The 72,089-nt window shown below is 35.7% G+C and overlaps 1 long non-coding RNA gene across 2 annotated transcripts; it reads right to left on the bottom strand.

Moving 5' to 3' along the window:
• Positions 1 to 17,557: 17,557 nt before the first annotated feature.
• Positions 17,558 to 60,514, bottom strand: LOC122231430. 2 transcript variants are annotated; one of them, XR_006208675.1, is made up of 5 exons: positions 60,473 to 60,514; positions 60,175 to 60,342; positions 23,086 to 23,192; positions 19,234 to 19,338; positions 17,558 to 17,815 (listed from the first exon to the last, which is right to left on the bottom strand). It is a non-coding gene; the product is annotated as an uncharacterized LOC122231430 (long non-coding RNA). The 2 variants fall into 2 exon arrangements; XR_006208674.1 differs by lacking the exon at positions 17,558 to 17,815 and having other exon boundaries at positions 18,805 to 19,338.
• Between the last annotated feature and the right edge of the window lie 11,575 nt (positions 60,515 to 72,089).

Below are 72,089 nucleotides of genomic sequence, written 5' to 3'. Positions count from 1 at the left end.
GGTTGGTGGGTTTTTTCTCTCAGCCCTAAATACTTGACTCCACTTGGTTTTTGCGTATTTTCTGAGAAGTTGGTTGTAATTACCTTTGTCCCTGTGTAGGAAAGAATTTTTATCTTTGATTTTATGTAGTTTTAAAATGACATGAATAGGTATAGTTTTTTTTCACTTTTATGCTGGATGTTTTCTGAGCTTCTGGGGTCTGTGGTTTGGTGTCTGACATTAATTTGGGAAAATTCTCACTCATTATCATTGCAAACATTTTCTTTTTCTTCTTTTTCTGGTATTCCCATTACACATTTGTTATACTTTTTTGCAGTTGCCTCATAGGTTTTGGATTTCTTTTTTTTTTTTTTTCAGTTTTCAAGGATTCTGTTGATAAATCCTCTCAGATTCTTCCCTCAGCTATGTCCAGTGTACTAATTAGCCCTTCAAAGGTGTTCATTTCTATTGTATTTTTGATCTCTAGAATTTCTTTTTGATTTTCTTAGGATTTCCAGCTCTCCATTTACATTGCCAATCTGTTCTTGCATGCTGTCAGCTTTGTCCTTTAGAGCCCTTAGATTATTAATCACAGTTGTTTTAAATTCCTACTCTGATAAATCAATATCCCTGCCATATCTGGTTCTAATGCTTGCTCTATTTTTTTTTTTTCTTTTTGGTATGCTTTGTAAATTTTTTCGTGTTAGCCAGACATGATGCACTAGGTAAAAAGAACTGCTATAAACAGGCTTTGTTGTGAAGTGTGGGGCAAAGGGGAAAGCATTCTATAGTCCTTGGATTAGGATTCAGTCTTTTAGTGAGCTTATGCCTCTAGACTGAACTTGACAAGTGTTTCTCAGTCCAGTCACCACTTAAGCAGGACAGGATGTCTAGAGTGGACTGCAATGGAGCATTTCCCTTCTCCTGGTTTAGGCTTTGATAAAATCCCAGCAGGTTAGGTGAAGGGAGACCTTGTTAAGAACAGAGTACTCTAGTATTATTCAAAATGGTTGCTTTTCTTCTCCCCTGCTGGAAGCATAAACTGATTTCTCTCTCATATTCACCCTAAGTTTTTCCACAAAAATGGGGAAGTCTTCCTGTGACTGGATCTCCCTGGAGGTTTTAGTCTTAAAGTTGGCCATAAGGAGTCTCCAGAACTAGTCTGTTACAGTGTAGATTTTCTTACCTTGCACTGGTTCCCAAGGAGGCTTCTGCTCATGTATTTCTGTTCTGATAATTGTAATGCTCTGTATTTGCCTGTCTCTCCAATTTGGGGGGTAGTACTGTTTTCTGTGACCTTACTATTCATAAAGATCCTAAGTAGAGTTGTTGAATTTTTTCTGTTTAACTTTCTACTTCATGTCAGGATGTAATAGCAACTTTGAAGCTTCTTACATGCCAGAATGGAAACGAAAAACTTTTTAGTATGAAGACAACTGCAGTGATAAACTAGGCTTTAAAAGGAATTACTTGAAATTCTTCTACGTGTCTATAGTTAAGATAGTAGAAAGCTTAAGAAATCTGATGATGCATTTTATTTTTAGAAATAGTTCTTTGAACTTGAATACTGAATTTCACAAAATGATGAATTTTTAGCTATATGAGAATATTTTGGTATGCCAGAAAACATCACTGATAATATGCTTTACTCTCAATGCAAATATCAATATATGAAATCTTAATTAAAATATTTTGCATATTGTTAATTGCCTTTTAAAGAGTGCCTAATAATATTGATCCAAAGTTACTTTAATATCAGTGAACAGTTAAATACTTGGGACTTGTAATTTGAGTTTAGAGAAATAGTAATTTTAAGGAGTCTGGTTTGATAAGACTTTTGATAGTAATAATAGAAATCTATAGAATGATACCAACTTCTTTCCATCTTTCTCTGTATACTTCAAAAAGGGAAAATGTTCTACATATTAACTGTATTAACATTGTCCTATTAAACTAAATTATGTATCTATTTTGCATAGTTCTTTCTGATGTTTTCATACTGTATGTTCAACTTCCTCATTTATTTTTTTGAGAGACTTCAGGTTTTATCTAGCTTTTAATAACACTACGTTTTGACATAACTGTCGCTAATCAATATCTCTTAAGGGGATATTGGTGTATTCCCAAAATTTTTAATTCTTCCATTTCTTCAAAGTTATCTCTATTTTAATCTTTTTTATTTTTTATTTTTTTAATGTTTATTTATTTTTGAGACAGAGCATGAACGGGGGAGGGTCAGAGAGAGAGGGAGACACAGAATCGGAAGCAGGCTCCAGGCTCTGAGCCATCGGTCCAGAGCCCGACGCGGGGCTCGAACTCACGGAGTATGAGATCGTGACCTGAGCTGAAGTCGGACGCTTAACCGACTGAGCCACCCAGGCGCCCCTCTATTTTAATCTTTTGCTATTCTTTTTAAATAATTTTTTTTTTAACATTTATTTTTGAGAGAGAGAGAGCATGAGCAGGGGAGTGTCAGAGAGAGAGAAGGAGACACAGAATCTGAAGCAGGCTGCAGGCTCTGAGCAAGCTGTCAGCACAAAGCCTGATGTGGGGCTCGAACCCACAAACTATAAGATCATGACCTGAGCCGAAGTCAGATGCTCAACTGACTGAGCCACCCAGGCACCCCAATCTTTTGCCATTCTTAGCTCCTCAGTCCATAAATGTATTCTGCCTTGTTACTTCTATCATGCTGAAGTAAGGTATACATGCGCAGGAAGAAATGAGACTTGTTACTGCATTCTATACATGCGCAATGTGAACTAAAATAGTCAATCCACCCAATTCACATGTTTATGAATAACCATATCTAGCTGATTCTTCTGCACATGTAGCTTTATTAAACATGCTTCCTAATTAACATCAAATGACTAAAATCACACAGTAAAATGAGTTTCCTAAACCTACTGCATCATAACACACCCTGATTTGTGGTATCAGTAGTTAATTTTTTTTCTCTATTTAATTCCTGATTAACCTAAATGAGATTAAGCAAGGATAGTTATGTTATTCTTCTAGAGACTGGCTCTCCATGAGCCTGTCCTTCTTACTACTCACATATCCTAGATATTTGCTTCTTTGAACATTAATAACTTACCTATTGGGCTTAATGCCGTTTCTCAAAGTATGGTTTTTGAAATTTGAGTCATTAATATAAAAATTACTGCTTTCTGGTAAAAAAAAAAAAAAAACTTGGAAATATTGGCTTCTCACTTCACAGTGATGGAGAGTGGTGGTCCTCTTTGTATACTTAAATCTAAGCTCTCTGGGACTCCTGGACTCTTGGCTACAAGCATTCACTTGGCCACATTTGGGATTTTGGTGCCACCTGGAATAATGTAGACCCCGTTTGAATTACTTGAAGGACGAGCTATTGTGGTTACTAGAAAGACACTTAGGGCCTCAAATGATTTACCCTTTTCTCAGAGAAAATAGGTGATGAGCATTACCATTTAATTATGTATTATATTGGGAAGGTTACATTTATACAGCTTTATTTATATAAACCTACAGTTTCTATCTTTAATATCTGTCAAATGCTTCTATAATTAGTTCCTTCAAATTTTATCACTTGCTCTTTAAATCTTTCTAAATATAAATGTATCTAGAGCAGTGGTACTCCAGTGGTTGTGGAGTAGAGGTTCTCAAACTTGAGAATTTACTCCTGTGACATACTGTCAGATGATGCAGATAATACTCTTTCTGGGGGCCCATTTTGAAAACTGCACCTTTGGAAGAAAATGCAGGGAATTTTTCTTTTTTTGTGTGGAAAAAAGTCTCCACCAACATGTAATTAAATAATAGTTCTATCTAAGACTTCTTTTTTGAACTTATCCATAAATGACAAATATTCATAGGCTCATACATTAAAAACCATCTTAGGCAAAACAAATAAGAAAATATGTAGGTAAGAAAACATGAAATGGAGAGACTAGAAGATTTGCATAACCAGTTATGAAGGTGAAATTAAAATTAAGGTTTCTGAACTCTGAGTTCATTGGCCTTTTCTCCCATAAATTTTTCTTCATTTTATGTAAAGTGTGTAATATCTATAATACATGATATGCCAGAGTCACAGAATGCAGTTTACTGGAGGGCATTTTTAGTCTATCTCATGCTTTCTTTGAATGATAAAATTTGAAATACTAAAATATTTGTATATAGATTTACACTGGAAATGGCATCAGGGGGGGGGGCGGGAAGAAAGCATTGCACAGGGAATGAGGAAACTATTGCCAAATGGCCATAAATCTTGAGCAATTAAATACCTTGTCGTAGACAGTTTGGCTTTTAGACCCTGCCCTGGGCTGCTAGTATCAGAGAATGTTAACTGCTTCAAAGAAGCCCAGAAAAGTCTTGACATCTCTTGCCCTGTGTCTTTAACACATGGCAATAATATTCAAATGAGGTAAAGATGTGCAGGTAGTGCCACAGCCAAAGTGGGAGATGGACGCTGCTTCAGAGTATGGGGACGATTTGAATGGGAGAAGTGTACAGATAAAAACAAATCAAATTGTCACATTCCTCCTTTCAGAGAAGATGAATGCAGTAGCCTTTTCATAAAGAAGTATCATTTTCTGGCAGTGCTAAGTATCCATTTTTTCTTGTTTCCTTTATCTAGAGATAAGACAAATTAATGCATATTCTCATGGTAGCACATGACGGCTAAGGAATGTTTGGTATATTATGCAATTACATTCTTAGTCTATATTTATATATAACCTGCATGAAGAAACTTGAAAAATTCTATATTAAAAAAAATCTAAAATATTAATGACAAGCATATGACAATGTAATGAGCTTTATTGGCATTTTGGCCCCAAATCCAGAAGCATATTTTATGTGTGTGCGTGTGCCCTATATACCACTTAGCTTAAATTTGATTATGCAGGTCATAGCCTTGGCTGTTACCGGATTGCTACCAAAAATGTCATCATTTTGACATCATCAAAAGATCAGCATTTTGACATCATCAGAATGCTGACATTTTTGGTAAGAATTCATTCAATATAGTATATTTTGAATCAACCACAAAATGAAACATATTGGTGAATGTAACATATATCTAACCTGACCCTACAGACACTCTCAGACACATGACTGTCAGCTAATTTGTATTAAAGCAATTTGATTAAGTTTATCAAGATGCATAAGAAAAACTACTGAAATGACAATTTTTAAGAGAAAATCGTGGTTTCTATAAACTAAATTAGGGTCATTAGAGGTCATTCGCTTTATAAATAGTCGTTTCTACAGCAATCCCATTCCCTGGCCTCTGTTCTTGAGTTCTGCCAAGAAAGAATTCAGAGCCACACTCTGAAGCAAGCAAGGGTTTACGAGTAGTTTAAATGAAAATATACTCTCAAGATGGGAAAGGGGGGTAGACCCAGAGGTGACAGCTGCAGCACGGATTCAGGGTTGTTCTTTTATGTTTGAATAGGTTATGGGTCATAGTTGGGGCGGTTCCTGACTAGGTTGTAGCCAGTCATCTAAGGGACTCCTCCTACCTGTTGGGAGAGGGGGAATTTTATGGCCCTGTGTGGTCTTTGCGGAAACAGCCATGGCAGTCTTCGTCCACCAGGGGGTTAAAACTACAATGAAAATGCATTATAATGAAGCTATAGGTTACAGGAGGAAAGTGGTCATAGGAGAGAATGAGAGCATATGCCCTGGGGTCTGTTCCAGCTACTTGAACTTGGTTTGCACCCTTTTATCACTGGACAGCTCTTGTCCCCTGCTCACATCTAACTGCCTACTTTATCAGTTGGGTATAACCTTCTACTTGGTACTAATGTCAGTAAAAAACTTACCAAAGAAAACTAACAATTGTACTTAAAATGATTGTTGAAATAATTACAAAATATTTATAGGAAATTGAGATTTTCAAGAATACATGACAAAATTGATATTCTAATATAATGAAAATACAGCAAGGAAATAAATATTTCTGTGACAGTGGAAGCTCATACAATGAATGCTGAGATTAATTACAGCACATACCATTATTTTTGCCTTCATAAAAAAACACAAAACTATTGTTGCTTTCTCTAGTCAAAGCACTGCTCTCAATACTTGACTTCTGACACTTATGATCAACAAATGTGTGGGTTTTCCATGCTAATAAATTGCCCTATTCTCCAGACACCAGCTGGGTCAATTCAATTCTTAAATTGTCAATCTGATAGATCCCACAGGTTAGGGGCTCAGTCCCACAAGACAGCTTGACTTCTTCAGACACCAGGTTGTCACCTGTTCCTCTGATGGACTGGCTACGATTTCCTGTGACCCCATCTTGGGTTGAATTAATATGCTAGAATGGCCCACAGAACTCAGGAAACCAGTTTACTTACCAGATTGCCATTTGTTTTAAAAGGATACAATTCAGGAATGCCAGTTGCATAGAGCACAGTATAAGGAAAGGGCTCAGGCTCAACGCTTTCATGACTTCTCTAGGTGGATTATTCCACTGCTACTTTAACAAATTCTCCAACCCAGAAACTCTTTGAACCCAGTCCTTTTCGGCTTTTATGGAGGCTTCATTAATCACAAAAAAATCAATGATTTGATCATTCTCCAGCCCCTCTCCTTGCCCTGGTTTTTAGAGGGCAGTGCTAAAAGTTCCAACCCTGAAATTATATGGATAGTTCTCCTGGTAACCACCTTCCATCCTCAGAGGGTTTCTAGAAATCACTTCATTAACATCAACCCAGACATGGTTGAATGGCACGTATTATGAATAATAAAAGACACCTGTATGGGTCTTACCACTCAGGAAATTCCAAGGGTTTTAGGAAGTCTCTACAAGAAAAGGGATGAAGACTAATATATATATATACATGCTAAATATATAAATATATATATTTAGCAATCACAATGTATAGATATATCAAGGTATATTTCTAACTGAAGACGCATTTTAACAAAGTTGTCTACAGAGTGCATTTAAAATCTTTCTTTGTGATATCCCAGCATTAAAATTAGAACTTCTGGAGTGACTAGGTGGCTCAGTCAGTTGAGAGTCTGACACTTGATTTGGCTCAAGTCGTGATCTCATGGTCTTGGGATGGACCCTGTGTCAGGCTCCATGCTGAACATGGAGCCTGCCTGAGAGACTCTGAGAGACTCACTCTCTCACTCTCCTCCCCCACCTCCCTCTGCCCCTCTCCCCTGATCATGTTGTCTTTCTCTCTCTCTCTCTCAGTAAAAAATAAAAATAAAAAATAAAATAAAATTAGAACTTCAGAAGTAGGATATGATTTTTAAGTCACATGAAAATTATATAAAAAATTAAAATATGTTTTTTTTAAACAAATTAATCACATAGAAGTCCATTACAGTGTTTGTACCTTGTAGTGTTTTGCAGTCTTGTGTGTCTGAGCCCTTAACATTCACTGTAAAATGAATGGCTTTTTCCAAATTGAGATATGAGTATGCTAATCTTAAATACTACACCTGCCAGTTCCCAGCAAACTTTTTTACACTGAAATTAATATTAAAAATATGTATAAATCATTATATTGTACACTTTAACTGTATATATTTTTTATATATACATATTTTTTTAATTTTTTTTCAACATATGAAATTTATTGTCAAATTGGTTTCCATACAACACCCAGTGCTCATCCCAAAAGGTGCCCTCCTCAATACCCAGCACCCACCCTCCCCTCCCTCCCACCCCCCATCAACCCTCAGTTTGTTCTCAGTTTTTAACAGTCTCTTATGCTTTGGCTCCCTCCCACTCTAACCTCTTTTTTTTTTTTTTTTTTCTTCCCCTCCCCCATGGGTTTCTGTTAAGTTTCTCAGGATCCACATAAGAGTGAAACCATATGGTATCTGCCTAAATGTCCATCAACTGATGAATGGATAAAGAAATTGTGGTTTATATACACAATGGAGTACTACATGGCAATGAGAAAGAACGAAATATGGCCCTTTGTAGCAACGTGGATGGAACTGGAGAGTGTGATGCTAAGTGAAATAAGCCATACAGTGAAACTAACTGTATATTAACTATATTGGAATTAAAATAAAAATATATATGTAAGAATTAGAATCACTCAAGAACATTTAATATGGCATTACTCTCAACAAAGCACAAGTTACACGAACATCCTAATTATAATAAGAGATTTTATTTCTGAAATTAAATCAAAGCACCTGCGTTTAATAGAAATACAAAAATATGAGTTGTCCTCATTACTCATTCAGACACTGCCGGAATACCCAGACATGTGCAGTAATCATTGAATTTAATTTTTAGAATATTTTACCAAGTTTAAACATGTTAAAACGTGGGTGTTTTAAATATTATTTTGATACTTGTAGATATGCAGGAAGGAAGATGAAACATGGTTTACTTAAAATCTGTGGCTTCATTTATAACTGTTAAGATTGAGGTTTATACCCTATCCTTGATTTAGGTTCTTGAGCTAGGCCCTGCAAATGCTAATGGTAAACATGTCCTTACATCTCAGTGTCTTCAATTGGAGTGGAGTTTGAGCTCCTCTAACTGCGTCATATATAAGTTGTTTTGTTTTTGTTTTTGTTTTTGTTTTAAGTAATCTCTACACCCAAGGTGGGGCTTGAAGTCATGATCCTGAGATCAGGAGTCCCACGCTCCACCCCCAGGGACCCCAATATATTTTGTTGTCTTTAAAAAGAGAAAAGAATTACCACTGGCCTTTCCTGTAGAGACCATCTGACTGGCCTAGTAGAGTTTTGATGAGCACCAACTAGTAATAATGTAATGATTAAGCCTCTTAGTCTTGCATGTCACTCAGGTTCTGCAAAAGAGCTTTTAGTACAACTGTCCTCTTCCCTGACAGCCATGCAGTTAATTGAAAAAAAAAAAAATATGATTGCAGCTAATACTTTATCTTCTTAGATAATGGTAAATACTCTGATTTTCTTTCTTGGTGTTGAATCTTGATCTGCATTGGAGTTATCTCAGATTATTTCTTTAAATTTGTTAAATATTTTCCAAACATTTGGATTTCCGTTATTTCAGGTTCAATAAATATATGCTTCAGATTTCTGCCTCATATTATGCCTGCTGATAATGACTATATAGAACAGAATATGATTTCACTTATATTTTTTACTTCAAAAGGCAATAACAAATACAAACTTTTGTAGCTCAGGAATGAATTAAGGATTTAAATAGGGTGTTTTCTATCAGAGACTGAGTCATTCTCCAGCTTCCAAGTCTGGAAACAAGCAAATAATCAATGAAATTTCCTTCTTTGTTCAAAGTTAGCATTTTCTCCTGGGATATATTTGCATAGTTTTACTATCAAGTGAATTGCAGGGATAAGCCATTTTCTTTGAGAATCTCAGTAGAGAACTAAGTAACTTCTCATTGTGGGACAGCTTCAGGACTCTGGACACAAATGGAAGTTTCTGGTTTGCTGCCAAGAACAGCCTCCCGAATTAATAACACCTACTGAATGACCCAGTAGTTGGAGATGTTTCCATTTTTATGATTTCTATCTTTAATAGCATAAAGAGGCTATAAGTTTTTATTTTTTTCCTTTGAGATTATCACACTGTTCTGATGATTGAAATCACTTGCACTTCAGCCTTAACTCTTGTAAATATTCTCTGGAGACAGAGGAAGGCACTTGTCCATGTCTTATTTCTCAATTATGAAGCACAGAAAATAGTCCTTCATGGACACTGCAATAACAGAATGGCCGCAGACATAATAAATCAGGAAACAGTCCCTACTAGTGTTGGTAAAATTCATGCATAAGAGAAAAATCAGAGACTTATTTTTTTCTTAGGGAATCTGAACTTTTCATCAATCAGTTTTGAAAAGGAGAGAATCTGTATTGGTACTAAAACACTGATAGATGTATCACTTAGTAAAATAAAGCTTAAATTAAGAATTATGTTCACTTAAAAATCCTATTAAGAAAGAGAAGAAATACCAAAAAAGATAAATTCACATCTCACTTTATTTAATTACAATAAACGATATCACAGGTACAGCCAGACTCTCCACATTAAGAGCAATAATCTAAAATCTGAAATTCTACTTTGCAGACTACCTAGGAGAAAAGTTCTGGAGTAGAATATAGTCATCTTTTAATGAGTTCTTTCCATGAACTCATATAAAGTCTTATTCATTACCTTATTATTGCCTGTTTGGCCTGAAGCAACCTTTACGAGACCAATTTCAGCTGATTGTTTTTTTCTATCCTAGTCCAAGAAGGTCTCTTTTTTTAGTTATGCAAATGACAAGACCAGTAAGGTTTTGGGCCTGAATAAAATTAGGCCTAGCCTAAAATGAATTATAAGCTAGAAAAGCTACTGTTAGAACTGACATCATAACTCAGGAATCTTTATTCAAGTTGCTAGTTTCTTTGCTGACATACCCTTCGATATTGTAATGTTAAGTTCAGCTTGCTGTTCTCATAATCAGCATTTTTTCCTCATAGCCATTGTCAAGATCATGTTTATTTTTCATTTGTTCCCCTCCAATGAAATGTAAACTCCAAATGCTATTCATACCAACATCATGACACTTGGCATGATGCCTGGCAGTGATGTATTAAATAAAGGAGTGAACAAGTTTGTTTGTTAAATAATAAGGCATAGCATTTTCCTTAATTTGCACCATTTCATTAAACTAACGTTTACATCTATGTTTGGCTTTGAGAGAATGACTCCCTATTTACTTTTGACACTATTCCTAGATCTTACATGTTTGTTTGTTTGTTTGTTTTTGTCTCAAAATTTATAGATAGGTTGTTTGGCCATTTTATTTAAAATTTTTATTAATGTCTATTAATAAATTAATGTTATGTTTATTTATTTTTGAGAGAGAGACAGAGACAGAGCATGAATGAGGGAGGGGCAGAGAGAGAGGGAGAACCAGAATCCGAAGCAGGCTCCAGGCTCTGAGCTGTCAGCACAGAGCCTGGTGCAGGACTCAAACACGTGAACTGCGAGATCATGACCCGAGAGGAAGTTGCATGCTCAACCGACTGAGACACCTACACGCCCCTGTTTGACTATTAATTTATGAAGGGAAGTTTGCACTGTGTGATCATGAGGCTGCATGGGGAGTATAATGTTTTCCCTATTTACTGACAGTACCTCCTTTGGTATTGGTGAAAGCACGTGAACTGTTAGAAATGTTCACATTTCTTACAGTTGGGAAGAACAAGAACTTGGAAGTTTTTCATTTACAGAATGAAGCTTTTATGTTCCACACAGATGAAGCATAAATGACCTGAATTAATGACGAGAGTACATCCCCAAGTACTGGAAGAATCCTTCAGAAGAGAAGATACTTGCTCTGGCTCCTGTGATACACTGATATCCTCAGTTCATCCAGTCCATTTGATAATCTCAACTTTATCCTTGGATCAGGCTAGACCACTAAAGAGCTTTGGATTCTGCCGTTTCGGTCTTTCATCTAAATGCTTTTATCGAATTGATTCTGGATTTATCCTACCAACTGACAATTAAGGGCATGAGAAATAATAAATACTATGAACTTGTAATTATTTCTATTTTGGAGATGCTGTTGAGAACATGCTGCAGTGTATAATACAATGCTTTTTTTTTTTCTTTTTTTTTTTTTTTTTCAACGTTTTTTTTTATATTTATTTTTGGGACAGAGAGAGACAGAGCATGAACGGGGGAGGGGCAGAGAGAGAGGGAGACACAGAATCGGAAACAGGCTCCAGGCTCCGAGCCATCAGCCCAGAGCCCGACGCGGGGCTCGAACTCACGGACCGCGAGATCGTGACCTGGCTGAAGTCGGGCGCTTAACCGACTGCGCCACCCAGGCGCCCCAATACAATGCTTTTTTAAAGAAGACTCTCAGAAATTTTTCTCAGCAATTAAAAAAAAAAAATTAAACGTTTATTCATTTTTTTTTAATTTTTTTTTTTAACATTTATTCATTTTTGAGACAGAGAGAGACAGAGCATGAACGGGGGAGGGTCAGAGAGAGGGAGACACAGCATCCGAAACAGGCTCCAGGCTCTGAGCTGTCAGCACAGAGCCCGACGTGGGGCTCGAACTCACGGACCGTGAGATCATGACCTGAGCCGAAGTCGGCCGCTTAACCGACTGAGCCACCCAGGTGCCCCAAACGTTTATTCATTTTTGAGAGAGAGAGAGAGAGAGAGAGAGAGAGAGAGCATGAGCAGGGTAGGGCCAGAGAGAGAGAGGGAGACAAAGAATCCAAAGCAGGCTCCAAGCTCTGAGATGGCCGTATACAGCCCAATGCATGGCTCGAACTCAGGAGCAGTGAGATTGTGACCTGAGACAAGGTCAGCGCTTAACCAACTCAGCCACGTGGATGCCCCTCTCAGCTATTTCAGAAAATGCTCATTCTTAATTACTATTTGCTTTTTTTTTTTTTCCCCCTCTTTGGGCATAGAATCTGGCAGGTGACTGCTTTTTCCTCTTACAAGTGAGGAGGCTCTTTAGCTCTTGAATATTAGGGATCATTCATTTGTCTGCCTTTCTTTCTCTACCATGCATTCAGGAAGCTCAGAATCAAATTTGGCCCTTCTTGCTAATTGTTTGCTAGCTTGGCCCAGACTCTATCATCTTCATGCTTTATCCCTGATTTCCTCAACTATTCATTTCATTGCTTTTTGCCATCTTTATTTTCCTAAGCCATCTTAAATTCTTTGCTGCCAGCGAGATCTGTATAAATGTACTCAAGACATTGTTTCTTAACAATGTTTAATGTTTTCCACTATGAGACCAAGTCCAAACAATATTTTAGCCTGTAAGACCCTGAACAGATTGGTCACCTCAGTCTACTTCATCTTCTCCTTTCATCCCAGGACCCTCTTTTCCAAGACAATCCATTTAGAACTTCTCCAGAAAACCATGCTGTTTCATGCTTCTGTGCCTTGATTCATTTCTCTGTGATATCTTAGATACTATGACAATTTTTTTCATCTTAACTCCCATCCCCCCATCAAGTAGCACTGACACCTTCTCTTTTGTTCTACTATATGCTCTATAAATCTCTATCTTAAAATTAATGCAGGTACTTTGGTATATTTCTTTCACCAAATCTGTCACTAGAAAATATAAACTCTTTGAAGGCAGAAGTTTGTGTTTTAAAATGAAGACACTTTGCATATTTCCTGGCATATTATGCATATTTTATATGTTTGCCATAGGGATGGTAGATGAGGAAGTACTATATGAATGTATTATTGATTACTACAGATCCAGTTGTAAGCATTACATTTCTACTAAAATGGGGCCAGAGAGTAGGTACATGATTGACCCTTTGCTGTGTTCATTCTTTTAATATGTGGACTTTGCTATATGAATATTTTAAAAAAATATAAAAAACAATGGAATACTGGGGTCATATAATGATAGAATGAATTTATCTGCTTAATTTGCCTATTTAAAACATGAAATAAAGTACAGACACTATATTTATGAATATGTAAGTGTAGGAGTATTCAACTTTTATAAATAGGCCAAAATTTACGTGAATGTAGACAGAATCCACCTATTGCCAAGGGTGTTTTGATTTCTTAGGAGCTCACCACCATAATACTTATTTTTTTCTTTAATTTGCGATAATAATTAGGAGTGATGCTTTAGCTCCTATGTTACTGAATAAAACTTTAGGATCATGAAACCCACACTAAAAATTTTGGATAAATCAGTATTTCAGTAGAAAGAAATGGTCCATGTAAAATAGATGTGAAGTTTTCCTTTTGTAGACAGTCCATCTTTATTCAGTGATTCTGATTTCCCAAAGTTTTCTAGTGCTTATGTTTACAGGTAAAAGTAGATAAGATCATCAATGTGAACTTATCAGTAAATTTTTATTTTAAAAGCATTCCAGAAAGGCTGTGGAATGAAATTTAGGACTACTATATGCCCAAAAACAAAGAACTTGTATTATTTCACTTTATACTTTGGTTCCATTAAATGTGCTTTTTAAAAAACATTCAACATGGGTAGCCTTTCAGACTCCAATGTAACTAACCCTTAGTAGATGGCTCTTAAGCTCTTTAATCATGGGTTATGAGATTATATAATCTTACATATTCCATATTGAAGGGATCTGAAAACTCCTTTTTTTAGTCTAACCCTTTTCATTGATGTTGATTTAACTAAGGCCCATATAATTGAAGCAACTGGCCAAATCTTTCACAGAACTTAAGGTTTTGGGGTGGGGAGGGAAGTAAACTCCCAGCTATGGATAAAAGTTTGAATTTTGTTCATATAGTAATATTTTAATCAAACTGTAATACATACATAAATCACAGATAAGATGAATGTGTAATTAGGACCATAGAGCTAAGAATGCTGTTCTCACTAATGGAGAATTTATGTTTTATAGAATTGACAGTATTGACATTAATTCATGAAAGGTATATGTAGTGGCTGCCTTAGTTTTGTCAGGATTAATGTTGATTAGTCTTTCTTCTTGTCCTTTGAAAATTGTGAATTCCAGGAAATGTGATTGAAAATGTCAGTAACTATTAAGAATACACATATTGAAATACTAGTTTGGGTAATAGAGTAAGTAATTACAAGAAGTATAATTAAGGAAGTTAATAGACTAGAGGATTAAGTCCTATATAATGTGTTTGAAACTGGAAAGGAATTATATACACTAACTCCCCAGAATTAATGATTATCTTATACTTCCAAGTATATTTTATTTATATATGATTCCTTAGATCTATTAGGCTATTACAGTTATGTTACAGAAGGTAACAAACGTTAAATTCATATAGTTTTAAAGTTTGTGTTAAGAATACCATTTTTTAGAAAGAAGAAAAATTTTGTCTATAGATATATGTAGAAAATCCTAAAGATTTGAGAAAAAAGCTTAAAATTAACAAATTCAATAAAGTTAGAAAATATAAAACCACGAAAAAATCAGTTGCATTTCTACACACTAAAAATGAACAATCTAAAACGAAAATTAGGAAAACCCATCTATAATAGCACTTTGAATATATCCTACCACTTCATTTTGTCCTGTAACGTTTCTTTTGAAATATCAATATCCGTAAGGGGTTTCCCTTGTATGTAACTGCTTTCACCATGTTAGTTACCATGTGTCTTGGTGTGATCTTCTTTAGTTTCAATTTGCTTGGGCATCTTTGTGCCTCCTGGATCAGAATGTTTCCTTTCTCAGATTTATGAAGTTTTCACATATTATTTCTTCAAATAAATACCGTCCACCCCCTACCCCCCACCTCCACTTTCTTTTCTCCCTCTGGGATTGCTATAATGTAAATATTATGCTTGATGGTGTTCCTGGGTATCCTATGTCTGTTCTCACTTTGCCTTTTTTTTTTTTTTTTTTCCCTCTCATCTGTTCGGTTTGATTGCTTTCTATTACTCTGTCCTCAGGGTTGCTCATTTATTTTTCTGTTTTGTCTAGTATATTATTTCTTCCATCTAGTATATTGTTATTTATTGTGTTCTTCATCTGTGGTTCTTTTTTACCTTATTGTTAAGGATCTAACTGATGTTCTCCACTCTTGTCTCAAGTCCAGTGAGTATCTTACTGATTATTACTTTACATTCTTAATGAGGCATATTACTTACCTCCATTTCTCTTAGGTCTTTTTATGTGATTTTTGTCCTGTCCTGTCATTTGTGGCATGTTCCTCTATCTTGTCATTTTGACTAACTCTCTGTGTCTGTTTCTGTATATTAGGAAACACAGCTACATCTCTTGCTGCTTGAAAGTAATGGCCTTATGAAGAAAAGGGCCTCTAGTCTCGTGCTGTGAAGAGTCCTCTTTTCACCTGAACCTGGGACTCAGGGATAGCTCGTATGTGCCCTGTTGTTGTGGCTGAGCCACTTTTTCCCTCAGTCCAGTTTTCTGTAATAGCTCTCTTTGTTATGGGCAATATTTGGTCCCTTTGGTGTTAGTGGGCCAGTCTAGGGATGCCTTGGGATTGAGTTGAGTCAGACAAGGTGTTTGCCAGAGATGCAGTAGCACCAAACAGCAGGGTACTTTTCCTGTGTTGTCCCTTGAGAAGCTCTCATTGGTGGCAGGGGAAGGTATGGGGACTGCCATCAGACCAGTTGTTGGCCTCCAGCCCACTGCTGCGTCTTCGTCTGACTGGCTTATCTATGTAGTTATATTTTCCTCTCTCTGGGGCAAGAGCCATTTTGGAGTGGTACTGGCCATCGTAGGAGCTACGTGAACACTGCCAGGCCTGTGGAACCACCCTGTATGACTTCTGATCAAGAGCATATTGGAGAGGTTTGATCTGCCAAATCACAGCAGGGGAGTGCAGTGGTGCTAACAAGCTTTGCACACCCAGATTCCTCTGTGGAAGGGGACTTAGAGGACCCAGACTGATGGGCTGTCCAAGGAATGGATTAGTGGAAGCACAGAGTGGGGCACAGTTAGCTGTAGTGCTAACAAGATAGGTAGTGAGTCCTGTAGGTGGCCCTCTGTTTATGCTGGAGGATGGAAGAGGTAAATGACACCTGCTAGTTCCTTTATTTCTGGAGGAGTTCCTCAGAAATTTCTGCTCCTCTGAGACAGGCTCTGAGATTAGTAAATAACTACCTCTTGTATGTCCCTGATGCCTTTCTTATCTTTTTTTTTTTCTAAGTTTGTATATTTTGAGAGAGAGAGAGAATGTAGTGTACATGTCGGGGAGAGGCAGAGAGAGAAGGGAGAAAGAGAGAATCCCAAGCAGGCTCTGCACTGCCAGCAGTTAGAGGGCTCAGACTCATGAACCGTGAGATCATGACCTGATCTGAAATCAAGAATCTGATGCTTAACCAACCGAAACTCTCAGGTGCTCCCAGGTGCCTAAGTGCTGCTTCCAGGTTTTGTTTCCAAGGGCTCTTTGTTCTGTTGTCTCTTTAAGGGTGGGGATGCAGTTTCCTCTTGCCCTCCTGGCTCTCCCAGAGCCCAGCCTTCTGATTTTTTTAAAATTCCATGTTTTAAGTCCTGCTGGTTATAAGAAGTCATAAAATCCAGCCCCTCTGATTTTCAAAACCAAATGTTAAGGGGATTCGTCTTCCCCACATGGGCTTCTTTAATGTAGGGGTCTGTTTCTCTCCCCTCTCCATACCCACCATTTCTGTCCCTTCCACAGATAGTCTTGTGAGTCCATTTAGTTCCTGACCATAGGTACACCCTTCCTACCCTCTTTGTTGTGGCCTCTTCTCTACATTTAGTTGTGGATTTTATGATGTCACCGGGGTCATTTACTGGGTTATTTACACTCACATGAGTGTTATCTCGTGGTATCCATCGGATAAAATGAGCCTAGAATCCCCCTACTCTCTCATCTTTGCCAGAAGTCTTGGAAGAAGAAAATGTTTATAAATTTCTTCTTGAAATTTACTTCAAACTTGAAATTTTTATATATTTGCAGTTTCTCCAGAGATACAAATAAATTTGTTATTAGTAAGTTTTTTTAATTTTTGAATAATTCTTTATAGTAATTTTCTTCCTGAGAAGGATTTTATTTTATAACCAGGAATTCTGAAAAAAATATAGACCACAGTGCATCTCCTATCTTTCTAATGCTTTTGGCAAGAGTCAAAGCTCATTTAACAGCACTTAGAACCTCCTCGTCACACATACTGTCAGGCATCTAAAAAATTGTAATTCCACTTGCAAATAGATTTGCTGCAAAATATGTGCTGTAAAACATGTTTTAATAAAAGTAAAATTTTTGATGGTCCATAATGGAGGTCATTGATCCTGAGACAATCTTTCATATTTTTAATCTTCCAAAGACAGTCCTCAACTAGATGACTTGATTAATGCTAATACTTATCAATAAATTGAATTATGTCACGTTAATCCAGTTTTCATGTATCCTTGTCCATTTACTTTCTGTGGAACAAAAATTTTAAAAGGAAGTTACATTTTTGCTAATCCTCTATTTCTTTTAAAGTGGATGTTCAGGACTCTGCTACTTAGAAAGCAGTGTAGAGAAAGGAAGTGGTCTTATAAGAAGACGACAAATTTGGACACCTGAATAAAGGTTGCAAAAGAGCTCTCATTTCCCAATGCTTTTCTTTCCCATATTCTCAAAATGCCAATTTGAGGAATGCAAACTTTGTTTCTTGGTTAATCAGTCATTCCCCCAAGAAATATTTAAAGCTATCCTTTACCTTAATTATCAAGTCATTAGAGAGAACTTAAAATTCCCAAGCCTTCAGATAATAAGCTACAGGCCACTTAAAGGTACTATAGAGAGTAGAAGTTGGCGATTTGAATATTTAGTCACAGATGGTAAATGGGATTTCCACTCTCTACTGCATCTCAGATACAGAGATTAAATCTCTTTCACATTTGTCTCCACATCTTTTAGAATATTTTTTGTTCTAGAAAGTTTATTTTGTTCTGCAGTATTTTAAGTTGGAACTTCTGAAGAGATTGATACTTTCTCATTTTCTGGGGAAGCAAAGTGATAGATTGCCTTTGTAAATGAAGACTCATGCTGTTATTGTCTACAGTTCGTAGTAGTCATGTTAGATTAAACAGCAGTCTATTGTGGGCTTCTTATTAATTATGATGCTTCCTGCTACCATGCTGATTTTTTTTTTCTGATGGCTTCACTGTGGAGAAGCACAGCTTCTTTCAAAGAAGCCCATCACAATGCAAGCAGCTCATTAACTTCAGCCTTCCTCCCAGATTCCTGTGACAAGCTGAAGAACGTTCCCTAACTAACTTTAGAGAGAGATAATAAAGTTTTATTTCCCTTTCACAGTGTTTAAAGGGCAGTTTATCGTGTTCTTTTCTTCAAGACAGAATTTTGAACAGAAGCATAGGGACTCAGAACTTTATTTTTTAATGTTCTGGATGTCACTAAATTAGAAGTTGCTATAAATGACACCTCCTTACATTTGGTAGGTGCCTTATTTTATTAAAAAATAAAGTGGGCATATCTGTGTGTGCAGTTGTTTCAGAGAATAATGAACTTAAAAGAAATTTCTGTGATCATCTTTCCAGATTGAAGTTTTATGGCTATTCTTTGTTGGTTTGTTTTTTATTTGCTAGCAAGCAGGAGAGTACTTATCTAATACGGAATCTTTCAAATATGAATACTCCTTAGGGCTCTTAAATTCTAAAATTTCCCCATTGTGTATTCTTTCCTTTGGTACATTTCTCCACACATTTTATAACACTGTAAATTCTTTGGAAAAGGTACATGTCCGCATACTTGGATGACTTGAGTGAAAATGTCTGATTCGGTCCAAATAGGCTATGTTATTCTATAATGACATAGGATCTGAGTAGGTGAATACCATAACAAATGTGTTCCTCTCATGCTACCAGTCCAATGTGGTTTGGCATTATACTCAAGGATGAAGGTTCATGAAATTCCATTTCCTTACACGTGTTCATGATGGCTGGAACAGGAAAAGAAAAGACATTGGATTAAAAACTAGATTTCAAAATTCCTCAGAAAAGTGGCATATACCACTGCTCACCGTCAGCCAGAATGAGTCCCATGACCATGCCTAACTTCAAGATGATAGGAAGGTACAGTCCAACCAGAGGGAGAAGGAATAGAACATTTATGAACAGCCCCAGTGATCAACAGCACTCTATTGTAAATTAGTTTCGTATACCAGATTCTAGCTGACAGCTCTCTTCAATAAGGGGTAGAAATTGGTATGTGAGGGGTAAAGGAAAAATAGGCTTTTAGAGTATAAAAGACAAACCTAACAGGCACAGAAGAAACATAAGGCTAGGTACCTATCCAAGTGACAGGAGGGTTTCTGCAGAAGCAATATACCAGCTCACTAGCCTTTGGTGTTCTTCACTAAAAATAGTAATTCTCAATTTCGGTAAGTAATTTTCTGAATAATAAAATAGAATGCACTATATCAGTAAAGTGCACACAATTAATACATAATAAATGGCATTTACAAGGCTTTTTAAACCATAGCTAGCTTGCTTGCTTGCTTGCTTGCTTTTTCTTTCAACCATAGCTTTCTTGAGAGAAAACACTAAATTGTTGATAAAATGGTTGGGATCTAATGACCCACAGTATAAGATTTACAGTTCCCTGGGAATAAGGGCTGTGTCTTACATCTCCCTGTGTCTCTAGTTGCTAAGTTACAGCTGACTATATTTGTTGTAGAGCATAAAAAGCAGAGTGTGGGAACTAAATGGCCTAAGTCTGAGTCCTTGCTTGACCACTTACTTGCTTAGTAACTCTGTGCAAGTAGCTATTGCTTTTGCCTCCTTAGCATTCATTTTTCCTTTCGCTAACAGTGTGATAACCACCCCCCCCCCGTCCCTACCTCCTGGATGGCTCTAAACATTTATTCAGTCCATGTGGTTCCATTGGGGTTCCATCTCCTAGCTTCTGGGATAATATGTTTCTCAACAACCTGTTCCTGTGGTCACACTGATTGTTTCAGAAGGATGTACATGTTCAATATTTTCCACTGGAATTTTTTTTAATGCTTAGGAAAGGAAAACTATTATATTTATCTGATGGCTGCTGAAAGGATGTGATGCAAATCTAAAGTGGTCACCTTCCATATTTCCTAAAAAAGGGGAACTTCTGTCTGAGAGAGGAGACAATGAGGAAAAATTCTAAATGGAATTGGGAGGTGAGGAAAAAGAATATGAATAACAGACCAAAGTGATTGTTTAAGTCCAATGTGATTTGACTTTGGCCTTTAAATTATAGGACATGATCCTTGTCCTTTTCACTAAGCTATTTGAAATTAGGATTTTGAAACACTAAGCATCCTGACAAACCTTCCTGAGTCCATTTTTATGCATATAAAATGAAGTATTGCTGTAGTAATAAGTGGATTTTCCTGAAGTAACTACAAATCCTTAAAACTTGTATATGCAGTATGTTTGTGGAAGATTATAAACATAATTTGTAGAAATGTTGGTTTTAGATACTGTCATACGCATTAGCAGAAATAGACATTTAAGTTGGATATCCATGTCTGGAGCACAGGAAATAGGTACAGGAGGGAGATACAGAATTAGGAGTCATGAATAAAGAATTGGTAATCATAGCCATGGTGATAAATAAAAGTGCCTCATCAGAATGTAAGAGTTCTAAAAGGAGTAGAAGGGAATACTCTATACTTTAGGTTTGATAGAGAATAAAGAGCAGTGGGCCTGGGGCAAAGGTATGTTTTTTTTTCTGAGGTTGGCAAGGGAGTGCACTGGCAGGTTCATATAGGGCCTGCATGTGAAGCAAGTTGCTAAGGAACTTACCATTTATCACTTGGGCCGATGAATGGGAGTTGAAGAAAGGTTTCCAGCAAGAGACAGAATAGCATTTCTACTTGTATTAAGATCATTCTTGTGGAAGAAGAGAAGATAGATTATAAGTCAAAGTGAATGATGTTAGAGATACTAATCGATTATTCTGATTATTTAAGCAAAAGACAACGAGGATCTAAATTAAGGCAATGGCAGTGAGAATTAAGATGAGGATATGGTTGGAACGGGACTTAGGAGAGAGAATCTTACATTATTAAAGGTATTTGAGGGCTGGGAGAGAAATGCTTTCAGTATAAGGGTTTTTGCTAGAGTGAGAGAATAGTGACAATTCAATTAAGAGAGGCAATACAAAATGAAAAATAAATTTGGAGCACATTTCAGTTTTTCTCAGGATGATGTTAAGATCTAAAGCCTAGAGAAGAATTTGGAGTTGACTTGTCCACAAATATGTGTTAAAACCTGTGACAGAGGTTTTTGTTTTTGTTTTGTTTTGTTTGAAATCTAAAAATGATATAAGATGACACAAGGCTGAACTCTGAGGCTGGAGCCCTAAAAAGGCTAGGGATCTGGGAAGACTTAAGAATCAAAGAACCTATGAGTAGTAGTAGAAATAAATGATTGTGGATGCCCCCCCAAAAAGAAGGGAATATTAAGTCTGAGATAGTGGCTGGTAGACCACCATATATACTGAAAAAGATAAAAACTGGGGGAAAATTAGAGGAATAAGTGTCAAGTAATAAGATAATTCAGGTCTTCTTTAGCATAAAACTATCATTCTCAAGTACAATTTATTCATGGTTTACACAAGTTTCATTTAATTCTGCCTGGCAATAAGAAAGCACTGCACTTTTCGTCTTGAAATCCCCTTCTATTATTTTTGCCCACCAGACATTAAACGTCCCATTATCTGGGATCTTCTAGCCCTCTGTACACACCTTCTTCCCCATACTTCTCTCCATTTTAGTTATTGACTATATTATTTTACTTAGCTAAAAACCATAAGGTCCTTGAGGATAGGGTTTTTCTTTCTTTCTTTCTTTCTTTCTTTCTTTCTTTCTTTCTTTCTTTCTTTCTTTCTTTCTTTCTTTCTTTCTTTCTTTCTTTCTTTCTTTCTTTCTTTCTTTCTTATGTTTATTTTTCAGAGAGAGAATGGGGGAGGGACAGAGAGAGAGAGAGAGAGGAAGACACAGAATCTGAAGCAGGCTCCAGGATCCAAGCCGTAAGCCCTGAGCCCACTGCAAGGCTCAAACCCATGAACCTTGAGATCATGACCTGACGGGAAGTCCTAGGCTTAACAGACAGAGCCACCCAGGTACCCTTCTTTTCTATCTTTACTCATAGCACTGGCCCTCTGGCCTGGCTCAAAAGAATGTTTATTGAATGTGTCTCCCTAATATCTACCATTCCCTTTTCTAAATGGTGTCTCTCTTAATGTATCAATTGGAAAGCTTAATTTTCCTGTTCCTCCTACATGTTTGCCCTCTGATGTTTTCCATGTCTTAAGTTGGCCCATCGCTAATAATAGCTATTAGTCTTCGTGTAGTAGACCACTGAATATGTTAGCACCCCCTCTTACAATGAACCCTGAAGGAAATTGGATGGAACATAGTAAAAGCATTTTATCATGTCAACTTTCATAAGACCAATGATAGGACTGCAATTCAAATATAAAACCCAAAACTAATATAGAGACAAGAACTACAATATAGTAAGAACTAGGCAGTTAACTTAAACTTTGCCTATTACCACATTACAGTAGAATATTTAAGATGAGGACTTTGCACAAGAAGAATAGACCTTCCTTGCAGATTCTCCCTTAGGTCTTCATGTCTTTGCACCTTTTTCTTTAAATCTCTCTGTTCATTAGAACACACACTCTTTGGGAAAATAGCTACCTGATGGACAGGAAAATATCTTCGGTTTTTCCTGAATCTTCATTCCAGGCAGTTTGGACAATGAGAGCTCCCTCTACTCCTCTTGTATATTCTCATGAGATTTCAGGCTGTAAGCAAGCATTAAATAGAATCTCAGATTCTAGTCCACTTTTTCTAACAACAGGAGGTATAAGTCATTGGGGGCATTTGGGTGGCTCATTTGGTTTAGCGTCTAACTTTGGTTCAGGTCATGATCTCATGGCTCAGGAGTTCAAGGCCCACATTGAGTTCACTGCTATCCACACAGAGCCCACTTCAGATATTCTGCCCCCCTCTCTCTCTGCCCCTCCCCCACGTGTGCACTCTCTCTCAAAAATAAATAAATCTCTTAAAGTCCTAAGTCACTGATTTCTTCATCTGGTAAGTAATTCATTATCTTTAAAATACATTCTTTTCCTCTGAGACATCAGAATCTAAATGCATTTTTTGAGAAAGAACTTTTTGAGCATTAACAAAACCCTGGACATGCCATAATGGAACAAGGAATATGAATGGCTTCTTGTCAGCTCTACTTGGGACTTCAGTAACATTTAATGCCTATTCTATTTATTGGCTAATTCCTCATCAAAATTGATTCCCATTATTTTGAGTCAGCCCTTAATTCAGATTTTGGTTCATATCTTAGTGTGATCTGGAGGGAGATTGCCAAATCTGCCCACGAGAATGAATGAATGAATGAATGGATCTTGTTTATATCAGATACATTTTATCACATTAAGTTCATAAATAATACCTGCATCCACTGTTCTTTTTAATGGTTTCATAGGATATTGGCACAACTATAACTCACTTACTGTAAGTGCTCTGTCTAGAATAAAATCAGCTTGGTTCCTTATACACAATGATTTAATGTAAGGGGGCACTTACTACACATGCAAGCACACTTGCCTGCTGAGATTAAGTATTTAAAAAGATGAGGCAGCTGTAATTATTTGCATGCTAATTTACCATGAAATCTTTTTCCAGCCCTAAGGACACAAAAGCTTTATGTTTAATGTTTTAGTCCATTGTAACAGATAATTTAAAAAATCATTAGGACCGAAAAGCATTATTTTTTTTTGCTTTAGTAACTTCTCCATATTTATTACTACCATCATTGCACCATTTCTTAACTATGGGCTAGAAACCTAGGTTTTATCCTTTGCTATTTTTTTTTCCTTTCCACCCATGCCCATCATTATGTACAGTTTATTTTACTTTATTAATGTCTCTAGAATTGGTAACTACATTTATCATCACTGGTTCTACCTAAGTCCATGTTCTTACTAATCACACATGAATTATTATGCCATACCGTTTACTGAACTCCTGGTCTCTGATCATACCTTTCAAGGCAATTTTCAAAAAACATGATGTTACTCTCATATAAATTTAATTGCTTACTATTGCCTTATTAAATAAAATCCAAAGTCTTTCATTATATGTTCCTTTCAAACTCTCAAGTCTCATTTTATAGTAATCTTTTACTTGCCAACTTTGATCTTTTTCTCTAGCCATACTAAACTATTCATAGTTGTCACCTTGTGTCTTTACAAATACTATTCCTCTGGTTGACTCAGGCTACTCCATCCTCTATACTATAGCAGGGCAAAGGTAAATTCTGGTTCCATTTGCAGATACAGACGTTAGAAAAAAATAAGTTTTTCAAGAATACTTATGCATGAATTCATGAGCTAAACAATGAATACTTAAAGTACATTTTATTTTTTATTTAATTTACCAATTTCAATTGTAGTTGATGTATGATATTATATCAGTCCAAGGTGTACAATATAGTGATTTGACAATTTTATATATTATGCACTGCTTATCCCAAGTGTAGATACCATCTGTCACCCTACAATGTTATTACAATATTCTTAACTACACTCCTTATGTTGTACTTCTCATCCCCATGACTTATATTATAACTGGAAATTTGTATCTGTTACTCCCCTTCACTCACCTGCCTCCCCTCCCCTCTGGCAACCATCAGTTTATCTCTATATTTATGAATCTTTTTCTCTGTTTGCTTCCTTTTTTAAATATTCCACATACAGGTTAATCATATGGTATTTATATTTTTCTGACTTATTTAACTTAGCCTAATACCCTCTAGGTCCATCCATGTCCCAAATGGCAAGATTTCATTCTTTTTTTATGGCTGAGTAATAGTTCACTGCGTGCATGTGTATATACACAAATACCACACATTCTTTATTTAGTCACCCACTGATGGACAGTTAGGTTGCTTCTATACCCTTTTATTTCTGAGCTTTGGTCATTAACAGTTTATACATTAAATTTCACAAAAAAATATTGGAGATGGTGGATTAAACTTCTGCCTGATTTCCAGCTACATCAACCAATGTGATAATAGAAAGAAGGGATTATATTAGTATAGTTATCATAGCTCCTTGGCCCTCTGTGTATTTCTCAAGCCAGGAATTCAAAGTCTGATCAAGCCATTTTCTTTGTGTAGGCTTTCCAGTACAGCCAGATGTGCTGGCGCATCCCAACACTTGCAGTCCTTATTCCTCCTCCAGTGATCTCTCGCAACAGCCACTTGGTTCACCAATGTTTGGTATTCATTAGGCACATAAGAGGCTTTAAAAAAATCATAAGCCATCTTATGCTATAGACTTCCAGTATACCATTTATCCTTAAAAACAAACAAAAAAGAAAACAGAAAACACAACACTATCTGCTGCTAGAAAACATGTCTAGCCCCAAGCCTTGCATCCCCCAGGTTTTAGTAATGAATATAGGAATAACCTTATGCATTTTAAAGGAAAGGCAGATGTGATGTAGACTTGGGTATTCACAATCTTATTAGAAGGAATAGAAAAATGACTTCTAGTCTAAGTGTCACAATATTTATGTTAACCTTTTTTTAAGGTACCTAGGTATTTTAAGACCAAGGATTCTTTCCTTGAGTTGTACATTTTAACATTTCCAAAATTATGACACAACACTTCTGAAAGGTTGTTAATAAATTGATGGTATGTTAGAGCTGTGGAAATGTAGCACTTATTATCTAGCCATCACTTAATTTCCATTCTGTTCTCTGCAAGACTATCTTCACTGGCATTCATCTTGGTTTTTTCAAGTAGCCACTTCGGTTGGTTAACTTCTCCATCCCAGCCATAGCCCTAATTCCCTTAATCTTGAAATGCTCTGTTTCTTCAGGTTTTTACCTTTCAGCCCCTTATTAGACTATTCCACATTTATATTAATGTAGAAATGAGAGAATAATTCTTTACATATCCACCACATATAGGGAAAGTTTTATTGTCAATGAAGCATGAAGTTAAATTTTAATAATGAAATATCAGAAGACCTTTGTTTACCTCTCAAGTCCTACTCCATGAAAGGTTTATTTCTATAAATACATGCTAAAAGATTGTAAATATCATATTAGGGTTTAGAATTTTCAATTGTATTACAAATTTCTGAAATAGATACTGTTGGTATTATATTAATGGCTATTGCCAAATAATAAAAGGCAATGGCAATAAAAGGTTTTAAAGCTCTGTTAAAGCTTTTAATAAAAAGGTTTTAATCCTCTGTTAAAGAGGATTAGCCAGAGGATATGACTGGGGCAAATATATAGAGAGGAAGTGTTAAAATTAAACACTGTTTTGATCATATTGTTCTTTATTTGGAAGCTTTGAGTAGATTCCATTATTTTTGGTGTTGTGCAAGTGCTACCATGAGATGATCATAAAACTCCTCTAACTTTCACATTTCTCTTTAATAAAAGTGGCAGTAGAAATACGCAAGTCCGAGGATTGTTACAATGATTAAGAACAATAAAGCAGTTGTAGAAGTTGATATTGTGTCCTCTAGTAAGCTCAATAATACAGAATACCTGTATTCCTTTAGCTTGTATTTCTAATACCCACCCCTAAATGTGGGGAAGAGGACAAATAATTCCTGCTGATATGAGCAAGATACTTATTATTGGTGAATTCTAAAAATGGTGTATATATTTGTTTGAACAATCTAATTTCCCTCTGATGTACTTTTTGTTTGTGCTTGCACAGCACGATTTTAAATTCCACAAACAAGAAGAAGAGATAAAAGGACAGAGATAATAGTGCCTTAAAATTTGCTTCTTGACATTGTTCACTTAATAAACAGGGTGAAGTCCATAACCTTCAAAAGACTGACAAAGGGACATCTCCTTTCTATGCAAATTTACATCATGAAAGAATGATTGGAATAGCTTTCCTACTGTGCAACAAATTTGTTAAGTGGAACAGATTGAAAGTATCATGCCATTTCCCACAGACATAGGGCATGTAAATCAGCTTGCAAATTGAATGGGATCACAAAGAATCATTTGAAAATGACTCTAAGATTGAAGGTTTCAGGACAGAGTATAAAGTGGTAGGTGGAAAGTAGGTGTCAGCTGTGACTGAAGTAAATGATACATAGACCCTGAGGAAGGATCTGTGCCCAGTAGGTCAGGTGCATTTGGTATGCAAGAGTCTGTCTTGAAGTTAACACATTAAATTATTTCATATTCAGTGTTGGTTTGGAGAATTATGTAAAGAAATATTTGTAAAGTATATTGAACCAGCACTCTGAAACTACTAATCATGTTCAGTGAATTTAATTTAAGGATGGAGAGAAAAGGTGGGAATTAATTCCTAATTTCATCACCAAGTAAAATAAATGAAATAAATGCTTAGTCTGTAGGTTTACCATTCTGCTAAAGCCAGATCCACAAGGTATTAGAGTCAGGGTGGCCGCATGGCAAAGGGGCCATGATACTTAACTAGAGCTGAGGGTTCATCTTCTGACTTAATTCAGAAGAGGGAAAAAATGAGAGTCTGCCTCAAGGGAAGTTGTATCTCTAATTTAATAGGTGATAAAGGAGAGAAGAGCCAGAGGTACTAGATTATATGGTAGGATAGTTGGTTACTATGTGTATATAATTCACAAAATCCTTTAATTTAATGGATTGTGGAGGTCATTGATTCCAACACTCTTTAAGCGCATGACTGGCTTCAAAAAAATCACCAGTAAGTGGTAATTTGATCCTGCTTGACTAACTCTGCTAATAAAAACTCACGAAATTTATGGGGAAACCTGTTCAATAATTAGAGCTTTGTAATTATTCAGAATCACTTCTTTATGTATGATTAGCCACTTCAGTATACGTTTTACTCCATTGTCTGTCTCTCTCTCTCTCTCTCTCTCCCTCTCTCCCTCTCTCCCTCTCTCTCTCTCTCTCTCTCTCTCTCTCTCTCTCTCTCTCTCACACACACACACACACACACACACACACTACTTTTATCTATAGGCAAAAGATAGACTTTCAAAAGGTACAGTTAGTATGTTCATTGCGAGCCTCTTTTAAACAGGACGAGCACTCTCAGAATTAGTGAAATGACACTTGCCCTAACAATGGCAGCAACGGTATCCTAAAATATGTTCAGCAATCGGTGCTTTGCTTGGCTTGCTACATATAATTCCTACAATCTCATTTTTACCAGGGAATGAAAACGAAACACAAACAGGCAGCAACCTGCCTCAGTTCACACAACGGAATTTGGGGGCCAAGATTAAATCGAGGCCTTCCATCTGCAGGGTCAGTGCTCTTCACTAGTTACCTGTGCTAACAAAAACAACAAAAATTCTTTTTATCTATGTTAATAAGTTTTGTTTTAAAAGAGCCAAAGCATAAGAGACTCTTAAAAACTGAGAACAAACTGAGGGTTGAGGGGGGGTGGGAGGGAGGGCAGGGTGGGTAATGGGTATTGAGGAGGGCACCTTTTGGGATGAGCACTGGGTGTTATATGGAAACCAATTTGACAGTAAATTTCATATATTAAAAAAGAAAAGAAAAGAAACTAACTCAAAATTCAAAAAAGGAAACAGAAAATATGAAAAATAAGAGATAAAAATAAATGACTAAGAAGTTAAAACCTTTTTACATAATCAGTAGAATTATGTTGTTCATCAGTAGATCAGTATTTTATTAATGAATGGCTCAAAATTTAGTTGAAGTTAAAAATAAAAAAAAAACAGAATGAAATTTGGGAAACTATCAATCTAGGCAAGGGGTAAAGAAGTGATTAAATCTCTACCTTTTAGTATATAATAAAGTGATTCTGAAGCTACTGAATTTACCTTCAAGGAAAAGCACATACACAACCATCAAAATACTCAGTTTATGTAGAAAACTACCAAAACTGAAAATAAAATTGCATGAATTTTACAAGTAAGATAAGACTGATTAAGCTTTTGACTGTAAGGCTCTGCAGCTTTCTTGAGGGGTTTCCTTGTCTGAGCCACCAAATGGAAGGTTTTCTCAACTCTGCATTCATTACATACTGTGTAATGAGTCCAGTGGCCTATTGCCAACCGCCACTGTTGAGAATAAGGGTATCCTTAGTAGATGTTCTTGTAGATCTTCTTGCCATGTATAGATAATTTAGAATTTACAAATAAAGATTTAATAGTGGTATAAAACCTAGATACCAAAACTAACAGCAATTTTAATCAGACAAGAAATGTTACTTTTCTACTTTTTAATGTACTTTTCCCTTCTGAAAATCTTGTCAATAATTTTATAATTATCTCCCTATAAACTGATGGTCTCTAGCTTCATAACATATGTAACATAGTTCATATCATTAACCACAGACCTATGTTAAAACCCCAAAAAATTGGTTTTAAAAATAGGAATAGAGTATATGCCAGATTTTTTCCCCTGATGAATATTGTTATCTATTATTCTGTCTTTTCACACTCAATCACAAATGATTTTAAATAACAGTTCTTCTGGGAACTGAATCTCTCTCAAATCATAAAATGTTTTTGGAAGCTGCATTAATATTTTCATGTGATCACATCACTGATTAAAAGGGAGTTATCAGCTTTTTCTACAAAGTGCCCACCTGATCATTCTACCATCCATAAAAAGGATTCTTTAAAAATCTTTTATTATCCTCCTTATCCCTCTCTACCCTAATTCTATCAGTAACATCACCATTTTAAAGCATCATCCATGGGTTGGAACATTAGAACCATCTTTGCCTCTTCTCTTCTGCTTGTCATTTCCCACCACGGTGTCTGTCCCTCTGTGTGTTCACTTAGCCATACTAAATTACGCTATCACTATAGCTCTCACAAATGTCCTTCCTTACTATTTCCATTGGGGCCAACCCACTCCAATTCATTTTCAGACTATTCTAATGGCTGTCTTATGTTCTTCCTCACCAACCAGTCAACTCCCTATTTAAAGACCTCCAAGGGACACCTGGGTGGCTCAGTCGATTAAGCGGTCGCCTTATACTCAGGTCATGATCTCATGGTTTGTGAGTTCGGGCCCCGTGCTAGGCTTTGTGCTGACAGCTCAGAGCCTGGAGCTTGGTTCGCATTTTGTGTGTGTCTCTCTCTCTGCCCCTCCCCTGCTCGCATTCTGTCTCTCTATGTCTCTCAAAAATAAATAAACATTAAAAACCTCCAAGAAACCCTCTTTTTGCCTTCTATTATTGACAGGGATAGTACTGATAATAAAACCTTTAAACTTTGGAAAAAGAAATGTTTCCTAATGTATCTATAGTTTTCTGAATGCTAATAATTTGTCTGCTACACTTTTTCTTTCATCTTCTATCTCTCTGGTTTGTTATTTAAATACATACTATATTTTTTTAGCAATTTGTTTATAATTATCCCTTAATTGTATTTCCCTTATATTTCCCTAAAACTGGTTTGCTGGACAAGTAAATGCATGCAATCACCATAGGTTTGCATATGGTTCAGTTTCCTCATATTTTTTTTCCGTTTCCTCATCTTAAAATGAGAACAGTAATAGTACTGATCTCAAAATGTTATTGTAAGAATTAAATGAGTTAATACATGTAAACCATTAAAAATAGTGCATGGCATGTGAAAAGGGCTTAATAAATGTTAGTTATAGCTCTTTATTTGCTTTCCCACTAACTTACTATAAATTTGATCTGGTCAGTAATCTTACCAATTCATTGTAAACAAAGCCAACAATACATGTGCTGAATCCACACATGGATTTAAGGCTGGGGTAGATTACTAGTGGTAAGATGTCTATCAACCACAAGCTATGGATTCCAGTATCCTACATACATGTCTAACCCAAAACATAAATTTGATTAGAATCTTTGGTCAACTGAATGAACTGGAGATGTAACTTACCCCAGAGCTGTGTCTGGATAGCATAAAAGAAGTAAAAGGTCTTAAAAGGTTGTCTGCATTAGAATAAGAGAAGGATTTTGGATCTGGGAATATTTCCTTTTCTTTTTTTTCCTTTTTTGGCAAAACATTCTAGTTACCCGTGGAAAGATGGGAAATAAAGGGATGATTAACATTTTTTAAGAACTGCTTATCACTTGCAGACACGGTTGAGCAATACTCACTGGATTTACTGCCTGAAACAACTAAAACATGAACAAATTTTGTGACACAATGGTTTTCTAGAGAACATCAGGCAACAAAGATAGTGACCCTTGAGAGACAATAATATGGATGAATCCTAGAACTGGTCCAGCAGTGTTATGTCCAGCTTCCTGCTTGAAAAATTTCCCAGGGTCTGGCGTAAGTAGAGAGACCTGTATGGAATCCACAGCCTGGTGGGCTCCACAAGTTGAGACTGAGCTAAGGATTCAGAAAATGGAAGAGATTTCATGGGAAAGTCAGAGTACCAGAGAAAGAGCTTTGCTTTGGAGATCTACAAAGAGTCTCCATCTAGTGTTAGCTTAGTCCTAATGAGAGCATGTGTATGAGGAAACTACCCAAGGCATGAGATGCACTCCCAAAGGTGTATAGGTAACCATGCCAGGCACTCTCACAGACTTGAAAACTTTGTTTCACAGGCATTGGGGAGAATACACAGAAGGGTTTTGCCTCAGTAGTGGGGAACAATTAGCTCTAGATTGGGCTAATGTAACACATTTTACATTAATGTGTCCCATGTAACACATTTTAAAAGCAAATTCTGAAAGGATTGAACTGCCTCCAAATAACTTTCCCAGAATGTAGCTCCTGAATATTTATAGAAATACAGAATTACCTAGGACACAGCAAGGTAAAATTTACAGTATCTCAAACTAATGAAAATGTACCAGGCATGTAAAAGGCAGAAAACAAAACTCATAATGAGAAAAATGAATCCATCTAAACACACCCAGATGACACAAATGTTAAAATTATCAGACAAGAACATTAAAACAACTATATAATAGAAATGTATAAACATTTAAGTAAAGCCATAGAGGATATGGCAAACAAGACCCAAATAGAACTTCTATAAATGGTAATTACAATGTGGAGGATAAAAAATGAACTGAAGGAATTGGTAGCAGATTAAACACTACCGAAGAAGAAAGTCACGAACTTGAATACATAATGAGGAATAAGACCAATATATCTGCTTGTTACCACCAGTGTTCAACATTGTACTGGAACTGAAGTAGGAAAAAGAAATGAAGGCAATCCAGATTAAAAAGAGAGAAGAATAATTGCCTTTATTAATAGACATAAGAGTCTGTAGAAAAGGTGATGAGATATATACTCGGATTAGTGATTAATACCCATTTGGGATTATTCATTCCTAGTAGACATTGTATTTATAATATGGAACACATGAAATATTTAAGTACAAATTTGACAAAAGCTATAAATCACCTTCACAGTGAAACTACAAAATATTGCTGAGAGAAATTAAAGAATACATTAATAAATGGAAAGATATACCATATTCATGGGGTGAAGCACTCCATTGTTAAGATGTCAATTCTCCCTAAATCATCTATAGATTCAACACAGTGACAATCCCCCGAAGACTCTGATATCGAACTTTACAAGCTGATTGTAAAATTCATATGGGAATGTAAATGACCTGTAGTAGCCCAAACAACTTTGAAAATATCAGTATGAAATATTAACACCAGGTGATCATATTATAAAGTTACAATGATCAAGATGGTGTGACATTAATGCAAAAATAAATAGCTGAATGGAACATAGTCCAGAAGTCAATCCATACAAATACAGCAAACTAATTTTTCACAATACAAAGATAATTAATGTTGAAAAGCAGATTTTGTTTTCAAAAAATGATGTTGGAAAAATAGACATATGCAAAAAGAAAAAAAAAAAAACCTTACACCATACCTCTACCTGTGTGTAAAAATTGACTCAAAATGGATCAGAGACCTTCATGTAAAAGCTAGCAGTATAAAGATTCCAGAAGGAAAAAAAAAAAAAAAAAAAAAAGGCTTTGAGATCTTTGCCTGAAAATTTCATAGAAAAAACATCAAATGTGCAAGTTAGGAAAGAATAAACTCACACATTTTGATGAACAAAACTTCGTTTTCAAAGACCCTATTAAGAGAATGAAAAGATGAGCCAAATCCTGGGAGAAAAGTCTCTGCTCTAAAAACTCTAAAAACACACTAAGAAACAAATAACCCAAGTAAAAATAAATGAAGGAAAAAGAATTGAATGACCACGTTACCAAAGAAAATACACAGATGAAAAGCATATGAAAAGATGCTTTATGTCATTAGTCATTAGGGAACCACAAATTGGAACCACAATGAGTTTCTACTACATAAACATGGTTAAAATTAAAAAGATTCACCACACCAAGTGTTGATGAGAATACAGGAAAACTGGAATACTCAGATACTGTTGAGGAAAATGTAAACTAGTGTAACACCTTTGGAAAATATTTGGGCTGTTTGTTGAAACGTTAAGCATATACCCCCTGTGTGATCCAGCCATTCCACTTGTGCGTATTTATCAAGAAATGGAAGCATATAGGGGTGTCTGGTTGGCTCTGTCAGTTAAGCATCTGACTCTTGGTTTCAGCTCAGGTTGTGATCTCGTGGTTTTGTGAGTTCAAGCTCTGCATTGGATTCTGTGTTGGCAGCACACAGGCTACTTGGGATTCTCTGTCTCCCTTGCTGTCTGCCCCTCCCCCACTCGTGCTATCTCTGTCTCCAAATAAATAAGCTTAAAATTTTTTTAAATAAATGAAAGCATACATCCATAAAAAGGTGTGTACATAAATACAGAAGTTCCTAAGATAGCTTTATTGTAATAGCCAAAAAGCTAGTAGCAACGCAAATGTCCATGAACCAGTGAATACATGAACAAATTTCATCTATAGAGTTCATCTATACAGTGGGATGTTACTTACAACAAAAACTAATAAAACATTAATACAACAATTTGGATAAGTCTCAGAATTATTGTGCAGAGTGAGTGAAGACAAACAGCAAAATTGTACATACAGTGTAATTACGTCTGCATAAACTTTCACAAATGTAGACTTTTGTGTAATGATAGCAGCAAATCAGTGTTCACCTGGGATGGGGTTGTAGAAGGTGGGGAGAGAGAGCATGGGGAATTACAAAGGGAATTTTTTGAGTAAACTTTTGAGGATATGATCAGTATCTTGGTGGTGGTGATCTCACAGGTATGTATGTATGTATGTCAAGTTTTGCCAACTTATACACTATAAATATATGTAGTTTATAATTTATCAATTATATCTCAATAAATACGTAAAAATTTGGAACAAGAAAATCATGAAAATCATATGTTGTTATAATACAGTAAATGGTTGGAGGAAAGTTTTTTTGGAGGAAAGGACTTAGGCATTTAGAGGAGAAAAAGATACCTGAACTTTATTCATTTAAAAATTTTAAGAGAGAATTGGTGCCTCAAACCAACTCCAGACTGAAAATTGATTGATTGATTGATTTGAGAGAGCACGTAAGCAGGGGAGGGGGACAGAGGGAGGGAGTGAATCTTAAGCTTTTAGCATGGAGTCTGACATTGGGTTCGATCTGACTACCCCAGAATCATGACCTCAGCCTAAATTATGAGTCAGATGCTCAACCCACTGAGCCACCTAGGTGCCCCTGAAATATTATTTTCTAATTAAAGGTAGGAAATGTGTTGTAAATGCCGCATACGTGTTATCAATTTCAATGCCCTTTATTGTCTTACTCAGTAAACAAAATGGTGTCATCTGAGGCAGTTAAAAAAGACTTCAATTACCCAAAAGTGTTATTTTGTATGAAATTTTAAATGCATTTTTTGTACCTCTGAGTGTTACCTTATCAAGCAGTATGTATTGTTATATTTTAGTTTTTTCTTAGAACAGAGGCTCTGAGATGCGTGGCAGGTGGGACAGTGTAATGCAGACCTTGGTGTTTGGACCAAGGAAAGGAAGTAAAGGAACTCATAGTGCAGGGCTTGGCAGCTACAAAGCAGTCAAAGGAAGACGACAACTGGGGACTAGAATAATGCAAGGGACAGTGTGGACATGGGGGACAAGGTTAGCAGAGGGAGAAAAGCTGAAACTATGCAAAAGGTCTGGCAATAACTTTGAATTCACATCTTCTTTTGTCCTGGATCACTCTGACAGGAGCTAATATACTTCATATTTTCAGAAATGGCTCCTGGAAATGAGCTATATAAGCAATGGAACTGTGCTTGTATAATCCGTCTAAAGACAGAATACACTTTAGAGTGAAAAGCTGTAGAAATTTTATTCTGTAAATGTCATAGTCTATTTTTATCACTGGGCTATGACCTAGTGTTTAGATTTATGCTGTTGGGTCTGTCATAACTCCTTGTAAATGTATCAAGTCTCGACATAAAAGGGAAGATTCTAAGATGATAATGTTTGAACCTCCTAGAGGTTTATTCACCTCAACAGTGTCCGGTCATTGCCTTTAAGTAGCAGAGGGACCTACCTTAAGTTTATGTTTTAGTAAAATTTGTTACTGGCCATTTCTTAAAATAGCACATGTTAAGCTGAAAAGTAGGAAATTGATATTCTGTTAAAATAGAGAACTGAGGGTCAGTATCAGGTAGAAAGTTTAGAATGCTCATTCTGTTGTAACATAGTCACAGATAACCTCTTTATGATAGGTACCCCACTGCAGGTTCTCTTGTAAGCCACATCTGTGGGCCCATCAAGGTCCTGTGGGTCTTAGTCTATGAAATATACTCTTATGAATCTCTTCCAACCTCTCTCATGCTCGATGAAGTGCTTTCACAGCTTCTTATTATAGAAGTTCCCTTACCCTAAAATGTTATGCTTTTGGGTGGGGTAATTTTGAGACGACCTCAAGCCTGGCTTTCTTTCAGATTATCCACTTAGCCCAATGGAAAATCCCTTAGTGGGAGTCCAGGTCGCTCCACTTCTGCAGTTTCTCTTCTTGACTTGAAGGACTACTCCACGTAATCTCAGACTTTTGCAATTTTCCAAGCAAAAAAAGAACCCCCCCCCCCAAAAAAAAACAACAAAAACGTTCTTAGTCTCTACATTAATGTATATTCCCCCAACCTACAGGCTTTCAATTCTTCCATTGTGCTCCATGCCAGTGGGACCCCTAGAATATGCTTTTGCCTGTCAGCAGTATGGAGAGCACGAAGCGCACAGCCTTCTGGCTGGTGCTGGCAATCCCATTCATTGGTTCTTTTGGATGCTTCTTCTTTCTGCTACTTACTTTATGAAAATTTGTTCTCCCAAAACACACTACTAGCTACCCCATCTACACTGCACCTAGAAATCCCCTGTTTTAGTGAACTGCTTATTTATGGTCTTTCTGTAGACTGGTTTGTGTACTAGGGATAAGGATAAGAGGATTAGTGGTATCTTCATAAACCTAGGAAAGTGGCCATCCATTGGAGGTGTCTTTAGGATAATGCTCCTACAATAATAAAAACTACTTTCCTTACCTTTGGTCCTTTAAGGAAAGCAGGAGAAACAGAACCCCCCCCCCCTTCAACATTCTGCGCCAAGTGCTTTTCACTCTTGAGTTTTTTTCTCCATTTTTATTTTTTTTCACAAACATGAGACAATGTTTAGAAATCCATTGTTTACTCATTTAGAGTATTCACTTAAAAAAAAGAAATAGGAAATTTTTGATCTACCCTCATTTTTCATGCAAGTCAACAGAGGAAACACGAGAAAAGCACTAAGCACAACCACCACAAATAATAGGATTTTAATCTCTATCCATGAATAGTAGCTGACCTTGACAGAATGAAGGTGATGTTGGATACTGGGAACACTGTATGTGTAATAGAATGCTGCAGTAGATTGAAAACATGGCTGCTTAAATAGCTTCTCACGGAGTGGTAGAAGTAACATTGTGAGTTTTAAAACCTAGGCTTTAAGAGGCTAGGAAGGTAAGGAAGACAGTCAGTCCTACAGGAAGCTGACAGGCCACATGGAGTAGACAGGTGTGGCCAGCCAGCCAGCAGTGTTAACTGCCAGACATGTTCATGTGCATGAACCCAGGAGAAACTAAAAGACAAACTGCCCAAGCAACCCATAAAATTGTGAGAAACGCTAAACCATAGTCGCTCTAAGTAAGTAGTAAAGTGGTTTGTTACACAGCAATATATAACCTAAAAACGAGAAACAAATCCCAGATTAGTCTCTTTATGCCAGTTTACAAGTTTACATTTCATTATTTGGTAGAAAATACATTGTTCTACATAAGACTGACTGGGGAGTGAGTGTTCATGGGTAAGTGATGACTTCTAGAGGTCAAATTTCTCATCTTTTTCATTTTTTTCTAAAGCAGATTTATTTACATACCACAGAATTAACTCATTTTAGGTGTACAATAAGTTCAGGAAATTTACAGAATTGTGCAGCCTTCACAATTAAATTTTAGAACATTTCCATTTCCTTATGGATGACATAAGGATCCCTTTTGCCCAGAGGGTTAACTCTCTGTTCCTGCTCCTGTCCCCCAGCAATCACTAATCTACTTCCTGTTTCTATAGATCGGCCTTTTGTGGACATTTCCTATCAATAGAATCATACAGTATATGGTCCTTTGTCGCTGGTTTCTTTCACTTAGAAAATGTTTTCAACGTTCATCATGTTGTGTATATCAATAGTCTGTCCTTTTTCATTACTGAATAATGATCTATTGCATAGAGAGACCACGTTTTATTTATCTATTACAAGTTGATAGATATTTAGGTGGTTTCCTCTCTTTGGTCTTCCTTATTTTTTTTAAAGTTTGTTTATCTCTACACCCAACGTGGGACTTGAACCCAAGACCCCGAGACTAGGAGTCACATGCTCTTCTGACTGAGCCAGCCAGGCACTCCTGGTATTTCTCATGTTTATTTTATTTTTTTGTATTTATTTACTTATATTCAAGTTAGTTAATATACAGTCTAGTATTGGTTTCACAAGTAGAAAACCATGATTCATCACTTCCATGTAATACCCAGTTCTCATCCCAATAAGTGCCCTCCTTAATGCCCATCACCCTTTAGCCCATCTCTCCCACCTATGTCCACTCCAGCAACCCTGTTAGTTCTCTGTATTTAAGAGTCTCTTATGGTTTGCCTCCCTCTATTCTTATTTTATTTTTCCTTCCCTCCCCCTGTGTTCATCTGTTTTGTTTCTTAAATTCCACATATGAGTGAAGTAATATGATATTTGTCTTGCTCTGACTTATTTTGCTTTGTGTAATACACCCTAGTTCCATCCACATTATTGCAAATGGCAAAATTTTATTCTTTTAGATCACCAAGTAGTATTCCATTGTGTGTGTATGTGTGCGTCCTTGCACGTGTGTGTATGTGTATATACATATATATACGTATATATATATATATATGTATATATATATATATATATATATGTATATATATACATATCACAAATTTATCCATTCATCAGTGGATGGATACTTGGGCTCTTTCCACATTTTGACTATTGTTGATAGCCGTGCTATAAACATATGGTGCATGTGCCCCTTCGAACCAGCATTTTTGTGTTTTTTGGATAAATACCTAGTGGTATAACTGCTGGGCTGTAGGGTAGCTTTATTTTTAACTCCTTGAGGAAACTCCAGGCTGTTTTCCAGAGTGGCTGTACCAGTTTGCAGTCCCACGAGCAGTGCGAAAACGTTCCCCTTTCTCAGCATCCTCACCAACATCTGATGTTTCCTGAGTTGTTAATTTTAGCCATTTTGACAGGCGTGAGGTGGTATCTCATTGTGGTTTTAATTTGTAGTTCCCTGATGATGAGTGATATTAAACTTGTTTTCATGTGTCTGCTAGCCATCTGGATGTCTTCTTTGGAAAAGTGTCTATTCATGTCTGTTGCCCATTTTTTTACTGGATTCTTTGTTTTTTGGATTTTGATTTTGATAAGTTCTTTATAGATTTTGAAAATTAACCCTTTATCCAAAATGTCATTTGGAAATATCTTCTCTCATTCTTTTGGTACCATATGAACATGTCAATAGATGTAGAAAAAACATTTGACAAAACACAGCATTCCTTCCTGATAAAAGTAGGGATATAAGGAATATACATCAATATCATAAAAGCCATATGACAAGCCCACAGCTAATATCATCCTCAAAGGGTAAAAATTGAGAGCTCTTGCCTTAAGATCAGGAATACTACAGGAATGTCCACTGTTACCACCGTTGTTCAACATGGTACTGGAAGTCCTTGCCTCAGTGGTCAGACAACAAAAGAAATGAAAGGCATATAGTTTGGCAAAGAAGAAGTCAAACTTTCACTCTTCACAGATGACATGTTATCGTACATGGAAAACTGAAAGATTCTACCAAAAAAAAAAGACTGTTAGAACTCACCTGTGAATTCAGGAAAGTCACAGGATACAAAGTTATCATACAAAAACCTATTGTATTTCTATAAACCAACAATGAAGCAGCCAAAATAGAAATCAAGGAATCAATTCCATTTACACCTAACCAATGAGGTAAACGATCTATACCTTGAAAACTATAGAAAGCTTATGAAAGAAATTGAAGAAGACACACAGAAATGGAAAAACATTCCATACTCATGGATTAGAACAACAAAATTGTTAAAATGTCCATACAGTCCAAAGCAATCTACACATTGACTGCAATCCCTATAAAAATAACACCAGTATTCTTCACAGAGCTAGAGCAAACAGTCCTAAAATATGTATGGAACCAGAGAAGACTCCAAATAGACAAAGAAGTGAAACGGAACACTAAAGCTAGAGGTATCATAATTCCAGACTTGAAGCTGTATTACAAAGCTGTAATCATCAAGATAGTATGGTACTGGCACAAAAAGAAACACATAAATCATTGGAACAGAATAGAGAACCCTGAAATGCATGCACAAATAAATGTATGGCCAACTAATCTTCGACAAAGCAGGAAAGAATATCCAATGGAAAAAAGACGGTCTCTTCAGCAAATGGTGCTGGGAAGACAGGACAGCAACGTGCAGATAAACGAACCTGGACCACTTTACTTACCCCATACACAAAAATAAATTCAAAAATGATGAAAGATCTAAATGTGAGGCAGGAAACCATCAAAATCCTAGAAAGAAAACAGGGAACAACCTCTTTGACCTCAGCCGCAGCAACTTCTTGCTTGACACGTCTCCGAAGGCAAGGGAAATAAAAGCAAAAATGAACTACTCGACCTCATCAAGATCAAAAGTTTCTGCACAGCAAAGGAAACAACAAAAATAAAGTCAATCTCCTCTCTTTCTAATTCAGTATGTAATGCATACACTAGGCTCTTTCTGATACTTTGTTTACCAGCGATGACTGAATCGATCTCCCAGAAAAGGGAAAAGAAAGAGCAACTAGTACTACTGTTTATCTAGACAGGTATTCTCCAAGAGTCCAAACCTTCACAGCCCTGTTAATCACGGGTCTTGTTAACAGTCCGCGATGAGGGAAGGCTGATAATGTACCTCAGAACACTACTTCAAGACAATAGCGAATCAGGACCAGACTATATGGATTTAAGGTTGGTGGTGATCGAGGAGAGCATACTTTGGGTTTTTAAGCCAAACATCATAATCATTGACCCTGGTGCTATAGCAAGATCAGAGACTGTTTTCTGTGATTCTCAGTTCTGAGGTGACATTCCTCAGAGGACAGAACGAGTGACTCTCCTAATATCTGTTCATGATCTATGTGCTCCATTTGATCATCCTTTTCTGTACTTACAAATTTGACTGCCCGATACTCCTCCTGTCTAGGAGGTTAACTGTCTAGTGAGGAGACACATAATGAAATAAAAAATTATAATATTGTGCAAGTGTTACACTAGAGGGGGACAGAATGCTATGTGAGCACAGAAAATGGGTTAATAATCCTGAGACAGTAAAGCTTCCAGAAAATGTGGTTTGTAGGATGAGTCTTAGAGAACGACTATGACCTTGGTAAGTGGAGAAAGGAGATGGATAGCATCTATCCTCCAGCTTTTCAGTCCATGATTGTGGGAGAGATTAATCAGGTTCAGTGTATTTGACATAAAATAAAGTCAGATGTGTGGATTCTATTACAGTTTTTACTGTCAAACTGTGTGTTCGAATAGCATAGATTTCTCATCTTAAATCCTATTAAAATGTCTTGGCCTAAAACTCAGTAAATCCTGTGGCCTTTAGATAACATCAAAAACTATTAAAATGCTAAATCTGAACATTTAATGTATAATAAAGTATTTGATGTATTTTTATGCTTTTCATTGGACAAGATCAAATATCTCTATCTTTGTATTAAGAAGGATTGTTCAAGGTAGCTAGGCAGGCTCTAGGTGTAAACTGTGAGTCAATTTTTAAGTAATACATACTTGTTTTGTGAGTTTCAAAATAGCTAAACCAATATCAATTTTGCTAATTGCCCTAATATATTTGCACAGATGTTTTAACTCCAGTAGAAGAAAAAAAAATAGACATTTTGAATGATGTAAAAGTTTATATCCACAGAAATTGTTTAGTTATAGAAACTCAGTATTTATAACTTAAAGCATTTCTGGACGTATGCTATTGATTTACACTTTAAATGTATTGAACTTTGCCAAAAGAGATTGTTGGATTTTAATTAAAATTTCCCATTATAAAATACTTGGGAAATTCCTACACTTCCTTCTCTTTCCTAGGAATCAATGAGTTGGAAATTACATGAGCAGGACTGGTACTTGTATTCAGATTCTCAGCCTTATATTGTCATGCTCCATTAACAACTTCAGAGAGCTTACTGAATTTTCTAAAATTAAATTTTCAGAACATTTTTTGTATTAGTCAACCTGTCCCTCAAGCAGATCATTCACATTATTCATGCAAGTAAAAAATTGATCCTTGCTAGAGACTATAAGCACACCAACTTTTGCATACTTTGAACTGAAACTATTTTTCAGTTAAAGAAATTATTGTTTCTCTTCTTCCAATTATAGGACTTATAAGCTGGGTTATCTCTCTTTTCTCCCATTTGCATTTTCTCCTTTATTTTTTCTATATTTCATCCTTCTCTCTCTTAATACACACTCATATGCATGCACACAATTAGGTTCAAAATTTTAAAATCTTTTAGTCTTTTATCTTCTAAAACCTATGTAATATTTTTAAGATATTTAATATAAATAGAATGTATACACACTTAGAAAATCATATTATAGGACACAAATTTGACCTGGAATTCAATATACTAATTTACTTTTATATGTTAAAGCATTCTCTGTTAAATATCCACAATATCTTAACATTTTACATAAAATGTAATAGTACTGATGTTGAAATTCTAAAATGAAAAGGTGAAATACTCTGAGGAACTGAGAATTTGAAGTCATATTAATCCTAATACATAGAATACATATGTATTATTTGTATATAACCATATATCGCCACATGCCTATTACATATATAATATATAACTTGTTAAATACATATTTGTGACCATAACATGTAGTCATGTCTACTACATATGTAATAACTACATGTAACCACATATATAATGATGAGAGGAAATGAAATAAAGGAGACTATAAGAAAATAAGGAAATTGCTAAAAATTACTAGCAGTGCATAGTTGATTAGCCTGGATGTATTTCAAGGCTCTTCCTAATAAGTTTCAACTCAAGTGAATGTAGTCCTATTTCTCCACACCGCCTCCCTAGATAACTGTCTGATTTTGCATTTAAAAAACAAAGTAAAACTTGGGGTGCCTGCGTTGCTCGTCGGTTAAGCAACTGACTTCAGCTCAGGTCATGATCTTGCAGTCTGTGGGTTTGAGCCCCACGTCGGGCTCTGTGCTGGCAGCTCAGAGGCTGGAGCTTGCTTCTGATTCTGTGTTTCCCTCTCTCTCTCTGCCCCTCCTCTGTTTGCTCTCTGTCTCTCTCTCTCCCAAATAATAAACACGAAAAAAAAGTTAACAAAGTAAAACAAAAAAGACAATAAACAAAAGCAGATGGGAAATTCCATGACATACTGCCTTTTGTGTGTACAGTGAGATGGCTGTAGCCTATTTAGAATAGGGTCATAGGAGACACCTCCTCAGGTCTCTCTTGTATCTTCCATTTCTCACCTTTGATACTTTTGGTCAGACCAGACCTGTCCTTTCTTCCCTCTCTTACTTTTCCCTTCTGGGAATTAATCTTTCTTCTCTACAGTCCAAAGCCCAATTTTACTTACTATGAACTTTCATTTTGTGAAGATTCTAAATCATGATTCACGTATTTCTAGGTTATTTTACACATAGCTTTATCACCAGCGACCCAACTGGTACGGTTGCTAGAAGACGTTAAAAAGAAAAGTCAAATAAGAAATTGTGTTTTTATTAAAATTGAAACTATTTTTGTAAAGCTTTCCTTGATCCAGGGTCTCATTTGTTTTCTTTATCTTAATTTGCAAATGTATTGGGCATAACACATTTCATATTCTAAAAGACAAATTTTGTTGTAGTAGACAAATAGTGAAATAAGATATTTCACAATTCTAAGACCATTTACTTGTGATTAGGTGAGGTAGAAGGAAAGCAGCAATTTTCATCCTCCAAACACATTTTATTTACATTTTGGAACTGACCGTGAGGTTCCTAAATTTCAGATGAAAATAAATTTCTCCCTACGTTCTCGGTAGGCAGTTGTTTTAGAGAGGAAATATGTTTTAAGATATGAACATTTACTATTATAATATCATGGGGTGGTTGATGTATTCTGTTATTTATGAGCATGACGTAGAAAACTGGTTGAAGAAAGGAAAAGGAAAGTTTCAGATGTTTTTCTCCCCTATATATTACAGACATAAATTCACTATATAACAAATGAATACCATGCTATTCCTCCAGTGTAAACATCTAAAATTTCCAAAGAACCCATCTAACAAGGAAACCTGAGAGTTGTACACTTAACTATATGTGGCCTAAATACTCTAATACCAACTTGAACCCAGGAGAGGAGTATACGTGCAAATTACCTTAATGATAATAGCCCTTATTGTTGTCTGCAGCTTAAATACAAAATAAGCCTAAAATCTTTCAGTAATGGAAGCTCTAGTGCCCCAAACAAAAAGCACTCAACAGAGCATCACTATCTAAACACATGCTCTCAGCACAACTCTGTCAAGCATCAGGAATAATTGCATCTGATTCCCATTTATCATCCTTAGAAATGTAGTTGGCTACACACTGCACTCATTACAGCCACGTGCTATAGTTTTAATAGGTAAGGAGCCTACAAGGGACTTACTTTTCACAAATCATAATAATTACACACTTCCTGTGGATACCTGATCCAGTAATTAACCATCAAAATTTCAGATCAATGCCTGCTGCCTGGATTATTTCAATACCCACTCTTGGCATGTTACTGTCAGGAAGAAAACCAAACCTCAGCAAACCACAATGGAAACAAGTTTTCAGGTGTTTTGAGTTGACATTTGATGCTTCCCTATAGCTTCAGAGAAAGGAAATTAAGGCAGAGTGTGACATTATTTTTTGAAGAAAAATCAGAAGAGGAAAAAGATTGATAGAAAAGGAGATAGAAGGAGGAAGGATGAAAAGAAGTAAAAATAAGAGGAAAAAATAAGAGGATAAAAATAAGAGGAAAAAAGCCCATTATTATAATGCTGTATTACAAATATTGGGAAGATAGGTCTTCTACCCTTTTAAAAATAGTCTTTCATTATTCAAAGATTTCTCTATTTGATTGCCTTTGATCAGCCATTGGTCATTAAATCAAAATGTAATTTTAATACTTTTCAGTCTTTACACTTCATACAAGTCAGTGAGTGTGGTTTACTACCTGCAGAACACAGAATGATTTCAAACCAATGTTTTTAACTGGCTGTTAAGTTACACTGAGGGTCTGACCAAAGGAAAAGAAGCCTAAAGGGGACTCATCTTTAAACAGGGAAGCTATTTAATAGTTGCAGAAAATCAACCAGTTGGCCTACACTCACAACAATGCAGAGTAAAAATAATTAATCTATGCATATTGTATTTTTAAAATTTTGAAGATGTAAATTGACGTCAATTTCATTTTTTTATTCCTTCTTCACCCGTTCTCCTTTAATATTACAAAAATCAATGCCACTTGGCTCTCCTTGTCTATGATTTTACATCCTTACATTAGTGTACAATTAAGAAGAATATGTTATCAGAGGTATTTCATTTTGAAAACTTTTTAAAATTATATGATGAAAGGAGTTGCCTTGTTCAAGGATTCCAAAACTTAACCAGGATAGAAGGATGCATTTTAGGTAGTCACATGTCTTTCCTATGATTCCTGAATTACTATCACAAAGGCAATCACATTCTAAGGAAAGATCACACACTAATCAACTGTAATTAGCTACAATCATGAGATTATCCTCCATATCAAGAATTGTCCCACAAGCAGCAGAAAAATCATTGCTGACCCAGCATCCGTGAAGTTACGCTAATGTCCCATTAGGAGATGGGAAGGAGAGCCACAAAAGTAACGAGGCAGGCATCTGTTAGAATAGGGCAATTGCCAAAATGCAAAACATAAAAAGGATGGGAAAGAGTGATAAATAGTTCTTCCTTATCAAATTTGCAGGATATACCTCCCTAAGATCTTTTGTGTATACTTTCTTCACTTGTGCCCCAAATAACAGAAACAATAGCTTGTTGGTAAAATAAATGACACCTTCAGTATAATACAAACCTATTTGGGAAGAAAAAATGACAAGGGAATAGTATTTGCCTCATATGCTTGAGGGATGTCCATATCAAAAATTCAGAAACCAATATAATCTGTACATTGTTCCGTTTTTATCAGTGAATCAAGAGAGTCTGTTCCTGCATTTTCTCTTTACTGACAAAACCTGTTTATAAAGGGCTATTAAGCACTAGAATACTCTTAGAGCAGATAGCCTGATTATGTCCATTACATTTTCTCCCTGCTTGGGAACTGCAGGAATCATACTCAGCTCTAGAAGATTTAGAAGTGACAAAGTACTCAGGCTGTAAGGTCTATAGAATACCATGGATTATCACCATCATTATCTAAATATTCTAGTCCTTGTGACATACTGTGAAAATCTCAGAAAATAAATGAAACAGAAAGACCTTTTATTGAGAACCAAAAACTACTAAAGTATATCATAATATGTAAATAAAGTAAATTTGACAAGTTAAATAGCATAATCTCAATAAATCTGAAAATAGGTAGATAATACATAATGTACTGTATAAAATGCCAGCGCCCTTTAGATTGGATGCTGAGTAAATAGACAAATATCTGTCAGTTTTTAAAGGAATTTATGTCAATTATATTGATAAATTGATATTGTAGTGTTGCTTAAGGCATAATTGTCCATGCCACAGAAAATAGTATTTTTCTGAAATACTTAGGTTATGTATTTTCTGACATTCAAAATAGGCCTTCAATCAGGAACTTATGAGAATTGATTACTTTAGAATTGTTGCACAGAAAAAAAATATTTCCCCAAGTATTGAAATCTAATTCAATCATAAATTAACAAAACTGAATTACTACAGACAATTAAATTTAACATGCATTTTATTCTACAATTAGTTGCCATTTTTTATTACATTTGAATGCAACTCACTGTAAGAATTCCTTTAAAGTTAAATTTTAAATTAGAAGAATATGCGTTCCCAATCTCTTGAGTTTTATTATTTACTTCTTAAGGGAACCTTCTATCATGTATATCGAGGCCAAAACTTTGCTAAAAGGTGATTTTTTTTATTAGCTTAGATTTAAATAACTTATTGAAGAGTTTAAAGACAAATCTCATTAGACATTAAAACTATTCACTGTGACTTTTTCTTGTCATAACATATTATTTTTGTGATTCTTGATTATTTAACATGGATTCCCTATGTACTTTCGAAACAGCCACTAGGGTTGTAAATAATGGTCAAAGGCAGAACACACTGAATGTAAGAGAATCCAATTTCATATTTTTGTCCCAGACGGTTGTAGCAAGACCATATTTAGATTAAGGCAATTTCTTTTTCTACTCTGATGCACACAACCTTTTAAAAAGCCTGCGACAGAGATATGGGCTTAAATATGAATTGCAAATGATGTTTTAAGGCTTTAAACTATTGCTTATATGTCTTAAACCACTGCAGAGTTTCACAGTAGTGAAACTTTTTCTTTTCTAATATTCTTTACATTTACGTTTATGTATTTTCACACCTAATATTCATATCTGTACATGTGCACATTTTCATTACCATTTAAGGAAATAAACATGATGTGCATGGAGACAAATTACAAAGTATTCTTCAGAGTAACGTGGGTGCCCAACAGGATCCACTAACTCTGAAATCACCCCTATCAGGTCTCTTCCAAACATCATCGCCAGATAGTAATAGCAACTGAGAGACATTGAGCCTAGTAACATCTGCCTGGTTGGAAGTAACAGACAAGTTTATATGCTTTGATTAGGATTCAAGAATGAATGTGTTTTATCCTAGGCAGAACAGGGGAATATAAAATTTGAATAGCTAAAAGGAAGACTTTCCCTCCTTCCAAGAACAAAACATGGAAGACGGGCCTTTGTTTTTGTTTGAAATTAATAAATTAAAAAAAATTCCAATATAATTAACGTAAAGTGTTAGTTTCTGGTGTAAAATAGTGATCCAACAATTCTATACATGGAAGACATTTTTAAAAGCCACACAGGAAAGTTTAAAGATAGATTTAATATATGTGAATGCTCTTTAATAGTAACATCACAGCATCAAGTGATACTTTGCATTTCTAGCCATTATAACTATTAATACTTAGATGAAGTAAGCCATTCCATCAATTAAAAATATTTGTAAGCACTAATTTCTATATATTGATCTGAGGATATAGTAACCTATAAGTGTGATTCTAAAACTAAAGTGCACAGGTCTTAATAAAAATATTGTGACAAGTCATTTCATTTTGATTACATTTGCCAGTTATGGAGAATTTTATTTTAAAATGAGTAATCTGACCATTTAATACATTGTGGTGAAAGAGCTGGCAGAGTACAAAAATCAGTCATGCTGAAATTAGGAAAAATACTTTTTATAATACAAAAGGCTATGCTCAAGGGCACCCAAGTGTCTCAGTCAGTTAACCGTCCAATTTCAGCTTAGGTTATGATCTCCTGGTTCATGGGTTTGAGCTCCGAGCCAGGCTCTGTGCTAACAGCTCAGAGTCTGGAGAATGCTTCGGATTTTGTGTCTTCCTCTCTCTCTGCCCCTTCCTCTCCCTCTCCCCCCCCTCTCCCCCCCTCTCCCCCCCTCTCCCCCCCCCTCTCCCCCCCTCTCCCCCCCTCTCCCCCCCCCCTCCCCCTCTCTCCCCCTCTCTCCCCCTCTCTCCCCCTCTCTCCCCCTCTCTCCCCCTCTCTCCCCCTCTCTCCCCCTCTCTCCCCCTCTCCCCCCCTCTCCCCTCCTCCCCCTCCCCCTCCCCTCTCTCTCTCTCTCTCTCAGAAATAAACATTAACTTTTTTTTTTTGAAAACACTGTGCTCACCACTGATAGGAGTACAGTGCCTTGTACAGATGAGGGAGCTGATACAAGTGTTATGTAACTGTTCTTTGGTTTAATAAATGGCAGCATGAATATCTGAATTCAGATGACCTATGCTGGAGCACATTCTCTTCACCTCTATACCAAGCTTATCCTGAGAAATGTCACATTAAAGCTTACAGGGGGAAAACGGGGCATGGTGGGGAGGAGGCATACAAGTAAGACCATAGAAGGTAGTGGAGTGTTGGGGAACTTGGGTGGCTCAGTCGGTTGGGCGTCCGGTTTCGGCTCAGGTCGTGATCTCACTGTCCATATGCTGGAGCCCCGCGTCGGGCTCTGTGCTGTCAGTTCCGAGCCTGGAGCCTACTTTGGATTCTGTGTCTCCCTCTCCCACTCAAGCTCTCTCTCTCTCTCTCTCTCTCTCTATCAAAAAATGAATAAACATTAAAAAAATGTAAAAAAGTAGAGGAGTATCAACCTATCTTGGAAAGGAGATAAGAAATAATTAAGTGATGAAACACAGATATTGTATGGAAAGTGTTCTGATTGTGGGGGTTGATGAAAGCATGCTGTCAATCATCTCATTCTCTGGTAAAAAATGGAAAAAGCAAAGATGAAGATTACAGGGCCCCTGACTCACAGTTATGTACCATCAGAAAAGATTTGAAGCAGACATTGTGGGGAATATAGTTGGGAGAAAACAAGAATTAAAGAACCGCTGAGAGGTAGTAAGGTTGTATTTGGGTCTGGTTAGTATTACATAATAGTGAAAGTACGGTAAGGAAATATATGACATACGTGACTGAAGAGCTGGGAGTGATCCATTACTGAAAAGGAGACATTTGATGCATTAAAAATGTTCTAAAAATTATAGAAATAAGTGGTTTTAGTAGTTAACAGTAGATTTTATCATGTGGTAATGGAGGGTGTAAATTTAAATCCAAGTATCTGAGTCTTTTTCAAAGAATGATGGTCATTTTTAGTCAGAGAATTCTGATGTTAAAGTATACAATTCACCATTGATGTCATTTTGGTACACAAGTCAATACTATAACAGATGGTAAGGAAGAAAGAGTAGAGAGAGACCAAGCCCTACCTACAGTCTCCATTGAGAGAGACTGTTCAGTGATGTAGAGGGATGCTGTGGAAATTAGGGGGAAGAGTGATGCCCATGCAGAGACATCTGTAATAGACATGCTCTAACATTTAGAATCTGACTCCATGATGGAATCTTATACTTGAAAACAGTGAATCCTTTGAGTAAGAAAACAGAATAGCAATCTGAAATTGGTGAACAGGGACCAGGTTCATTAGCCTTTTCTTTGGTAAAGTCACAGGCTATCAGAGAAAAAAGACTTCCTTGGGGCAGTCTCTATAGGAAACTGCTATTTTGGAAACGATTGTGGATTTCAGACAAAGAAATGCGATGAAGTAGACAACTAGGGAAAACATTTCTGGAAAAGAAATGTTCTTCTAGAGTAGGAAATGAAGTGGAGAGAATTTGCTCGTTTACAACAAGAACCTGGTTTGCAGCCAAGTGAAGGGGTGGAGAGAGTCATAGGGAAGAAATGACCATTCATGGAAAAGGACAAAAGGCAAGTGTAGCCAATAGTGAACCAGTAAAACTAGAAATTGGGACTTGGCCTCAGGATAGATAAGGGAAACATAGCCGTGCCAAAATGTGTTCATGAAAAAAAGTTAAAGGATCAGTGATTCCCATTTAACACAAATATTTTGGTGCCAAAGCAGAGACACTGAAGACTAGCAGTTTGGAAGACAAGGACATAATAGGTTACCTCAAGGTATGTAAGTAGGGAGCAGAAGGTTGGCTGACTGTATAGGAACAGTACAGTGAGCTATAGAACTTGGCCCTCCTATATTTGCAAAGCCCCATATGAGGAACCAGTCTCTCTTTTAGAGAGAATTTGTGAATTTTTGAAATTCTCATCTTTCACGTTCATTAGTGTATTTAATATTTTAGATGTAGTGGGCCTTCTGATGTTTATGCTCTGAAAACTCCATTTCTCCCCTGAATAGTCAGTGGCATGTATCTTCTCATATGTGATATCAGTAAATCTGAATCCATGATAAAACGTTTCCTACACAAACCCATTGTTACCTTTCGCCTCCCACAGTATATAATCCTTGAAAGTGGCTTCATACAACTACAAAATAAATTTTATTTTGAGCAACATGATTTCCACATTTTTTTTGCCTCTGTAAAAGATCAAAGGAGGAATTTTTCATCATTGGTTCAGTTTTTCCATATGGGTTATTTCTATGTTTGCCCCCCAGGCTCTTTAAAGATTTTCTTCCTCTGTCTCAGCTAATCTTTTGAAATTCTGTGATTTCTGTCACCTAACCCAGGTCTTCATGACAGCAAACAAATGTTTCAGCACGAGTAATTGGTTCCTAGAGGGATGGGAGGCAGCCTCCGGTGTCCAAACAGAATCATTAAAGCAATTCTTTGTATTGGGAAACATGGAAGTGAATGTTTCTGAACCAAATATTTTTATAACCTCTCAATAGTCAAAAATAGTCTATAACTTTACCATAATAAAAAAAAAGGTAATTTGTGTGCAGCATTGTGAGCTCTCTGGGAAGGTCCACACCTAAATCTCCTTTCAACATGGCCACTAGAACTTTTCTGGAGACACCTACGCTTCTCTCTCCCACTCTGCATCTTTCTTTCTGATCCCCGCACTAAGCCCTGTCTTAGAGACTGAATTAACATTTAAAATATAGTCGGTAAGAACAAACATCATGAATTCTCGCTTATTTTGACAGGATTGAAATTGCTCTGGTGATTCATTAATCAACTTTTCAAATATGGAGTGGGATAGTGAATATACTAATTGAAAGTCAAGAAATAGAGCTTAATTGTTTAATGTCAAAAGCTCAGGGACAGATTGCAGGTAATTGCTAGGAAACCTATTCACATGTGTTTTAAAATATAAGCACTTGATCTGGGTTAAACTAAAGACAGTTTTTAATTATTTGGAAAGGGCTTCTCGGGCACACTCTTCCATTTGAATTAAATAAGTAACTTAAATAAAACCATGTGCCTGATTGTGAATAAAATTTTAATTGAACTCTGCTACAAAACTACAAAAGTGAAAACAAATTACATGTATGCAAAAAAGAAAATAATTTTTCCTGTTAAAACACACATTAAAAAGTTCTCAAAAGAAAACAGGGCATGTTACCTGTTTTGAGGGCATAATTCATTTTTAGTATAATACTTCAGAGCAACTATTTATTGTTATATTGGTAGCTCATATAAAAATGATAATGTCTCTTGACTTTGAAACTAGGCAGAGGAATTTTAAAGTTTAGTCTCAACTTAAGGAAACCCTAATTTTTATTAAAATACATTAGAATGGTCTACATATATCAAGGGGATTTTACCTAGTTTGATTTTTTTTCCTTCAGTCATAAGTCTAGGAAATGAAAGGCCTGGAAAACTTTGAAGTCTGAATAGTAGTTTTAAAATACAAAATTGTAAATGGCTCCATTGAGTTACTTCTATTGAGAATAACTTCCATGAAGTTCTGATGTATTTCTGAAAATCGAGTTTCACATTTCCACCTTTCTTATGTGCCCTTCCACCAAGATGTGTTGCCAGCACATTGACTTTAACACACATCCCCCGTGATCTTTGAACACAGCTCCTCATTCCAACGTGGCCCTCTTTTTTCCTTTTTCTACCATTATTTCTGTTGACTGTACCATCTCTCAGAAATCAAGACTCAAACCCTGGCATCATCTGTGTATGTGTGCATGCATGTGTGTATGTGTGTTACTAGACTTGATTCCTCCCCCCTAACCTAGACTATTTTTTAAAGCAGTTTTAGGTTCATGGCAATATTGACCAGAAGACAGAGAGATTTTTCATATACTTTCTGCCTTTACAAGTATGTGCACAGCCTCACTCATTATCAACATCTTCCACCAGAGTGGTATATTTGTTATAATCGATGAACTTACATTGATACAATATTGTTATATAATGTCTGTAGTTTATATTAGGTTCATTCTTAGTGTTGTTAATAATCATTATAGTGTCATACAGAGTAGTTCCACTGCCCTGGAAATGTTATATTCCATTTATACATCCTCTATTCCCCCAGCCCCTGGCAACTATTATCTTTTTATTTGTTTGTTTTTGTTTTGTTTTGTTTTGTTTTTACTGTCTCCACAGTGTTTCCTTACAATCTTACAATATGTAGCCTCTACAAATTGCCTTTTTCCACTTAGTAATATGTATTTTCAGTTTTCTCCATATCTTTTTATAGCTTGATAGCTGATTCTTTTAGCAGTGAGTAATACTCCATTTTCTACATGTACGACAGTTTTTCCATTCACCTACTGAAGGGCATCTTGATTGTTCCCATGTTTTCACAATCCTTTATAAATCTGCTATAAACGTGTGCAGGCTTTTGTATGGTCATAAGTTTTCATCCTTCTTTAGTTATATTTCAAGAAGACCAATTGATGGATCATAGGCATTGTTGGCATAATTTAGTTTGTTGCTTAATGTTCAGTGAAAAGACAAGATGTAGATGATTTTTTGTGTATATGTAAATGTACATTAGAAATATAAACTATTAAAGAGTTGGATACTGACATATGAGCTGTATATATCAGAACTCATGATAATTGCAATGAGGAGGGTGATGAATAATACAACTTTCAGTTTTATGTTTATTTTAAGAACTAAAAATGACACCAAAATTTTAGTCAGCTCTGATAGGAATATAGACCTTTAATATATTTTGTATCATTGTGTTTTTTAAAATCATCTCCCCCCAACTGAGAAGATGATGTAAGACAAGTGTCTAAGACTAAAGAGCAGAACAGAAAAGAGAATAGGAAAGTTGGAAAATACAATTAATTAATCCAGGACAGAGTTAGTATACAAGGTATACAAGAGACTCTGTATAGTTCAAACCATACAGTTGCCATCTTTCTTCTCTACAATGTTTGGCATTAGCATGTTTTCACCATTCCCACCTCCCCTCTCCTGTTTTCCAACTTCGTTGTCTTTGTTGTCTGGGCAGTGGCACAAAACTTCCCAATGGATCACCCTTATTATAAACTCTTTCAATTGAGTGCAAGTTTGGCATGGTGCTAGATTATATTATTTTATGTCTTTTACAAGCCCTGATTATAAAAGAAATGAATATTTTAATTTTAAATGCTATTCAAGGCATATTGTGACTTGATACATGCCTTTCTTGACAAAAATACTACCATTGCTACCCAGATCTCTTTTCTGTATTTTTTCTCCCTTCTTATCTACCATCTTCAGTGATAAATGCCTTGCTCTCTGTCTCTATATTATACTAATCTATCCACTTTTTACATTTTTTAAGTTCTATTCAAATGCCATTTCATCTGTAGAATCTTTCCCAATTTTAAATAGAAGGCTAATCTAATTTTATATAAATTGTCTAATTTTGTTGCTTATTAGTTTCTGCTTCATAATATAATTAACATCTATAACATTTGTTTTAGCATGTGAGATCTTAGAGGATGGTGTTTGTACTTATTGAAATGCATAGTGAAATATGTTGCACTCACTAAATCAAAAAATACTAATTAATTATCTGTAACTTTCAGGAAATGTTTCATGATTCAGCCAAATGTCATGCTTCTTATAATGCCTTTTCTCATGATAATCCAGGTGGCAAAGTGAGTTCTGGTAACCACCAAAGCCCATTTGCTGCCTTTCATACAGTGGAAGGCTTGGTACCTTTTTTGCTCATTGATATCAGTAAAACTTTTTCTTCTCAATCACTAAAAAATGTATCAGTAGTGAAGTTGAAAGAAAAAGGGAAATTGTCAACCCTTTTCTCTCAAGAGGCTCTTGGAACACCATTCTCAGTTGCCCGTAGTGTCCCTGCAGACCACTGGACTCTTCATTCCATGAGGCATGGTATGGTACAATTTTACCAAGCCAAAAAAAGGCTACCTAGTTGAGTGTGGTTTTAGAAGAGATGGATTGTTTTCTATTAATTATGCTCATTCTTTAATCTCCTCCAGTCTCCTTTGTAATAAAAATATATTCAAGATAGCCTTTGGAAATGAGACTTTAGCTTATGAATTGAAAACAGAATGAGACTGCCTACCAGTTGTTTATTATCCTTTTCACATGTATTTATAAGTTTTTGTTTTGTTTTGTTTTGTTTTGTTTTGTTCTTGAGTAACTTAACCTTAAGGGCTCAGGTTTACTCTCTGAGAGACAAAGCAACACTTAACTCTTTTTCGAAACAGTGTTAGTGATGTCTCCACTATAAAAATCAAAACCATAGTTGTGATTTTTATAAGGCACTATTTTGTATACTACCAGGTTGTATCTCACTACGACACCATGAATTAGGTAGGGCAGTAATGACATAGACAAATGAGAAAGATCACTAAAAGGCAGTTGAACTGACTTACCTGCATTCATTTGTTACAGCAGGGTTTAGACAAAATACAGCCTCACACATAAATGACAACGCTAACATCCACTCAATGTTTTACTCTATTTTGTTTTTGAATAGAATATAAACTCCCAAAGAATAGAGATCATTTTTATCTTCCCCAAATACTATGTGCATAAGATGATTTATTAATTTATTATATTAAGTGTAGTATAAATTATATTATGGATATATATTTCTCCCACGTTATCTCCATTTGACTAAGTAAAGTAAATGCCGCTTTAGCAGCTAACATAGAAATCTAGTGTCTATTTTCCTGACACTTTGTAAAAATATCACAGAAAGGAATTTATAAAAAATGTTAATATAATAAATTAATTTGCATATCATGTTGCAGCCTACTTTTTTATTTGTTCACTTAATTTATTATTTTCACAGGTTTTTAATTATAGCAATATATTAACAAAGAAAGTATGTCAGGTTACCTATTAGACTACAGTTTCAGATTTACATTTCTCTGACAAGTATTTTAGCATGCATTTTATTTAATAGATGAGTTTTCTTTTTTATTCTTTTGGGAGGAGGCAGTTACAATTATTTTTTTTAATTTTTTAATTTATTTTCTTATGTTTAAGTGTTTATTTTTTTAAAAAATAATTGTCACATTAGCTAACATACACCGTATACAGTGTAGTCTAGACTTCAGGAGTAGATTCCTGATTCATCATTTAAATATAGTACCCAGTGCTCATCCCCACAAGTGCCCTCCTCAGTGCCCATCTCCCATTTTTCCCCCATCAACCCTCCGTTTGTTCTCTGTATTTAAGAGTCTTTTATGATTTGCCTCCCTCTCTCTTTGCAATTTATTTTTCCTTCCCTTCCCCTGTGGTCCTCTGTTAAGTTTCTCAAATTCTACTTATGAGTGAAAGCATATGATATCTGTCTTTTTCTGACTGATGTATTTCACTTAGCATAATACTCTCTATTTTCATCCATGTTGTTCCAAACGGCAGGATTTCATTCTTTGTCATTGCTAAGTAGTATTCCATTGCATATATAGAACACATCTTTGGACATTTGGGCTCTTTCCATAAGTTGGCTATTGTTGATAGTGCTGCTATAAACATTGGGGTACATGTGCCCCTATGAATGAGAACTCCTGTATCCTTTAGATAAATTCGTAGTAGATGTATTGCTGGGTCATAGGGTAATTCTATTTTTAATTTTTTCAGGAAACCCAACACTGTTTTCCAGAGTGGCTGCACCAGTTTACTATTTCCTAGTAAGATGGCACAATGTTTTAGGCAAGAATTGAAAGTCTGAAATACTCAATGCAAAATAAGTTAGTTAATATTTGTAAATAATTAAGGTGGTCAAAATAATTTTTTTTAATTATTAAAAGATTTGAAAACATATGTACATATTTATAAATTAGAAATTTAGAGGTAAGATATTTGAAATAGCTTACAGGAATATTAGTGAACTATATGAAGAAATTATCCAGCATGCACATCCAAAATGAATGTCAGAAAATAGAAGGTTTTTGAAACTTGAAAAAGTGAGTTCTAATAAATGAGGGGAAAAAAGGCATTTTAGAAGTAATGGCTAAGTATTTTCTCTTGAGAGGCAATATACACTCAATCAACAAACAGTTACTGCAAACAATCAATAAAAAAAATAAATGCATATCATTTTAAAACTAAATACCAAAGATGAAGAAAAGGGACTAGAGGCAGAAAATAAATTACCTAGTAAGAGTTAGCTGTTTAATTCACAGTAACAAAAACAGAATTGGAAAGGCAGTGGAATAATTTTTCCAAAATACTAAGAGAAAATGTCCATTTAAAAAATGTTTTCAAAAATCTTAAAAATTCTAGGAGTAATATAAAGGAGTAGGAAAGCAGTAGAAAAGGAAGTTATTTCTTTTAATTTTTTTAACATTTATTTTTGAGAGACAAAGACAGTGTGTCAGTGGGTGAGGGGCAGAGAGTGCAAGAGGAAGACACAGAATTCAAAGCAGGCTCCAGGCTCTGAGCTGTCAGTCTAGAACCCAACATGGGGCTTGAACCCACGAACCATGAAATCATGACCTGGGTAGAAGTTGGACATTTAAGCAACTAACCACCCAGGCCCCTAAAAGGAAGTCCTGACTACAAGAAAAATTTGGCAAGTAAAGAAATTTTCAGCTTGGTAAATCTCAACCTATATTGACTACAAAATGTAACGTAAGAATGACTGATAACTTAAAAAGGGAAGAAAACCTAGAACTGTGATATTTGTTTAAACTACTGTGTGAGCCAGGAGAAGAAGAATGATCAAAGACCGCTTTCTATAGTCCTTGAATTATTTAAAAAGAGTAATATTATATAAGGAAGTATTTTGGTCAATCATACTTCAAAAAAAAAGTATTTAAAGTATCCTTGAGAAGACCAAATAAAGTATGAAATTATGATTAAAAATCACACTTGAGGTTATATACATAATAGAATAACTGGTATCAAACTAAGCTTCCCAGGGGCACCTAGGTGGCTCAGTTGGTTAAGCTTCTCACGGTTCCTGAGTTTCAGCCCAGTGTGGGCCTCTGCCCTGACAGGTCATAGACTGCTCTTCAGACTCTGAGTCTCCCTCTCTCTGTCTCTCAAAAATAAATAATTATTAAAAAAAAAAAAACAAAAAAAAACTAACCTTCTGATAGAAGGCAGTTATACAAGGTGAGTACTGGGTAAAAGGCTGATTCATATATTTATAAAATATATGTTGTATTAGATTTGTACATATAAAATATGTTTAGAGATGAATGTTTACCTTATATATTATTTATCTCTATACTTTATAAGCCGTATATACCATACATGCATACATAGAGATGTTTAAAAATTGCTAGGAAATATCTATGACAACCAGACTTGAGAGGCTAAGAAAAGGGACAGTAGCACATTGATATGAGCCTTGAATTCTCCTTAAGTTTGCCCCTTTGCTGGCATTTGCCTATTGGAGCTAATGACTTAAAATCCAAATGAAAGTATCATGCTGCTATCACCAGTCTGAGGTGACCAAAAGAAAAAAAGTCTTCAGAGTTATCAAGCATGCAGTATTTGAGCAATTAAAAACCCTGAGAGAAAAAAAATTAAAAATGAGAATTTATATGGTTTCTATTCAAGACATTTGTTGACTTCTGAACCAAATGTTAACTTTTTAAAAAGTAGTAAACTTGAAAAATCTCCAAATATGTAATGGTCATAATAGAAATCATGGTAAAAATTAGAAAATTCTTAAAGTTGCACAATAAAGCTTTATGTATAAAACTTTATGAGATTCAGCAAGAATCACACTTTAGAAAAAACACTAGGTGTTTTTTAGGAAAAATGGAAATAATAGAGTTTAGAGGAGAGATGATGAAATTGCAAATGAAGTGAGATAGAATTAACAAACAAGAAAACTGGTTCTTTGCAGAGACTAATTATAGCAGTGATGAGAATGAACCTCACAGGCGTCCAACTAGAGGAACTGGAACTCTTCTCACGGCAGACTTAAGCTCAAGGAACCCCCCAAAGGCTTTGCCATATCTTTTTTTATTTTTTTTTCAACGTTTTTAATTTATTTTTGGGACAGAGACAGAGCATGAACGGGGGAGGGGCAGAGAGAGAGGGAGACACAGAATCGGAAACAGGCTCCAGGCTCCGAGCCATCAGCCCAGAGCCTGATGTGGGGCTCGAACTCACTGACCGCGAGATCGTGACCTGGCTGAAGTCGGACGCTTAACCGACTGCGCCACCCAGGCGCCCCTGCCATATCTTTTTTTTAAAGACTGGATAGCAGTTTAGGAAACTTTGCTCCTCCTCTTTTCTTGTGTTCAGACTTGCACTGTGGTCTGACAGCTTTCTCAGATTTTCACATCCCCCTCCCTATTTTCTCTTACATAGGCGTTTCCTTTAATAAAACTCTTGGACATTTATTTCCATCTTCTTATCTGCTTCTGGGATAAGCTAGACTAATACATAAAAAATAACAATTCAGACATTAATAATGAGAGAAAAAAACCACAAATATTTTTGGAATTAAAATACAACTGTAGATATAGCACACTTTTAAAAAGACCAATTGTGAACAAATTAATACATAAAATTGAAATTCTGGATAGAAATCGCAACATCCCAGGGAAATATAACTTACTAAAAATGGCTCAAGGGTGGGGAAAGCCTGATTAGCTATAAAAGGTTAAGAAATTAAAAATTTTTCTTAAAATGTAATTATTTATTTTTGAGATAGAGCACAAGCAGGGGAGGGGCAGAGAGAGACACACACACACACACACACACACACACACACACACACACACACACATACACACAAAGAATCCAGAGCAGGCTCTAGGCTCTAGGCTCTGAGCTGTCAGCACAGAACCCAATGCAGGACTTGAACTCATGAACAGAGAGATCATGACCTGAGCTGAAGTTGGATGCTGAACCAACTGAGCCACTCCAGTGCCCCAAGAAATTAAATAATTTTTGCTGAAATAAAGATAAAATCCAAATAATTTTATTGAGAATCCTGTCAAACACTGAAGAACAAGATAATCCCAATATTATAAAAAAATATTCTCAAGATTTGGGAGTAGGGAGCCTGGGCGTAAAAAGAACTGCCACATACATTTAAAGAGATCAATATTTTCTTGAAGATAATTCTTTTGTTAATTTCAGCCTAAAATCTAATTTAATTTTTGTGAAGAGTATAGATTCTATGGCTAGATTTATTTTTTTTGCTCTTATATATTTAGTTGGTCTAGCACTATATGTTGAAAAGATTAATTTATTCATTGCATTATCTTTGCCCCTCAGTTGATTATACTTACATGGGTCTGTTCCACTCATCTATTTGTCTATTCTTATGCCAGGATCACACTGCATTGGTGACTCTCAGTTTTTAGTAATTATTAAAGTCCGGTAGTGTCAGTTTTCTGACTTTATTCTTCTCAGTATTGTGGTTGTTTTTCCGGATCTTTAGCAAAACTATGAAACTCCTGGAAGATAACATAAGAAAACATTTAGACAACCTCGCGTATGGCAATGACTTTTTGAGATACATAAAGGCATGATCTATGAAAGAAATAATATGCTGGACTTCATTAAATTAAAAACTTATAAGGGCACCTGTGTGGCTCAGTTGGTTAAGCATCCGACTCTTGATCTCAGCTCAGGTCTTGATCCCAGGGTCGTGAGTTCAAGCCCTGCATTGGGCTCCAAGCTGGGTGTGGAGCCTACTTAAAAAACAGTAACTTCTACTCTGTGAAAGACAATATCAAGAGAATGAAAAGGGAAGTCACAGCCTGGGAAGTAGTATTTACAAAAGATACCTATCCAATAAAACACAATTAATCAAAATCTACAAAGAGCTATTAAAGTTCAGCAATAAAAAGAACAACCTGATGTAAAAGCAGGCATAAGACCCGAAATGCTATCTCACCAAAAAAGATGTATAGATGGTAAATAGGCCTATGAATAGATGTTCATTGTATGTCATCAAGCAAATATGAACTAAAACCACAAGGTACCGATACACACTTAAAAATGGCTACAATCTGGAATTCTGCCAACACCAAACGCCAGTGAGGATGGAGAGCAACAAGAGCTCACACTCAACGCTGAAGAGAACTGCAGAACTCTCGACACATAATAATGTGCTGTAAATCTTTGCCCTGAAAAATGGCTTCTATCATGGCTTCTAGCAGCACAAGGGTGTGTCCCTCAGATGACCTGAGCCCTCCATTACGTAGGTTCCTGAAAAGGCTGGGCACTGTCAGGAGAATTTGCTGCTCCTTCTAGTCAACACATGAACATAAGTCCCTGACCTCAGTTTCTTAGAGTCTTCCTACAAGTGGCTTACTTTTTTTTTTTTCCTGTCCCTTCCACTATGTTCATCTGTTTTGTTTCTTAAATTCCACATATGAGTGAATCCTATGATACTCCTCTTTCTCTGACTGACTGACTTCAGAAAAATAAGATAAAAACAGAGGACACAAACCATAAGAGACTCTTAAATACAGAGAACAAACTGACAGTTGCTGGAAGGGAGGGGGGTGGGGGGATGGGCTAAAAGGGTGATGGGCATTAAGGAGGACACTTGTTGGGATGAGAACTGAATGTTATATGTAAGCGATGAATCAGTGGGTTCTACTCCTGAAACTCATACTACATTGTAGGTTAACTAACTTGAATTTAAAGAAATAAATTTTTTTAAAAATGACTTAGAACTGAGGATATGTATCCCTTAAAAGTCAGAAGAGTCTTTAAGGATCCGAGATCCATTCCTTTGAAATGTAATCATTAGGAACTATAGGGCCTCTTTATCCCAATAACTGTGGGAGGATAGAATCCTAAACCTGATAACTGACAATTTAGCAAATGCAACCTGCCTAATCTCATTTACACTTTGTAATTTTTCATTTCTCTGACCCTGCTGCACTACTGCGCACCATCCCCATTCCATTCTCCCTTTAAAACTCCCAATCACTTTTGCACAAATGGGAATGAGGTTCATCTCTTTCCCCTACTGTCAGTACTTAACGAATAAAATCTATTTTCACCACTTTATCTAATGTTTAGCTATGTTTGTCTTAGGTAATAGTGTAAATGCAAAATGGTACGGCCACCTTGGCAGACAGGGTGGCAGTTTCTTACAACACCAGACTAACTTTTACCATGTGACCTAACAGTCATGCTACTTGGTATTTACCAAAGTAAGTTAAGAACTTCATACAAAAGCCTGCGCTTAATCGCAGTGTACACGTAGAAGTGTTCTCAAAAGGCAACAGTTTATTTAATCCAGAACAAATAATTTTAAAAAGTTACTGGATTAAAAATGTAGTTAGACAAATACAAATTATTATTATTTTAAGTTTTCTAAAGTAAGCTATAGTATGGTTATATACACCAGAATATAAAGGAAATGGAAAGGTACTAAACGTAGGGACTCCCTTCCCTCTCTCTCTCCATGCAATTTAACCCAAGCATTTTAAAAATAATTCTATCATTGATATTTCCCTAAACAGCGTGCTGCTTAAAGTAAAGGCAATATAATTTTCATTTAGTATAAGTGTCTCTTAACACTATATAATGCACTTAAAAATATGTTTTACTTGAGTTTAGAGGCACAATAAATGTATATTATAGCATCTTACTCAGCTACTGGCAAGAATAGATTGAAAGAGATGTGGAAAAGCCCTACTATTAGAGTTAAGCCTTCAACAAGGCTTTTACTAAGTGCTTAGCTTCAAGCCCAGATACATGTTAAAAACTTTCAGCTTGTATTTGGCCAATCAGTGTTATCTTCTATTTAAAGTGTTAGGTTGTATAAAGTATTTGTTTATAGCAGTTACCAGTCTGGCAGACTAAATGCTCCCCCGATATATTTAAATTTAATGTTTTGTTTTTCTAATGGGATTGTTATTTACCTAGTTCTTACAATATTTTCCAAATTATATGATTTTCATTTATAGACCTAGCACAAAGATAGCAAAGGCACTTAAAAAGAAAATGTAAAAATGTAGAGATAGAGTGTTCTTCCCAGTTTGATCCATTGAGTCATTTACATTCTCTCACCCCATGGTCTTTGAAGTTCACAAAATATATTTTTTAAAGTTACATTGTAGACAATGAAGAAACAATAGCTGTTTACATAAAATTACCTTTAAACAACTGAGCCATCTGGCAGATTCCCCCCCCCCTTTTTTTTTTTTTTAAATATATCTGGCAGATTTTGTACCTATGGATTTAGCTTCCCTCTGCCAAATCATCTTGTCTTAAGGACCACAGGATTATTAAAACAACCAAATTTACTGGACCATAAGACACAAACAAAATTAAGGACATGTATGAAGTCAGAGAAACAAAGATACTTTCCCTTTGTTTTCCTTCGGCAAATGTGCCCCAAAAAGAAAGTTCCAGCATCTTCCTACATACTGACCCACACAGCCCTGTTACCTAGAAGGCAGCCACACTGCATTCAGAACTGTTGCCGATATGCTGCCAAGAGTACAGAAGGCCTTGGCAGTGAAGAGCAACATTTTGAGTGTTTGTACTGTGTCCATTGCAGTGACAGCTGCTGAGACAGATTTCAAAGTCTTTTACATTGCCCGTTACCCACGTATTTCTATCCTTGGCACCTCTTTCAAGAATAGCAAGTGCCAGCTGTTCTTCTGGCCACCAAGACAGTGCATAGAATAGCTTCCCACCCCCAAAATAAATAAATAAGAAATAAATAACAGTGACAGGAAGTAAAATCTAAGCTGAGATGGGAACAACCCACCAAAAAAAGTTTCTGTTTGTACCTCCAACTAGCACATCGGTGCTTCTGGCTCACACTTGATCCAAAACATCATGCCGCTCCTAATCTTTCCTGAAAATACAAACAAAACTGAAAAAAAAAAAATTCTAATAGCCTGACCGTGTTATCTGAGGGCTTGGAGGGATTTCAGTATGTTTCTTAGGGTGCCAGAAAATATCAATATCCTATAAATCTCAGTAGAAATGTGCTGGTTCCTATCCAAACCCTGTTGGTTTCATGAATCAGTTTTTAAAATACTTTGCTATTATATAATAATTAAAATCCAGTTAATGGGGAAAAAACAGCTTTTTAAAAAAATGAGAGCATGTGGGAAAGACCTAGATAAAGATGCCCGTGTATATATAGGTTTTCTCTTACTCAACATAAACATGGCACTGATAAAAATAGAGAATAGCATCATGTTTAGTTAAACCTTAAAATACTTATCTATTATTATAAGTCCTCCATAAATATTTAATAAGCTTTCTGGTTCTCCTTTTATAAATATTATTTTTCATACTTTTTTATCTTTTTGATTTAAAATAGACTCATAAATACATTAGCATAACATTGAAAAGAGTCTATTTTTACTGAACTCCTACAGTCTGTCAGTGAAAAAAAGAAAAAAAATTAAGTTAAACTTCCCTGTTGGTTTTAAGTTTTACATTGGAAGTGCATACTCTTTTAATGACTTTGATAAAATCCCATTAAACACATTGCAATATTTATTGAAATTAACATGTGAACTGATAAACATTTTGCAGCTTTCCTCTGATTCTGTATGATTTTGGTACAATGCCTGTCATTCAATGTCATTCTTAAATTGACTGAAGATAATGAGGATATTCTTTCCAGTTTTACTAATTCTTGGTTATGTTTCAGTGCCTACTTACTATATGAAAGGAATACGTAAAATATGGAGATACATCTGAACAAGTGAGCCAGTGGCCCAATAATATGAACAGCCCCTTAAGGAATGATTGTACTACTCATTTACTATGTTTTAAACTTCATTCTAATTTAAGACTTATTCGGGAAAACAGGAGAATGAATCAAAATTCTTATTGCACACATGGGATTAAAATTAGACTGTACATTTAAAAATCTGCATAGTGTCTGAGTCTTCACAAATGTGGGCTTTTCATTCCTGTCTACCAGATCGTTATTTTTTTTTCTTATTATTTTATTTTCTTAAAAGTTACCCAATTTTTTCATTCAAAGGAGTCAGGCATTGATTCATCCAATACCCATTTCATTCTTCTCTTAAAGACGTTTATTCATCTCATATGTAACGCCCTGTTCCTTTCCCTCATAGTTAAAAGCTTGCCTGTTTCTCAATTTGGTTTTATAAAAGCTATCATATTACATTTGGAAAGTAAAGGATCCTCCACTTAAACCCTTTTACTCTCATCAGTGATGTGTGTCCACCCGCCCCCCCCCCCCACCAAGCCTCCTCTCAAAATAGTAACATTTTTAAAGCTTGTATTCTTGAAATTTGCAAGCCTGTAAGCTTCAAAAGTTGAAGCAATTGGTTTAAAGTGTCTCTAAAATTATAAATGCAAAAGTGATATTCGTGTCTGGTACCACAATAAATGTCAACTGTCAGATGGTGGTCTGACTGAACATCATACAAACCTGGCCTATATAGGAACATGCATGGTTTTAAGACACTTGAGCCACAGGCTTAGCATCTTGCATTCAAGGAGGTTTACGTGACCTTCTTTAAACATCATATGGGATGTATTTTTAGTGTCAATTTCTCCTTAGCAAAAATATTTTGAAAATGAAGCAATCAGTTTGAGATTGACTTGAATTTACTAAATCCATATACTTTTGAATTCTGATTTCTTTTTTCTTTTTTCTTTTTTTTCCTGGAGTGATAGGCTAAGACTAGGAGAGTCCTCTTTTGTTAATAGCTCAAGGCTTAAGCTTTGAAAACCGGGAAATAAGATTTTGTTTTTTGTTAGCTTTGTTTTGTTTTTGGTACACAACATTTTTGTTTTTCACACTGTTCCTGGCTTCTGCTCCAGAGGTTCTTTGTCATAGAGATAAGACACTTGTATCTCTGAGGAATGAGACTTAACACCTCTGGAATTCATTCTGTAGATACAGCATCAAAAAACTCTAGTTTCTTGGTTGAGAATGTCAGAATAATTATACTGTATCCGATTTTCCAATACTTTTGTAATTTAAGAAGTATTTAGCACCTAGTACTTAACAGACATATTAGCCACAGTATCTCTAAGTTTATAACTACACTCTGCTTTATTCATTCAAGGACACTAAAAGTCAAATGACCTAAGAGATTTGCCCCAGAATAGCTACTAATAAATAGCTACTAACAGAAAAACAAAGCTTTGAGGGGCAGCTGGGTAGTTCAGTCAGTTAAGCATCCCATTTCAGCTCAGGTCATGACCTTAAAGTTTGTGAGTTTGAGCCCCACATCGGGTTCTCTGCTATTGGCTGAAGTCTCCACTTTGAATCCTCTCTCCGCCCACCCCGTCCCTCCCCTGCTTGTGCTCTGTCTCTCAAAAATAAATAAAAACATTAAAAGAAAGAAAAACAAGGTTTTGAACACATACCTAGTTTTAAAGACTATATATTTTTAAATCTAAATTTAGTTTGGAAAGGGGACTGGATTTAAGGGTAGGTGGTTATAGAGACTTCAGCCATCCAGCAGTAATTCAGATTATGCAAGACATAAACTAATCCATTAGTGTTTATTAAAATAAAATATAGACTTTGAAATATAGTTGAAATGTAATTTATGACAAGTTTCCATTTTAATAGCAGAAGTAGAAAAAATATTTTACCATAAAATTCTGGAAGTAGAATTAAGTATTTTGTGGTAAATCCTGGTCTAGTTTAGCCATAATTATCTGTTCAATTGTGGCAAATATGAGGTCTGGCTGCAGTTTTTTGTAAGAAGAGTTTCTTCCTTAAAAGGGAATTTTAGAAAGACAGTGTTTTTTCTTCAACTGAGAAATACATCTGAATAATCAGGCTTTTGTCTTCCTCAGAAAGATATAACTTGAGACCAAAATCTTTTACTGGCATTGTCTCTTCTGTTGGAATCTCAAGGTATACTTAACCTAAGCATTTCACATATTTCTCAGAAGTTTCTTTGTCTTACATGTAATTTCATGGATATTATTTTCTCAACTATTGGGGCAAGAATACCAAGACCATGTTATATGTATTTCCAAGTTAGAAGTTTAAGCATGTCATGAGACTTTTTATACTCTTAATACTATTCCAAAAATGTTTCTGAGCTATTCAGTATTCTGTGCCAAAAAAGAAAAAAAAAAGCCTTTTCCTTAGGTATATGTTTAATGGAAACGAGTTTTGTCATAAATAAGAAATGACACATTGGCTTTAATGTGAATATATGAAAACAAAGATTATCTGTATTGAAATAAAGTTTGAAATTTGATGCATTATGAAATAAAGCTAAAATTTGAAATTTTGGAATTGGGTTTTCACATCTCATTCCAATATGCTAAATGTATCTTGTAAATAATTTATTTGTGGCTTTTCACTTAAGGATGTATCTTACATTTCAAAAATCATGAGCTTTTGTTTGAGATGTCATCACCTCACATGGATTACTGAAACTCAGTTCAGAAGCCATGATCATTCTGTTTGTTCAAGGATGTAGAAAGAAGACAGCTTGATTTTGTAAAGCTAGACTGCTGAGCAGTAAAATAGCTATGCTTTAGCTCATGATTGTATCTAAATGGAATCAGCAGTGAGAGAATAAGCAAATCAAACTATGTCCAAAAGGACCCCTCAAAAATGTTCACTTCCGGGCAGCCTTAGAATACAATGTAAAGTCATTACTATAAAGGCCTGGTATATATCCTAGGGGCAGGTATTGTTGATTGTGTCTTCCTATTGCACATGATGACATAAGGAACTCACAACATGTTCATTAAGCTGCATGTATGGTACCTCTCAATCGTTAATGTAGGAAGATTAAAGGCAGTTTGGGAATAAAATGAAATCAGAGTTCGAAGACCTTTGGCTTTACAGTCTCACAATATAGTATTGGAAAATCAAAGCTACTGTTAGCCATGTTTTGGCATACTTGCATGTTTAATAGGAACATTTCCCCCCATTATATATCACACTAACTATTATTCATCAGTCAGTCTCATTTAGCATTACCCTGCTTACCTGCTGATTTATTAACTACATAAAACAATTGATATATTTAGAATGTTTCAAAGGAACACTTGAGGTTAACTCAATTTACCTGGATTGTATCTTACCTATTCTAAACATCCATAGAATAGGAGGGGATCCAGTGAAATCTAGAATGAACTTAATTTTTACAGATATAAAAGTACACAGAAGTGTAGTAGGAGGAATTGAATCCCTAGTTTAAACATGTCACATCTTCAAGTTAGTGGGAATTGAGACTCTTTTTAAGTATAAAAAACATACTTTAGATATGATAGATTACATGGAAAAATTACCTGGAAAAAAAATGACCAGACCAGCATTTGGTATTTTTGGTTTTTTAAATTTTAGCCATTTTAATAGGTATGTAGTGCTACTCATTGCTGTTTTAACTTATAATACCATGACCTACAGTGTGGGCCATCTTTTCATCTGCTTATTGCCATCTGTCTATGTAATTTTTCCCATACAATCTTGAGGAAGTCCATGACCTACTCTGGATCCTGGAAAGTTGGACAATCAAAGAAATTCCTATATAGAAAAGTGAGATGCCAAGACATTCATGAAGATAATGAAGGATGTTTAAAACTATTTTAAAGTACAAAAATTAAATTGTAAATATTGGATTACTAATCCCTGAATGTGGGAATATTGTAATCAGTAATTGTAATTTATTAGACTAATTCTTTGAAAACCTGGGGCCCAATAGTCTTTCTCTATACCTAGTCTGTGTGATACTAATATCCACACGTCCCTTGCTCATTTGTATAACTGGATCCAGCTCTGACTTTCACCCCTCTTTTTTCTCATATTATAATCTTGTATTCCATTGTTTTTTTTTTCACAGTCTCAAAATTATCAGTTATTGGAAGTATAGATTATGATCATACAGTTTACCTTTTTGCATATAAAAAGAAAGGTAAACATTTCCACTTCCTACAGTAAAAATAGTCCACAGTGGAGCAGCTGATGATGCTGCCACATGCTGGGAAAAATATTTCACTGACAGATTTTGTCATCTGGATTATTGCAAATGACAATGAGGTAATTGGTCTGGTAAGTTTCCAAATACGTTTCTGACAAAGCCAATCATGTGAATATGTCAAATAAGTTGTGCACTATTTTAACTTAGATCCCAATCCTAAAATGTATTTCCACCATTAGGATTTTGTAGTATATACACAAATAGTGAATAATGATTCTGAATAAAGATTAATGGAACTGTTGGGAAAGCTTAGTCACTATAACATGCTGTTACTTATTGATGAACTTTGGTCAACTTACCTTCTGCCAACTATTAGTGAAATTGCTCTTTAGTGAAATTCATTACCCAAATCACTTTTTCTATTTCAGTTTAATTTCTAATTCTGTGTCAGAATATTAATGTTTGGTCCCTTTAAGGGATGTTTTCTCAATCCTATGTCCTAATTTACTGCCATTGAGGTTGGGTTCACTTCCCAGTATACTTTTTTTCCAGACAGTGCGGACATGGGAGTTGTTGACAAGATGATGGTGTATTCATTGTGGTAAACAGTACCTCTAGGAGTCTGGAAAGGGAACATAACAGCTGATTTATTCTCGCACCTATAAAATATATCAATTAAAGATACCTGGTGCAGCTGCATAGGTAGAGAAAATAAAATTTAACAGAACTAAGGTTGAAGTGCAGGGAAGCACTGAACTGAACAGTAGAAAAAATAAAGAAGCCTGTGAAACCATTAGAATAAATAAACCTAAATACCTACCTATTTTTTAACAGGTTGTTGAAAATTTAATGCATAAAACACAAAACAAGTAGATCATTGAACTCAAATTTCAAGTGGATGTAAGTTCAGTTTGTTTTGCTGTTATGTATCCATATGCTATAACCTCACGTTAGCTACCTACCCTTAGAAAATATACTTGGTATGTTTTTATATTTTACTGTTTTGTTTTTTTTTTTTCTCTTAGAAAGGAATATCTCCTCTCCTTTCTTCTGAGAGCTCTAAATTTCATTCTACTTAATCCATGATTGTTCCTTGCTTCCATAGAAGCATGTTCTAATCTCACTTTGAACACCTTTGATAGTGTATCATGTTGTGTACCTTTGTCCCTTGTTTGACTATTAATTTCTTTCTTTTTCAATATATGAAATTGATTGTTAAATTGGTTTCCATACAACACCCAGTGCTCATCCCAAAAGGTGCCCTCCTCAATACCCATCACCCACCCTCCCCTCCCTCCCACCCCCCGTCAACCCTCAGTTTGTTCTCAGTTTTTAAGAGTCTCTTATGCTTTGGCTCTCTCCCACTTTAACCTCTTTTTTTTTTCCTTCCCCTCCCCCATGGGTTTCTGTTAAGTTTCTCAGAATCCACATAAGAGTGAAACATATGGTATCCGTCTTTCTCAGTATGGCTTATTTCACTATTAATTTCTCAAGAGCCAGTCCTTGTCCTATTTATATTTACATTCCAGTTTTCCTCTACCAACTAATACAAGTCAGATTTAAAAACAAAATCCTCCAGTAATTTAGTTCCATTCCTTCTGTAAGGGGGTGGTGGTGGAAATTGTGAATATAATCTTACAGAAGAATAGCCTATGAAGTTGTTTTTTCTTTTTTAAATAATATTCTATCATGTACAAACACAGACAAACGAGTAGGTAGAGTCAGAAGTCACTGTGAATTTTGTCTCTTGGCCTCAGCCTTTACAGAAATTCTGACTGTGTTATATAATATACAGTGAAGCCATTTAGAAAACACCACTGGTATGATTTCTAACCACAACCTTTGACTCCAGGCAACATGCCCAAGACCTGCTATGAATTAACAGTGAGTCAACTCAGTACTGTACTATTAGGGAACGAATTTTTAGGATCTGAGCAGAAAGACTTCTCAGAAATTCTAATTCCTAAGTGGAAAAAATAAGGAGAAAAAGTATTTTAAATAAATTAAAGTCTTGTGAGCGGATATGAATAAAGCATTGACTAACCTTCTGATTCTCCCAGCAAGATTTCTGTGAGTCCCAAACTTCTTTTTGAAACGCTAATTTTTTCTAGTGACTTAGCATAAGGGAATTAAACCATTACAGATAATGTATTAATTTAGAAAACAGTATTGTTACTTTTATACTGTTTTAGACTAAAAATGCTAGTATAATGGCAGGGACTTGTTTTAGGAAAATTCACATGGACAGTGGAAAAGAAACTCTGCAAAGAGGGAAAAGCAGAGTTTCCAACCCTTCTTCTTGCCACCTTCAAAACTGAGGTGATATAATTGAACAATTAATTATGACAGTGTCCCATGTTTTACTGGAAATAAATCTTGTGTGGCTAGGTTCTCTATTTTTCTTTATTTTCGTAGCTCGTAAGTGCTGCAAGCTAAAAACAGGTGGTAGTAACATTATTAAAAAAAATGATTTTGGCCACTGAATCATTGGTATATTTAGCATTATAGCCTATGTAATCTCTACAAAACAATCATCACATAAATGAAGAAATATTCCCTTATTTTTTCCCTATGTCTTCTGAGTAGAAATCTTGGTATCAATTGTTATATCTTTAGTTCTCACACAGGGTTTCTAATTCCTGTAAAGCTGTTACTGAGAGAAAGGAATTAATTAACCCCTTGGATTAATAATTGGGTGAGATGAAAATATTTACAACTCCACTTTGTCTATTTAAGAGGCTGCCACTGTATTTATTAGAAGGATCAGGTGTTGGCTCTCATTTCCTGCCTGCTAACTGACTCCAGAGAGGCCAAGCTAAGATGGTCAGATCCCTCTCAGCCTCTTGGGTGTACAAAGGGGACACAGTAATATTGGAGTGGGGAGGAAGGAAGGTGCAAATGATTAATATGCCCTTCCCTCAAACCACAGCGTCTTTTGCTATTGAACATTTTGGCTTTGTTCTATTAATATATCTTTTAGAGAGGGGAAGGATATCTAATGCTTACTGAACTCATACGGTTATTCAGCCATGGCATAAAACAGATGAAAGAAAATGGTAGGCTGGTTCATTAAAGCAATATCAAATGACTGTTTTAATTCTCTAGTGTTGTGTAACAAACTATTCTAAAACTTTAGTGGGTTAAAACAGCTATAATCATTTATTATTCTCATGAAATTTGCAATTTGGTCAGGACTTAATGGGAAAAGTTCATTTCTGCTCTGTTTACGTTAGCTGGGGTTGCTTAGCTGAAAAGCAAAAGATCTACTTCCAAGATGATTCACTAACATGGTTGCCAGTTAGTGTATGTAGGATGTGGTTGGGAACTCAGCTTGGACT

This window comes from Panthera tigris, chromosome A1 (genome assembly GCF_018350195.1).
Source record: "Panthera tigris isolate Pti1 chromosome A1, P.tigris_Pti1_mat1.1, whole genome shotgun sequence".
Taxonomy (NCBI): domain Eukaryota; kingdom Metazoa; phylum Chordata; class Mammalia; order Carnivora; family Felidae; genus Panthera; species Panthera tigris.
This window is presented reverse-complemented; position numbering and strand designations above follow the sequence as displayed.